The following is a 72,089-nucleotide window of genomic DNA, read 5'->3' as shown; positions in this document are numbered from 1 at the left end:
TGCAAGCTGGTGCAACCACTCTGGAAAACAGCATGGAGTTTCCTCAAAAAATTGAAAATAGAGCTACCCTATGACCCAGCAATTGCACTACTGGGTATTTACCCTAAAGATACAAATGTAGTGATCCAAAGGGGCACGTGTACCCGAATGTTTATAGCAGCAATGTCTACAATAGCCAAACTATGGAAAGAACCTAAATGTCCATCAACATATGAATGGATAAAGAAGAGATGGTATATACATACAATGGAATACTATGCAGCCATCAAAAGAAACGAAATCTTGCCATTTGCAAAGACGTGGATAGAACTAGATGGTATTATGTTTAGCGAAATGAGTCAACTGGAGAAAGACAACTATCATATGATCTCCCTGACATAAGAAAATGGAGATGCAACATGGGGGCCTTGGGGGTAGGAAAAGAATAAATGAAACAAGATGGCATCGGGAGGGAGCCAAACCATACGTGACTCTTAATATCACAAAACAAACTGAGGGTTGCAGGGGGGAGTGGGGAGGGAGCGGTGGGTGGGATTATGGACATTGGGGAGGGTATGTGCTATGGTGCGTGCTGTGAAGTGTGTAAACCTGGCGATTCACAGACCTGTACCCCTGGGGATAAAAATACATTATATGTTTATAAAAAAAATAAAAAATAAATTTAAATAGTGAAAAAAAAAAGCCAAACTATAGTTCATATGCTTAGAAAGATTAAAAACAAACCAAAAAAGAAAAAAAAATAAGATGATAAAATAATAGAACAAGAAAGAACTTCCAGGGGCCCCTGGGTGGCTCAGTGGGTTAAGCCTCTGCCTTCGGCTCAGGTAGTGATCTCAGAGTCCTGGGATTAAGCCCCGCATTGGGCTTTCTGCACAGCGGGGAGCCTGCTTCCCCTCCTCTATCTACTGGCCTCACTGCCTACTTGTGATCTCTCTCTGTCAAATAAATAAAAATCTTTAAAGAAAGAACTTCTAGATATTAGAAATAGGATGCCCAAAATAAAAGAAAAAAAAAGCAGTGGGGGGAAAAACATAAGAAACAAAATTAGAATAAAAAGACAAGGAGCTTTATTACAGGAATTCCAAAAAGAAAGAGGTCACAAAACAGAAAGAAACAAGCTATCAGGGGAATATTACAATTATACGTCTAAGACTTAAAGTCCAAATGTAATTATTGAATAGGCACACTTAATTTCCAGCTAAATGCGTGAATGTAGATCACATTAGTGAGAAAGTTCTAGTTGTAAACACTTTGAAAAAGAACCAAAACTTATGCAAACACACACAAACAGTATTCAGGATGGCATCTAAAAGCTCAATAGTATATTGTATTCTAGAAGACAGAGGCAATAAAGCCTTCAGAATTCTGGGAATATTACTTCACCCCAGAATTCTATTAATAGTCAAACTAGGAAGGTCTTCAAAAGCAATTTTGTTACCCAATAAAATGAGAGAGTTAATGAAAAAGAAGATCTAGAATTCAGAAGACAGAACTCACAGGAGTCAAGGAGTGAAGGAAATACCAAGATAAAGACTTGTGACCGGCAGAGAGAGCTCTCAACCCATACTGTAGCAGGAAGTCAGAGAAGTGTATAAGGAAGACTATTAAAAAACAAACAAACAAAAATAACTCCAAATGATAGATAAGTGATGTCTGAGATTAAGAAGTATTGGTATTTGCAAAAAAAATCAGACAAGTTTTGGATTCTAAAAGGATTAAAGTAATCAAATGGGAAAAAGTGAAATAATGCTTAAGTCAAGGAAAAAATAAGGTTTTATAACTTAAAAATTATAGTTCACTAATATCGTTATTCAAAACGTGGTTCTCTGAACTGTTTGCCAGTCCTCAAACTGTATTCTCAAGTAGCGAAGAGTAGCTTCAGCCAAAGTTGCTTGAGCAAATCAAATACATCAATAAGCACACTGTTTTTTGTTTTTTGTTTTTTTTCCATGGGTATCCTTTTTCACATAAGACTTTCTCCAGGAAGGAAATGTATTGATTTTCTTTCTGCATGCATTCCTTATTCTGTTGTAGCCCCAGCAGTCTGAGTACCATTGCATTAGTATAGTTTATTGGCTATGAATTTAAATGAAAATTCTGATAAAAGTGTTGTAAGAAATGGGAGAAAAGGAAATAAAAATGGCTAATGGGGAAAGAAAGCTAGATTTTCCAATTATCTAGCAGGAAATTAACATTTTGCTAAAATGCACAAGTCAAAAACAACAGTATAAGAAAATTATTAAGATATATTGAGGCAAACTTTCAAAAATAAAATATGCTAACATTGTCCTTGCAAACAGTAGAGAGCATATGGATGTGCTGGATAGAAGTGATTCCTATTTTTCATTATAAGCAACTTGGCACTAGGATATCTTCAACCATATACAGTTATTACTTTGATAAAATTTAAATTAATTTTTTTTAAATGTTTATTTATTTAAGAGAGAGCATGAGTGATGAGAAGGGGGAGAGGGAGAAGCAAACTCCCCGCTGAGCAGAGAGCCTGATGTGGGACTCAATCCCAGGACCCCGGAATCATGACCTGAGCCAAAGGCAGATGCTTAACAGACTGAGCCACCCAGGCACCCTTAAATTAATTTTTAAATAAGAGTTTATAAGATTGCAGTCTTCATTAGGAGTTTATTACCAAATAATTTTACACATATTAAGAACTTATTTACATATTTTCAGAAGTAAAATAGCTGAACCATGTGTAAGACCTTTGACAAAATAATAAAACATGATAAAATCTTAGATGAGTCAGACATAAAATTAGAACAGATAAAAATACTAAAAAAAAAAGAAAAAGAAACACTGCAGACGAGAGGAAGAACAAAAATTGTTAAAACTAGGAAAGATAAATTAATCATCATCTTGTAATAAACACAGAAAATTTAATACAGGAACCATGTCTTATATTTCTGAATAATACTAAAAGGTATTGCGGAGCAGAGTTAAATTCATTCCATAAACATGACAGTACTTTGTAACTAAGAATTTCTAAAACAGCATACCTTGAACAACATAAAGCTTCTCAGAACTTTATAACTACTAACTTCATGGAGCAAACACAAAACGTATTATTTTTAGGAATCTGGATCTAACAGGAAAGTGAGGTAAGAAACACAATAAATATGAGACTAGATTTTAAAACTGCTGTGGAAAAGGACTCTTTTTCTAAGAACCCTTTGTCTTCTAAAGACCCAACCTGAAATAGCAACTAAAGTCTCCTGCTGAATGCTGACTAGATTAATTAAAATTATAAGCAGAGCTGAGTGCTGTAATTGAATTACAGTCTTTTCTAAGAGCAGTTGTTGCCTTATTCTCTGTATTTTATTGACCCTTTTATGAGTTCTACTGCTAAATCAATTCTAATCACTGCATCAACTGGAAAAATTCCACTTTCCACTGCCAGATCAATTAGAGTCACACAATCAATAGCTGGTACTTCAGCCTTTTTGATTAGAAGAAGGCAAAAAAAAAAAAAAAAGAAGAAGAAGAAGAAGAAGAAGAAGACTGAAACAAAAGTAAAAATAATTCATTTCTGTATTAAAAGAAAAGCTAATTTAACATACAAATACTCACATTGAATATAAAGATGACAAAAATTATTTGCATTTGAATAATATTTTTAAAGTAATTATGTAACCTATTCTGATTTACTCAGGAAATTACTGGACAGTTTATAAAAATCTTTTGTGACAGTTATATATATCACAATTACAATGCCTATATTCCACATTAAGCCTAGGACCCAATGGCTCCTCTTGTATTTATTTTATCATTTCTTTATTGTCTTTGTTGTCTTTCCAAGAATTTTCTCCTTTGAAGACCACATTACCTCTTCTTTTTTAAGACAAAACTTCTAGGGTACATTCCCACTATTCTCAATAGTTTCAATTTAATTGATAGTTCTCTTTTTCCTTAACATTCATTATCCTAGGTGATTGCAATACCATTTTAAGTAACTCATCATGTATTTATCTTAACTGTTTTTAATCTCCTCAAATATGACATTTATGTATATAATTCAGAACACTAGAAGACATCCAGTTTCCAACACATCAAATTTTATGTTTTATTTTGTCTTTTGTGACTCTAAATATGACTGCTGTGTTTTCCTCTTCCTGTGATTATTGAGAATTTCTTATTAAGAATTGTGTTCAGTCTCACAGTAGTTTTCAAGCCATCTCCCCTACCTTAAGTAGCTTGACTCTGGCATAGTCAGAAACAAGTGGAGTTTTCTTCCTTGATCTGCATTATTTTGATGAGCCTCAAGCAGCATATTTTCAGTTCTGACATGATAAAGATGGCACACACATGAATAATATTAAAAGGGCGTCTCACGATCCACTGTGTTCCCATGAAGCCTGCAGCTACTTCGACTACAATGTAAACACATCAGCAGCATACAAGTAATTCTAAAAGGGTATCCTGTGTCACCACCAAATACAGCCCATCTTCTCTAGACTTCTGAGGGTCACAGGAACATAGGATTGGTGAAATCATGTGAATTATCTTGGTTTAGACTTTCATTTGAATGTCCAAGAAAAACACCATTTAGGGTTGTTGGCGAGATTAAGAAAGGTATTACTCTAGTATGTGCTTGAAATGATAAATTTAGCTATCAGTTTGTGGGTGGTAATTGTAGGTGTTAGATGAGGACATGGGGTCTTGGAGAGTACCCAACAGTTTCTCTTTCTGCTGTTTTGTCAATATATATTCTATAATCTCCCATTTAGTAACAACATAAAATTTTAATTAAATATATGTCTTTTTTAAACATCTGAGTAAACTTGCATCAAATAAGACAAATCCTCATGACTGTGGTAAGCTGAATAATGGCCTCCAAAGATGTTGATGTTTATGTTCTACTCCCTAGAATCTATGATTATGCTATCTTACATGGCAAAAGGGACTTTGTAGATATGATTAAGGTAATAGACCTAGAGATGGGGAGTTTTTTCTGGATTATTCAGGTACGCCTAATCTGAATACATGAGTACTTAAAAGCAGAAAACCTTTTTCAGCCATGATTAGATGGGGATGTGATCTCTTAAGAGTCAGAGAGACGAAATGTTCCTATCCTAGAAGATGAAGGAAGAGGGTCACAAGCCAAGAGAGATTAGTAGCCTTAAGGCAGAAAAATTTAAAGAAAAGGATGTCCCTCCAGAACCTGCTGAAAGGAATGCATTCCCGGTAACAACTCAATTTTAAACCACTGTGGCCTAGGTCAGATTTCTGACCTCCAGAAGTGCAAAATAATAGACTTATATTATTTAAGCAACAAAGTTTGTGGTAATTATAGCAGTGATTTAAAAAAAAAACAAAAACAAAAAAAACCAAAAAACACCAGTATAGCCATTTATGAAGTGAATCCAGGGAAGAGATTACTGACAAGGTAGAGGTATAGGTACCTTGACAGTACCTATAATATATAGTGGATTGACATTTTGGTTAAATTGCCATGTAAAGAATTTAAGACAATTATCTGCATCCCCACAAAGTGGGTAAACCTAAATCAATCAATCAATCAATCAATCAATCAAACTTCAGCCAAAGAAAGAAATTTTGTCTAGGTAAGACTCAGCTTCGATTTGAAATAAAATTACATCCTTCCTTGAGTGTTAGTGTCCAGAGTGCAGCTGTTAAACTGTATCTCTTTTATTACCAGATAAAAGAGATACAATGAGTAGTATGTACATGCTTAAAGAAATAAAGAGGAAATTTAAAAAATAGTAGGAAAAGATTATTAAAATTACCAGATACTATTTAAAAATACAATTTCTAAAAAGGAAATATAATATCTGAAATTATATCTATCTTTACTAAAAGATAGAACCCAAAAATTACCTCAAATGCAACTGAGACAAAGAAAAGCATTTTTGGGGCGCCTGGGTGGCTCAGTGGGTTAAGCCGCTGCCTTCGGCTCAGGTCATGATCTCAGGGTCCTGGGATCGAGTCCCGCATCAGGCTCTCTGCTCAGCAGGGAGCCTGCTTCCCTCTCTCTCTCTGCCTGCCTCTCCATCTACTTGTGATCTCTCTGTCAAATAAATAAATAAAATCTTTAAAAAAAAAAAAAAAAAAAAAGAAAAGCATTTTTGAAAGAGAAGTCCAACAACTTCTAATTACAGTTTCAGGACTAAGATAAAAAAATATTAAGGGGAGAGACAATATTTGGAGAGATAATAATAGAGGATGTTTTTCCAAAATGGATAAAAATATTATTTCTTCAGACTCAATAAGCACAGAAAATTTCAATCAGGATAAATAACTGTCTTTGCCTAGATACACTATAATAAAAACACAGACTACTCAAGATGTTGAGGCAATATTACTAATAGACATAGAATAATAAGAGGTATAAATAATTATAGATATAAATAATAATCTCTAAGTACTTCCTATATCAAAACAGAGACCAAAATAAAATGAAATAATACTTCTAACTGAATATCAATGAAAATATGACATCAGATTTGTGGGATATATCAATATCTGTACTCGGTGAGAAATATATAGCCTTAAATAATTATATTAGAATAGAAAGATCTTAAATATTAATGACTGAAGAAACCAATAAAATAGAAAGCAAATAAAAGGAAACAAAAGGAAAAATTAAATTAATATAATAGGTAATACACAATAAAGGAATCATCCAGAACCTGGTTCTTTGAAAAGATTAATAAACTTAACACAGCTCTGGGAAGAGCCCAAGAACAATACAGAGAGGACTCCCTCAAAATTGTGTATTTGGAAAAAATAATGGGACATGGCCAGATATACAGCAAAATTTTTTAAATTATAAGATAATTTAGTGGACTAATTTTCTTTCTCTGAAATTTTATGAGATATATAGACATTGCCTAAAGAGAATAAAAATTATAGTAGGTACAACAACAACTACTTGATTTTACTGACAGATTTTGTTTTCAATTTCAATTTAAAACACCATATATTAGAAAATGGGATTGTAATATAACTATCATATGAATCTCAGCTTTTTAAACTATCTTTCTTCCCTTTCCTGCCATAGAACACTGGTGTATCACGTTTAAAGTAACACTCCTAATTTTCCTAATTTAAAATACTCATCCAGTATTTTAGTAAGGAATCCAGTCTTATCCTCCCTCTCCTCCCCATTACTCTCCTGAGGTATTTCCAGAGGGGAATCTAGAATATATTTAATCCTCTGTCATTTCTCCAGTCCTTTTCCTGCTGTTCCCCATTTTTGTGGCCCACTGGCCCCAGCTTCTGCACCTAGTCACTTTCTTACCATATCACTGTTCTTACAAAAGTCCTTTTTGAATTACAGCTCTTTCAGTGTGGGCTTTTGTCTACCAGTATTGTTGCTCCTGCCCATTCTATTTCTTCCTTTATTCCACACTCCCTCTCTTCTGTATGTTACATTGACCTTTCAGGGATAGGCTAAACCAGAAAATGGTTAGGAACAGCTTCTGAAATATATGTGGAATCAATTCTCTCTCCCTCCCCGAGGCTTGCTATTGAGTATGGCCCACACTCCAAGCCGCCTCAGAGAAATCCCTGAGAAGTTCTACTACCTTTTCAGTCTCAAATTTCTAGTCCATCTGACAGGTCAATACACATCTTAAATACAACACTGGACTGAATGAAATTCGGGACTATGTCACCTCGAGAAGATCAATGGATGTGGCTATCTCAATGTCTCAGAAGAATCACTTAGTGAAGAATCTCCCTAAAACTTTTAGGACTATCGGTTGGTTATGTCTAAAACACGTAACACATTTCTACTCTTGTTAAAACACTGTATTACAATAGTGATTATTTGTCTTAGCCAAAATATGCATATTTAATATGAAAACTTGATTCTACTTTAACTTCTGTAGCTTTCTCTTATACACATCTTATTTTAGACTCTCTGCTGGAGGTAGAGATGTGTTATCTTTTGCATTTGCTCCATGCAGAGAGAGAAAATGCTGACAATGCAGTATGAGTATAATTTGAAGATTCATGAAAATGTCATTTGCTTGAATAATATTGATTCCCTCAGACTTGCTACAGAGGTGAAATTCATTTTTAATAACTCTTTTGGTAATTTTTTAAAGCCATAGTACAAAAGCCATATTATATCTGTTGGGCTTTTACTGTTTATAAAGCACTTTCATAGACCTTTATGTCCTATAATTTCTATAAAAATCCTCTAAAGTAGACAGGATAGAGTAAATGGTTTGCACAATATCAGTCAAGCAGATAGTGGCAGTCAAAAATGAAACTCAGAGCATCTGCAATATGTAAAACTTAGAGTAATTCTCTACTTTCATTCTACCTACACTCAGCCCACAACTAAACCCTGTTGCTATTTCTTTAAAAACATTTTTTAATCATTCTTCCTCTTCATTTATATTACCAACCCTCTAATATAATTATAAACTCATTCCTAGAGTAGACTAATAATCTGCCTATGATCTTGAGATTATCAGATGACTTTCTTAATCAAATGCTTCAAAGGTCTATTATCCCCTAAAGGATAAACTCCACAATTCTTAGCCTGCCTTTCTCCTTCTTCCTCAGAATCCTTGGTAACACTAATTGGTTCACCGTGGAGGATCAGGGAAGCATAGTGTAAAAGATACCAACTTCAGAATAAGAGTCATCAGGAAAATCCTCCTTCTAGCTCTTTTAGCTTTTAGTCACTTGCATATTTGTATCCTTGGTTAACTCAACTGTAAAACTAAAACAATTGTACTTAAGCCACAGTATTGTTTTAAACATTTGAGGTAATATATAAAAACATGCTATACATACAAATAAGTGGCTTTATTTTTTTATTTTAAGATTTTATTTATTTATTTGACAGAGAGAGATGGCGAGAGAGGGAATACAAGCAGGGGAAGCGGGAGAGAGAGAAGCAGGCTTCCCACTGAGCAGGGAGCCCGATGTGAGGCTCAATCCCAGGACCCTGGGATCATGACCTGAGCCAAAGGCAGATGCTTAATGACTGAACCACCCAGCACCCCCGTGGTTTTAATTATTATTACCAAAACTTATTTTCTACTACTCCTTGACACCAAAATGTTTCATCTTTTTTAAAAAGGAATTTATTATTTGAGAGCAAGAGCATGTTGGAGTGGAGAGTTGGGGCAGAGGGAGAGGGAAAGAATCTAAAGCAGACTCCTTGCTGAGTGCTGAGCTGATGTGGAGCTGGATCTCACAACCCCAAGAATTTCACTTGAGCTAAGAGTTGGATGCTCAACTGACTGAGCCACCTAGGCACCCCCTATTATTTTATCTAAATACAATTTAAGAATTCCACAGAAATATTTTTCCTTGGGAGCCTGAGTGGCTCAGTCGGTTAAGCATCTACCTTCTGCTCAGGTCATGATCCTGGGGTCCCGGGATCAAGCCCCATGCTGGCACTCCCTGCTTAGTGGCGAGTCTGCTTTTCCTACTCCTTTTGTCCCTTCTCCCACACATGATCACACTCTCTCTCTCTGAAATAAATAAAATCTTTAGAAAAATATATAAAAAAGAAATATTTTTTCTTGCCACATGTCTCCCTTATTTGCCTATTTGTATTATGCTGTTCCACCAAAATCTCAGAACAAAGGGAGGCAAAGTGTAAAATTAAAAATAATATTAATAATAAAAGTCTCAGGTGAAATAGCTTTGAAAACTATAATTTGACAATTATTTTTATCACAATAAATAAATAAACAAGATAAATAATGAAACCAAGAGTATGTTTTTATATATTTAAAGTACTTCAACAACAAAGGTAAACATCTAAAATAACTAATTTGGATAGAAGTTATTCAAAGTAATGTCAACAAACATGCTCAAAATGATCACATTAAATGACAGAAAAAGTAAATGAAGAGAAAACTAGTTTTTAATATAGTCAAGTATGATGAGTTTGGGTTGTAAAATCAACTAACCAAAGGGAAGATATTAATCTTCACTACAATAAATTTAAGCATTACCAGTGAATAACATGATGACTTTCAGTATATTCAAATATTAGTTTGCTATATCAATCTGCCCAGCACTTTTTTTAGTTCTTTAGAATGGTAATGATATATTTCTTCTAGCCTCCATTAAACTTTTATAAGCTCAATGATCCCAGATAATGTATATGTTCACTGGTTTACCAAGTGCTTATTTTTATATTCTATCAGTAAGCATATTTTGCATTTACTAGCAATGGCTCTAAATATTTCAGTAGCTCACAGTCCATTAAATACAATTAGTATCAAATGTCTGCAAGATGACAAAATGAGAACTTAAGTTATTAGCAAACCAATCAAAGAATACTGCAAGGATAGCAGAAGTAGATAGCTGCATGGTGGAGAAGCCCATAAAAGCAAGTATGTTTGATGGTTTTAACAATTGAAGACAGGGAAAACTAGAATTACAGGTCTATTCTTTGATAATGATTCATATTTTACATGGCATTTGATAGCAGTAAGAGAACACAGTAGCACCTCCACAAAGAAAAAATGGTGGATTTTCATTCTGTTAGAAAATGGTTACATTACATAATGTGGTGAACTTGTCTCTAAACTACATTAGGTCTAATACTGAACTAAAATACTAGCAATTGTGCTATCATCCTTGTAAAGCCTGAGAAAAATTAGAGGAGTCCAATTTTCTGGACCTCCACCCCCACATTCTCTATTCCCTAATTCTGCTGTAATCTTTTATTTTTCCATAGGACTTACTTCATTATCAGTCTCTCTGCAAAAGTGTAAGCTTCACAAGAACAGGGGTCTTTTTATTTTGTTCACTGATAAATCACAAGCACCTAGAACAGTGCCTGGAATCTGTAAGATCTCAATATAATATTTGAGGAATACATAGGAATGCTCTGTAAATTTAGTAACTATATTAATAAGGCTTAATAATGCAATTTGTACAAGCATCTTTGCTTAGGTAACAATTCATAATTCTCTCTTTTCTTCTTGCCCAGCAGTTGAGTGCTTTATCAATCGGCAAAAATATGGGCTCCAACTATTCACGAGAAATACATACAATAAAAAATTAGAGATCTTACCTTTAAAAAATGCCTCATAATCACTGTTTTATAAAACCAAACCATATTAACTAAAGGATTAAATAAAATATATACAACGAACAATCTATGCTATATTCTATACTATAAAATGACTTCTATTCATGAGTTTCCTCTTAAGAGTGGATAATAGTTCAATAGGATGAACAATTAGTGCCTTCTCCCCAAATCGAAGCTGATTTAATGAAATGAGTAGGATCCAGATATCTGTGTACTTTTGAGATTCTTATACATTCTTTCTCAAATAACATTGCTATTATTACTAGGATTTCTTATTCCTCCCGAACGTAATAATAGTGCTGAGGTTCTTTGTTTTTGTTTTTTTTTTTTTTCTTTTAAATTCCAGTAAAATTAACATACAGTGTTATATTAGCTTTAGGGGTACAATATACTGATTGAACAATTCTGTACATCACTCAGTGCTCATCATGGTAAGTGTATTCTTGATTCTCTTCACCTGTTTCACACATTCCCCCACCCACTTTCCCTCTAGTAACCACCAGTCTGTTCTCTATAGTTTAAAGAGTCTGTTTCTTGGTTTGTGTGTGTGTGTCTCTTTCTTTTTCTTCCTTTGCTTGTTTTGTTTCTTAAATTCCACAAGTGAATGAAATCAAATGGTATTTGTATTTCTCCAAGGGACTTATTTTGCTTAGCCTTATACTCTCAAGCCCCACCCAAGTTGTTGCAAATGGCAGGATTTCATTCTTTTTTCATTGGCTGAATAGTATTTCATTATATATATACATAAATACATAAGAATGAATGAAAATAAAAATATATTTATATATATATATATATTTATTTATTTATTTATTTATATAAAATCTCTTCTTTGTCCATTCATCTATCAGTGGATACTTGGGCTGCTTCTATAATTTGGCTATTGTAAATAATGCCACAATAAACATCAGGATGCATGCATTCCTCTGCATTAGTGTTTTTGTATTTTTTTGGTAATACACATTAGCACAATTACTGGATTATAGGCAATAATGAAATCTTATTCTCTTTGTCTTGCAAAACTTGTGCTAAGTCCATAAAAGAAACCTCAGCTGGTTTTAAATTTTGAGGAACCTCCATACTATTTTCCACAGTGGCTACCCCAGGCTGCATTCCCACCAACAGTGCACAAGGGTTCTTTTTCTCCACATCCTTACCAGCGTTTGTTGTTTCTTGTTTTTTATTTTACCCATTCTGACAGGTGTAAGGTCATATCTCATTTTAACTTTGATTTGCATTTCTTTGGTGATGAGTGATGTTGGCATCTTTTCATGTATCTGTTGGCCTTCTGCATATCTTCTTTGGAGAAATATCTCCTTGTATCTTCTGCCCATTTTTTAATTTAATTATTTGGGGTTTTTGGGTGTTGAATTGTATAAATCCTTTATATATTTTAGATACTAATCCTTTTTCAGAGATGTCATTTACAAACATCTTCTCCCATTCGGTAGCTTGTCTTTTTTTTCCATCCTACTTTTCTTCTTCTGTTCTCTGAATTTGCAATGCAGTTCTCTTTTCACACACCTATCCTTTTTTTTCCTTCCTCTTCTTAAGCACTTCTACCCACAATGGCCTAGATGCAAGGTACTGTGTGTGGTCTTTTCAGGGTTTATCTGTCTATAGTTCTAGGATTAAATAGTCTCTCTGTCAAAAGCATATACATTTCCATTAGGATACTATCTTTGGGGCAATGAAAGGGCTGCTTTCCAAAAACTCAAACCTCTTCTTCTTAGACTTTAAAGCATCCCAGCACATTAGTTGTAACATATTATTTATAATCCTTCTGGGTATACTATATAAGTAATGCGTATCTTCTTTAAAATAGAGTGTATTTAATGTATTTCCTTTTATTCAACTTTCTATTATACCAATTAACCTTTGGATTGAAACTGCAATATTTGCCTCCCTTTATTCCCTTTAATAATCCAAGAGTTCATAAAATCCCAATGGTCCTGTAAAATAATATTTGTATAAGCATTCTTGCAGTGAATTAAACTCTCTGGGAAATGCTTTCTCTTTAAATGACCTTTATAGCTGTGGATGTATCCATATGTATATGTACAGATCGCATAGGAATACACTCTATTGTTATTTACTTGGATCTTTTTATGCTGCCAAATGATCAGATGCAAAATTTTGTTTGACCCATTCCATCTCCTCCAGATCATCACTGTTCATCATTTTATGAGCTTACTGGAAACAATATCAATTCCAGCTTCCTTTCACTTAACCAAGAGATTTATATATTATATTATATTATATTATATTATATTATATTATATTATATTATATTATTATATATAGTATAGCATATATTACATTCTATATTATATGGAATAACAGAGATTACCAAAGAATGGTATGTATCATAATAGTGAGCTTTTGGAGGCTTTGTCAAATTGTTTGGGGTCTAGCAGATATCCCTTCTTCCTGTCACTTCTACAGTCATTCAAAGCTAGGCACATCTCACCTCTGGGATAATGTCAACGACAAACAAGTCTCCATTATGAAGAGAAGTTTGCTCAGTAGTTCTGGCACCTGATTGACTTTATAAGCAGCGATCAAAATATTACCCAAATAGCTCAGTGAAAATAATTTAAAAAAAAAAGTAGAAGGATATATGTCCTTCTACTTTTTTCTCTTTTTGCCAAGATAATTCCCCAGTATTTCTTTAGACTGAGAGCTCAGCAATTTATCTAGTAGCAAAATCCATTTTAAGAGCATAACAGCAAATACCTTCCTAGGCAATCAAAATGATAGAAACTATTTGTATGTTTAGTTGTCTAGGTTTTTGTAGGTGCAAAAATTAATAAATATCTCTACATGTTTTATCACAATTAAGACAACTAAGAATCATAAGATTTATCAGTTTTTTATATCATATCTTATGATGTATAAAATATTTGAAATTTCTTGAATATTACCCTTACTAACTTTAGGCTCAGGAGACTCTTTCATGGTACAACACTTTTCATCCCAAAGGATAACCTAAACTCCATTCCAGTTTGCCTGGGATTTCTCCAGTTTTAGCTGTAGAAGTCCTGCACTCTGGGTGTATTAGTCTTCTGTGCCTGCCATAACAAAATATACAGATTTCATTGCTTAAATAACAGAAAAAAAATTTTTTTTTTACACTTCTGGAGCCTGAAAGATCCAAAATCAAGGTTCTGGAAGGTCTAGTTTCCGATGGGCGTTCTCTTCCTGATTTGCAGAGGACTGCTTTCTCACTGCATGTTCTCATGGTCTTTCCTCTGAACAAAAGCAAAAAGAGATCTCTCTCTCTCTCTTCTTATGAAGCCACCAATCCTTTCAGACTAGGACCTCACCTTTACTACCTGTTCAGCCCTAATTATCTCTTAAGGCCCTATCTTCAAATAGTCACATTGGGAGTTAGGGTTTCAACATATGAATTTTGATGGGACACAACTCACTCCATAGCACCAGGAAACTCCTCAATCCCGAGGAAACTGAGATGGTTAATCATTAAGTCATACTTTATTAAACAAGATTAAACAGAAAACCCATTGATTTTAATTCTTATAAACATTTTCAAAAATTAATACCATCTTAACCACAGATAAAATAGTTCTGCACAACTTATTTTTTTTTCTTGGGCTAATTGATGTGTAAATTATTTAAAAACACAAAGAATATTTTAGGCATAGGGTAGAAGATACAGGCCATCAGATTAAATCAGATTAAATGATCACTGACCACAGAGTATATAATTATACCAGGATGTGTGAATCATTCTTCTCACCTCAATACTCTCCTTCTTCTGCACAGTACATTTTACAGAATCCATGGCCAGCAGAGTTCCAGCTGAGGTTTCTTTTATAATACAGAGACAAGTTTTACACAAGGTTTGCAAGACAAATAGAATAAGATGTCATTATTGCCCCAGAAACTTATGGTCAATAACTTCCAGTGATCTGGAAAGCAACAACTTCTTTGTTTCTTGCAGCTGAAATCATGAGGAGTTTCCTGGGATTCCTGTTTTCTGACCCCTGCACACCAAGAGCATTGTCTCTGACCTGCATTCCCATAAGCTTATCATTCCCTCTATTAGATATCCTTTTCTTTGAAATACCTAGTGATTTCTACAATGCTGAAGGAATTATAACAAAATTATTCTGGAAATAATTCTGAAAAAAATTTCGTTTACTTATTTTATTTTTCTTTTCCTAATAAAACTTGTAAGAAAAAAAATGAGTTAATTCAGTGAGGTTGACTTTCAGATACTGGAACATTAATTGCTCTTCTCATAACACTGTACAGCCTCCCAGACTTCCTAAAGGGAAGTAAAGACATAAAGCTATCTTATTTTTTTAATAAAGCTATAAATTTTAAAGAAAAAACAAAAGAATGATTTTCCTCATTGCATTCAATATAACATCATCACTTTTACTTTCTTAAACTTTAGATCTTATTTTCTAGTAAGGAAAAATTAACTAATTAAAAATCTTGATAAAAACCACACACACAAAACAAAAACAACAGGCCTCTTCAATTTACTTCATCCTATCATTTTTTGCCCGGATAGATGAGATCTCCACCTAAATATCTTAGAAAATGAGGCGTAGGTATTTATGTGTGATGTGCATTTAAATCTCTTTCAATTCAATTTATTCCCACTGGAAAGAATTAAGAGAAAGAATCTCTCACATAAATTCAGAAGGTCAGGGCACCTGGGTGGCTCAGTGGGTTAAGCCGCTGCCTTCGGCTCAGGTCATGATCTCAGGGTCCTGGGATCGAGTCCCGCATCGGGCTCTCTGCTCGGCGAGAAGCCTGCTTCCCTCTCTCTCTCTCTCTGCCTGCCTCTCTGTCTACTTGTGATCTCTCTGTCAAATAAATAAATAAAAAATCTTTAAAAAAAAAAAAATTCAGAAGGTCAGTCCACTGAAGTAGGTAGGTAATCCTCAACAGTATCTTTTTTCTGTTTGTTTATATGTAAGAAATGCCACCTTAGTTTCAAAAACAATTTTGAAATACTTCAATTATAACCTCATTATCCTTCGATGTCCAAGCCAAAAGGACTTTCTGTCCCAGAATGAAGATTTTTTTTAAAAGATAAAAACATTAGTATAAACTGCTTGAATTGGGAAGCTCTTTTTAGATTTTGTCTTATCAGAGTCAAATCAATTCAGCCACTACTTAGTGTTGAATCATTTACTTATCATTAGTCACTTTGGCATTATATAGACATGTTTGCATGCTAACGTGCTTAATTTAATTCAAATAACCTCCTAGATTCCATAGCTGATAAGCTTGTTGAAAGACTCTCTTCTCGGGGCGCCTGGGTGGCTCAATGAGTTAAGCCTCTGCCTTCGACTCAGGTCATGATGTCAGGGTCCTGGGATGCCTGCTTCCACCTCTCTCTGCCTGCCTGTGATCTCTCTCTCTCTCTCTCTCTCTCTCTGTCAAATAAATAAATAAAATCTATAAAAAAAAAAAAAGACTCTCTTCTCTGGTTATCAGTATAGATTATGCCATTAACTCTGTAATACAAGTAAATATATATCTCAATTTTCTTGTGATATTTTCAAATGTTACACCAAAGATAAGATTAATATTCAAGAGATAATTATGATTTAATACCACATGCATATCTGTCTAGTAGTTCTCTGTAAGTTATTGTTTGCTTTGAAAAATACAACTCAAAACTAACAATCAGAAAAACTAATTATGCTTTGGAAATGGAGCCAAAGAGAAGCTAGGCAATTTTATCCTACATCACTGAATATTTTGGCAAGGCCTTCACAAACATTGCTTTGTGTGTACAATTACAGTTGGCTCTGTTACCATTGCTAAATATGGGAATCAAAGATATTTAGGCCAAGGAAGCTAATTCTTTATATGTCATTTATGTTTTACTCTGAAATTTACTATGTGACATTTTAATACATCACTTTCTTAATTTCATTTGCACAGACTAATATAATCAGGCTATGTGAAGCAGCCAGAATATTAATTTGAGTGTATCTAATACCAGGTATTTAATAGCTAAGGCAGGACTTAATATGAGCTGAACCTGCATAAAATCACATGTTCATAGATATGCCATCCCATCCAGTGTTAAGCATGTTATTTCACTGCTTGCTAGGGAAATGTATGTATTTAGGGAACTAATACGAAGTCATTCAGAATATAACATGAAAGTCAGTCGAATAGGAAAACAGTCTTCTCCCTGTATTCAAATCATCTACATATTTCATGAAATTATAAATATCTGTTCCTTTATTTAAATGTAGGGGATTAGACTGTGTACTGATTAGATTGCAAATACAGGAAAATACAAATGTTTCATATGGTTTACTATTTAAATTTCCTTTATGTTTACCATCATCTCTCTAAGAAATAGACTGTTGTCATTGCTTAAAAGACAGAACACCAGCTGAATAATGAAACACAAACACTTTGTAAAGCAATAAGGACTCCTGACAATAACTGATTGGTATGCCCTCATTGAAAGGCTGCACATGCACCTTGTCCAGATACCAAAGCTAATTAGTTGGGAGTAGTCTATTTTCCCATGGAAACTATAAGATTCTAAAAGTTACTTCCTTATTTTTCTTTTTAATTTTTTGAGGGAAGAGCATAAGAGATATGAGGAAGAAAAAATGTTAGATCACTTACTATGTTTTTACACAATTTTTCTCATTCACTTTTTAGGTCAAATTGATGTAAGAAAGATGTTTTAGTTTGGAGCTAATGGCCATGAAAGAATTCTTAAGACAGGGTGCCTGGGTGGCTCAGTTGGTTAAGCGACTGCCTTAGGCTCAGGTCATGATCTTGAGTCCCAGGATCAAGCCCTGCATCAGGCTCCCTGCTCTTCAGGGAGTCTGCTTCTCCTTCTGACCCTCTCCCTCTCTCATGCTATCTCTCTTTCTCATTCTCTGTCTCAAATAATAAATAAATAAAATCTTTAAAAAAAAATTTTAAAAATTTTTAAAAATTAAAAAAAATAATTCTTTTTTTTTTTTAATTTTGTTTATTTATTTGACAGACAGAGATCACAAGTAGGCAGAGAGGCAGGCAGAGAGAGAGAGGAGGAAGCAGGCTCCCCGCTGAGCAGGGAGCCCGATGGAGGACTCGATCCCAGGACCCTGGGATCATGACCTGAGCCGAAGGCAGAGGCTTTAACCCACTGAGCCACCCAGGTGCCCCCCCCACAAAAAAAAGAATTCTTAAGACATCTTCAAAGGTGTCTGCAAAAACACCTTTTTATTTATTTATTAAAGCACAGGGACTGGACCTGTGAGCAGAAAGAGCTGCACTGGGGTAAGAGGAGGGGCTGAGTGTATACTTCCAAGTTGGGAGGGGGTTAGGGATAGCACAAGCCTCCAAGGTATTTTGGAAACAAGGTTTCCAGGACTTTGAGGGGGTCAGCTATTGTTAGGAAAAGATCATTTATTATTCTTTAGTAAAAACTCAGTCATGAGAGCCTTCAGATGTATATAGGTGGGTCATATGCTTGGGGGATGACTGCCAACATGCATCTTGTTGGGCAGAGTTGGACCTATTTAGCCAGAGCGATTCCATCTCCGTTAAACAGTGATTTTGTTGTTTATGCAGTAAAACTTAAACTGACCCTGCCCTGCCCCTGCCAGAGGAACTTACTTAAAAGCAAGTCCCGGAAACCAGTAAAATATGGTCAACCAGTCCCTGATAATGGAGCCCAGAATTCAAGGACGAGTCAGGCCAGGTGCAGATATCCAATCAGTAAAGTGCACATACTATCTCCCTAACTACCAAAGAATGTGGGCCCCACCTTTTGGGCACCAATTTTGACCAAGGTGATAGGCTAGTTGAAATAGCTACTATAGAGTGAATTGTAATTCAGTTGGCCACCCGTGTGTGACCTAGCATGACTATGCAACTTTCTCTGTGTGTTACAATCTCATTGGCCACCTGTGTGTGGCCAGGCTCAACCACATGGCCTATGATCTACATAAGTTAGTCTGTAAGGCTGGGAGGGGTCATTCTCTCTGTAAGAGGTGGCCCTGACCAGTCGGTTTGATTTTCGGTGCTGGTGAGAAATAAAGCTTTGCTTGACCTTCGCTTTCTATCAGGCTCGCTCCTTTGATCAGGGAACCTAACAAGACAAAGGAAATTTTCAAAGGAATTTTTACATGTTGAAGTAGACTCCCGGGATCCTGGGTGGGGGCAGAGGGGGTAGGAGTGTTTGGACTGAGATTGCCTTTGCCCTTAGTAAAGTGTCAATTTCAAGGCAGCTGAGGTCCCAGCAGAATGTTACTCTGTTTCAAGGATGCGTCGATTGGCTGTAGGAAGTAAGGAAATTTAATTTTTCTTTTGCCTTTGTTTCCCACATCAAGATCACTTGAAGAAATCACGTAACTCTTACTTAGTTTGAATGTTAGACCAGCCAACAACTCTAACATTTCTAGAAGGAAAACAAAGTCTTTACAACAGTATTAATAGTAAAAAATAATCACTAGCATGTACTGCGTACTTGCTAAAAAGCCAATCTTATTAACACATTTGCATGCATTATCTCTTTTACTCTCTCAAATTCCTGCCATCTAAGTGCCATCTCATTTCCATTTTACAGGTAAAGAAACTGGAAAGATTATTAGAGAAAGAAAGCAGAATTGCTGTTCATACAGTGTCCACCACCAGAAGCTGAACTCTTAAAACTCTGTACTAAGTAATGTCTTAAAAGTTTATTCATCATGGCTGTAATTTATCTCTCTTAAATCACTGTGCCTTTCCTTGCTGTCCCTGAGAAAGTAAAATAATATTTTTGATCAGCTTTAGTACCTCCATAGCAAGAGAATGACTTTAAAAGGCAGACTTTGTGGCAAGGCGATGTTCCAAATTCCAAATCTTCTATTTGAGCAAGAAATGCTTGACTAAATTTTTGATAGGCTTATTCCTGGCTATAGGCCCCTGATGTCTCTTTATACAGCATTTACTTTAGAAAACTTATAAATTCTTTTCCTACTCCTTTGTGACGTAAATCTTATACAACCCAAGAAATGTCTTTCTCAAGGATCAGGAAGCCATCCCTTTGAAATGTAATCATCAAGAAAGGTGGGACCCCAGTGTCCTGGTCTCTGTGGAAGGGAGGAGTATAACTTCAATAAGCCACAATTAGAAAACATAGATGGCCTAATCACTTTGACCAACCCCCCATGAAGTTCCTCTACTACTTTCCTTTAGCTCACCCCAGGGTTTCAAAATCCACCTTTTGTTTCAACTTAATTGAGTTCAATCCCTTTCCTCTATTATAATAGTCTTTAATAAAGTCTGCCTTGCTGTTTTTAACAAATGTCCAGTGTGTGTTTGTGTGTGTGTGTGTGTATTTTTTTTCCTTTTGTATACCAAAGACTGGGTCATGAAGGCTCTAACTTAATAGCTTCTCTTCCATGTCCAGAAACAGAGCAGAGAATCTAGAGAAGGCTGGTGAGGTGAGGTGAGAATTAAATCAGGTCTTTGTCAACCTCATGTTAAGAGTGCTAGTTTGTATTCAAAGAGCAATAGGCATCCACTGAAGGTTTTTAAGCTTTGTGTACAGGGTAAAGGGCAAAAAGATTTTTTTTTTCTTTTTTTTTTAAGATTTTATTTATTTGAGAGAGAGAGAAAGAGTGAGGGAGAGCATGAGAAGGAAGAAGGTCAGAAGGAGAAACAGACTCCCAGTGGAGCTGGGAACCCAATACCGGACTCAATCCCAGGATTCCTGGGATCATGACCTGAGCCAAAGGCAGTGGCTTAACCAACTGAGCCACCCAGGCATCCTGAAAAGATGTGACTATGACATAATATAATGTACAGGCTGAAAAAAATAAATTTAAATAACAAATGTCTAGAGGCCATTTCTAAGCTTGAGCAACAGAAACTTGAGCAAGGCAAAAGGGCCCACAGAGACCACAGAGCTGAATGCAAACAGGCTCACTGAGTGACCCACTTTGAGAAAGCCATAAGCCACAACTGACCAATTATAACCAGACACAGTTCTAAGATTACTAAAAAGGGAAAATTCCGTACAACCCCATGCTTTATCACTCCGGCCTGTAACTGTCACCCTCACCACTTTTGGCACATAGTCTCTCCTCATCAGGCCTGCCCACCACTCCCTTGAGGTGTATGCAGTAAACTTCTATCTCTTTTGTTCTGCCTTAGGTTAATTCTTTCACCACCCACGATGCCAGCCCCCATCCGATTAGAGTGCCCCATATTTTTCCTTTTGTGTTTTGGGCAAGGGTGATCTGGGGGATTCCCCCTGGGGATTTAGACCTTCATCAAGGAGTAACCTCAGTCAGAAGTCATCAGTTTTCCAAGGAGTTCTAGCGTTGGTCCACTAAAGTCCCAAGAAATTCTAGAAGAATCTGGCGAGAGTCCTAGACTGACACAGGTTCCCTGTGCAGGCCACCATATTTGGGGCTCAAGAATGTGCCTAAAGGCAGCCTCTACAAGATGGTATATGAGGGGCCCCGAGTTACATAAGTGAGTTTGAAGGGTTTTAGATTAACCAACTGGAGAGGACTGTAGACTGAAATAGGTAAGAATTGTAAGTATACAGTATATATTTAGGAGATAACACTTGGGAGTGGGTGATGAGACTGAATAAGGTATGAAGGAAAATAGACAAAAAATTCCTTTGAAATATAGTCTTTGTTCTTGGCACATACTCATTTAGTATCTCCAATCCTGCATATTCTATATAAATCTGAATGACTGATAAGTGTTAGTCAATATTCCAAAAGCACTGCCTATAAACAAATAAAGCAAAATTGATTTCTAAAAGTGGTAGCCAGATACCTAACATTTAACAAAACTCATGTTAAAATTTGATTTTCCTAATTTCTGAAAGATATAGATAGAATTTAACTAAACAGAATTATGATTCCAATTTACCATGAATAATTTTTTAAGTTTTTTTTTTTAAGATTTTATTTATTTATTTGACAGACAGATCACAAGTAGGCAGAGAGGCAGGCAGAGAGAGAGGGAGAAGGAAGCAGTCTCCCCGCTGAGCAGAGAGCCCAATGCGGGGCTCAATCCCAGGACCCTGGGATCATGACCTGAGCTGAAGGCAGAGGCTTTAACCCACTGAGCCACCCAGGTGCCCCACAATTTTTTAAGTTTTTTTAATAAATCTGAAAGCTGCTTTTAATATTCTGAAAAGCCTTACAAAATATGACTCTGCCACCATTGTTACAACTGCTATTTCCCCATAGATATGCATATTGATTTCTTTAATATTCAGAGGCATGAGTTACAATGAATAGTAAAGTGAAATGGATGATGATATTATTTGTTGTTGGAGTATATGCTATCTAAATCAGAGGAAAAATGCTAAGATGAAAACATATCAATGCATATTATTCATACTATACAATAATAAAAATTTGAATATGCTTAATATACCTTAAATATGAAGGCTGCAACTCCCCTACACTTTCTTTCATTGAATTTTATCATAAATAACCTTTCATGATTTCCAAAAAAGGATCTAAAATTTAAAAATATAATTGTGAGGGACACCTGTGTAGCTCAGTCATTAAGTGTCTGCCTTTGGCTCAGGTCATGATCCCAGGTCAGGATCAAGCCCCACATCGGGCTCCCTGCTCAGTGGGGAGCCTGCTTCTCCCTCTCTCACTCCCCCTGCTTATGGTTCCCTCTCTTGCTGTGTCAAATAAATAAATAATATCTCTCCCTGTCAAATAAATAAATAATATCTTTAAAAAAATAAATAAAAATAAAAATTTAATTGTGAGAAATTAAGAAAGACCATTATTATAATAGAAGAAGATTAAATACCCCTTAAAAGTCATTTAGTGATCCTTTTGATTTGAAATAACATGATCATTGTACCACAAATGTCCCATGTATATAAACCAAGAGAGAAGCTATCCTTCCCAGAGTTCTATGAGGAAACTGCATTTATAACTGTACCTAAGAGAAAATTTTTAAATTGAATAAAATCACGGGGTGCCTGTGTGGCTCAGTGGGTTAAAGCCTCTGCCTTCAGCTCAAGTCATGATCCCAGGGTCCTGGGATGGAGCCTCATATCGGGCTCTCTGCTCAGTGGAGAGCATGCTTCCTCCTTTCTCTCTCTCTCTGCGTGCCTCTCTGCCTACTTGTGAAACAACAACAACAACAACAACAAAACCTAAAAAAGATGTATTTTAAAAAAATTTTTGAATAAAATCAGTATTTAAAATCTTTATACAATATGGTTTCACTCACACCCCTTAGTTTTTAATCTCTGCATAGGTTTCATTCAGCAAAATATTTCTGAATGTTTCCCATTTAAACTTAGTTTCAAGAATTCTAAAACACACTCACAATCCTTCCTCCCTGCATACATTATCAGTGTTCATGAAACTGCCTTGCTTCTAGCAGTTAGGTTTTAAAATCATTGATTCTCTTGAATCTCCACCCTTTAATATTTTATCAATCCCAAAGTTCTGTTGATTTTTCTTTTTTCCACAATATTATTCACCTCCACTTTTCCTTTCTGTCCCCACAGGAAGCATATTAAATAAAACAGGTCTAGGTTCAAATTACTGACTGACGACCTACTATATCTATTAGTCACAACGTACAAGGATTAAGAGCGGGCTACTTCTTTCCGGGAATTCATGTTCTGCATTTCAACATGGAGGATTTGTAATCTGGGGAACTGGTATGCAGATTGATTAGCTACTTGTTAGGTCTTTCCTTCAAAATGATTTGGATTCCTGTAGAAAAAGTACATAACCATTTCCACCTAGAAGGATTAAGATAAAAAGGAAGGGAAGAAAGAAGATAGAATGTGTGCACTGCTAAGGGGGACATAAAACAAGAGACAACAGGAGGAAACAAACAATGAGGAGGGGAGGGGGGAAAACGAGAGAGAGAGCTGCCCACTGGAGTGAAATCTCCCTGAAGTAAATCCAACAGAAAAATAAAATGGCTTTAGAAACAACAATTAATTCAACAAGGAAATTAAGTGGACCATTATAGGAAATTCCAGCAAAAAATAACATACGACGAGAGACTGCTAGACAACTAGACATCTAGTCACATCTTTCTAATAAACTGTTTGTCAGTTCTTCGTATAAAGAGGAAATAAAGGTTTATGAAAACTACAAAGGCTAAGACACTTGAGATTTCAGAGGTGTAGTAAATTATGATATGAACAATATGACTATTTAATTCAAAAGATTAATCAGTGATTTAATCTTAACCAAACAATGTATATACTGAATTATGTTTAAATTATTTTTAATTAAATCTTCATTTAAGATCAGTATCTAATGTTGATTTATCTCCACTGTTACCACTAACTGGCTAGAAGAAAGATGAACAGTCATGTGTATAATCTAAGTGTTGGTAACCCTCTAAGAAATTATAGAGTTAATAAAGTTTGAGCAAATTAATATCTGTCTCATCCACATATTTCCATAGAATTCTTAAATGTTTTTAAAATTTCATGATCATTTCCTTACCTTATCCTGTAGATCCAATTATACTGGGATAAATCTCTCTCTCTTTTTTTTTTTTAGCTATAACAAGGTAAATGATCCTAATGAAGCAATGAATGTCAAGTGCTATATGGGCTTCTTTTTCCCCTAAATTTTCGTATTTTCTTTCATAATAACTAGCATATGTTTCATATGTGCTTCATGCCAGATTCACAGATGTAGAGAGTGTGGTCTATCTGAAGTCTTTCCCCTTGGATATGCCAAGAGTGGAATACATGGATCCCACTGTAACAGAACCTTTCTCCTACTCTCAGATATTTTTTAGAATTTTTACTTTTTCCACTCTCATCCTTTTATAAGAAGGACTAAAGAGCTGGTATAAAATTTAATTACTCAAAATATTACAAAATACACTTTCGTTAATTTCCTGAAAATCTCTTGATAAGGATTCATTTAAACAAAAAATAAAAATAAAAATGAAATAGGGGCACCTGAGTGGCTCAGTCAGTTAAGCATCCATTCTTGGTTTTGGCTGTGTCATGATCTCAGGGTCATGAGATAAAGCCCTAGGTGGGGGCATAGAGTCTTCCTAAGGATTTATCTCTCCCTCTCCCCCTGCCCATCCCCCTGCTTGCTCTCTTTCTCTCAAATACATAACTTTTTTTAAAAAAATGAAGTAAGTCCCTCATGAAATATTTCTTCATTGTGACTTTCAGTTTTATACCTAAGAGCATTTTAATATTTTTTAAAAATAAGAAATATTAAGACTATAATTCATTCAAGCTCTTCAATATAAAATCCTTATTCAGCTACATCTGTCTTGCACGGTATGCTCTTTTCAGCCTGTAACTGTGTAATAGGAGAAGGTGATTTGGTTCCCTTGAGGCCCCTTTCATAAGCTAAAATATATTTTTCTGCATTTAGAATTTCTTTCTAGCAGGTATTCTATAACCCTAAATATATGCCTCACACAGTAGCCACATCTGTTCCACCACAGGTGATAGGGGCAAAGCTTCCACAGAATTGCTCAAACATTCAATAAAGCAGTTAGGCAGATGTCTTTGAGTTTCTCTGGTACACAGTTTTGTTGGATTTCATGCTGATTATGCAACAGACAACTGCTAAAAGTGTGCAACAATGAAATATTACTGACTGTATTTTGAAAAGCTGAATTTAAATTCCAAATCCTAATTGTACAGCTGCTTACACAATGTGCCTAAAGGAGACTAAACATTGAAAGATTGACTCTGGTGAGATGCCTGGAAGAAAAGCAGTTATATGAAACTCTTACATAGCACCTATATAGCACCTACACATTATTAGGCATTATTAGTCCTTTTACAATGTAGCTTCACATTCAACCAATGTTATCAATGGTGCAACTTGACAGCTAATGTTGGTCTATTTTAACTGCTAGGATAAAAGGAAGATAAAGTAGGTCATTAAAGTATTTATCTATCTCCACTCCCCAATCTATCCTGATAATGCTAACAGAACCTGTGACTCCCCTTATAGACTATGTTGACATAAGTAAAGAGGTAAACTGAGGCAAGCTTAAAAAGATGAGTTTATTTGGGAATAGGAGAGGAACTGCAATTCAGGATAAGCAAACTATAGCAAGCCACGGGTAACTCTGTTGAGGGTTTGGGGTAGGTTATATTTATGGGCAGGAAATATAAACAGGGTAGGGTTCAGTATGAGTCAGTTAAAAAGCAAATGGAGACCAGCCTTAAAAACTTCCTGAACAGAGAGAATCAGTACAGTCACACATACAAAGCTCAGTTTCACCCAATTTGTGGAACCAACACAACTGGGGTCATCTCCCATTCCCACCTCTGGCAAAAGTTCCTAAGGTTGATACCTCTGATCAACCTCCCATCATCCAAGAAAATTCCCGTTTTCCATGAGAAAACAGCCGTAGTCCTTAAGTTTTGTCTTCCTGAGGGCACATGCACGAGATTCACCATTTTATATCCTCTAGTTCCATTTTATATTGAAATTCTTTTACAGCTGTAAAAGTTGGGTAATCTCTTAGTTAAGTGAGAAGTAGAATATTCTATTAGTCTGAGTTATCCCATACTTAACTGAACAATGAATGGTGTGGCATCGATACTAACATATATATAGTAATATTGGACATATTAATATATCCTCACTTAGGTTTAAAATTGTCTGTGTTGTATTTTTAAAGGTAAGAGAAAATGGTCTTACGGATTTAGATTTTTGAAGTGATTGACTATTATGCCCTTTTCCCCAGATTTTTTCCCTCTCAGGTATGCTTCTCCAACTTTAAAGAAATGATGGAAAATTCTACCTTCTTTTCATCTTGTATGCAGATACTATAGATTGAAAACACTCTCTTTCAAAACTGCAGAGCTACCCTACTATCTCTTTCCATCTGATCTGTTGGTACTAATTATATGCAAGCCAAGAGTTCTATTTTTTATTCACTCAAAATTCAAGTTATTTTCTCCTTGAACATCCAATACATAAAAAAAGATAACAAAATCTTAACAAAGAAACAATCATTAAGTATTATGTCCATTAATTCATTTAATAAATATGTATTAAGTATATATGCTGTTACTCTCGGAACTAAGTTACTACTCTAGGAACTAAATTACTACTCCAGGAACTAAGACTACAAAAGAAAAAAATCCACTCTTTCCGTGGAACTTACATTGTAGTGAGAGATGACAGATAATATGTATAAAGGGATATACAAATTATGTGTATATATAGATTATATTATGAATTACATTTAAATAAATATAATTCTATATTATAAATATATAAATAACATGATAGATGACAGTGAATGCAATGTAGAAAAATATAGAAGGAAACAGAAGACATGTCAGGATTTGGGAGTTGAAAAAAATAATTTTACATTGGAGTCAAAACTTTTGTAAAAATAATCTTGAATAAGAGAATAATGCCTCTAGGCAGTTTTGCTATGTGTGTACATACACTCACATATATGTGAATATGAATATATAAATGTAATTCCTCCAAGCTTTATTCAGTACAAATATGTTAACAACATTGCTCTTCTATTTCTAGGAAAAAGGTTTAAAAGTACAAACAGATACTGTGGCCAGAATTTGACTTCTTTAAGCAATCTAGAAATTTGGAAGCCAGATTTAGAAGAAAGAAGGGGTTGACTGGTTACTGCTTATTTTAGATAGCTGAAAATTGAACTAAGAATCTCTGAACTAAATCCAATCTGAAAACAAATAATCAATCAAATGTAAGGGAGTAGGTCTACGAACAAGAAGGGAAGATATGGAACAAGCGAGAACTCCAGAGTGGGGGCTTCTTTTATGTCACATCTACTTCAAGGTGAGGCTACTGGCTAGTAGGGGACAACGTAGGTTGGAATATCAAATATGGAGGATTATCGGGGCTTCTGTGTAATAGCTATGATGCATTCTAAAGCACTGTCCTAGGATCACCTTGGAACTGAGTGAGGTGCAATAAATAGACATGTTCCTTGAACTACCACCTTGGTCTGATCTATGCAATTACCCTTCTATATTTTTTGCTCATTTATGTTATATTATTTTGAAGTGTATTTGTTAACATTACAAAATTACATATATGAAGTAAAGATTTTAAAAGTCAAATAATATGTAATCAACCAAGTATAATTTTCAGACACATAAAGTATTATAGAATCAGAATTTCCATAGAAATAGCTTTCCTAAATATTCTTACAATGAAAAATGTATTTCAATCTTACCTTTTATCTAGTAACACATTATTCTGGAAAAAATTCATAAGAGAATCTAAAGTTGTATTTCCATAATAAACTAAATTGATACCAATTTTGTGAATATTTTTATAGTTTTTCATAAAATGAACAAAATTTTAGTGTTTGCAATAACACTTGAGACTTACAGTTCAAAGTCTAACATGATATATTATAAAATCAAAATAATTTATTTTTTAAGTAAAAAAGCAGGTTACAAAAAGAATGAGAATATAAACATATTTTAGTGTACACATATAACACATTTATATGTTTATATGTACATACAAATATATAGAAGTATATGTGTTAATGGACTAGCAATTACTTCCCTTACCAAATAAAATTATGAATATTTTAATATGATTATTTTATTCTTTTCTATAACAAATATTTTTATATAAGAAAATAAATAATTTAAATGATGGTGAGGAAAAGGAAATGTAGAGAATCCACTTTATAACAAAGGTTTAAGGGTTACCATATTTTTTTTCTCTCAAGTTTTTATTTAAATTTCAGTTAACATACAGTGTAATACTAGTTTCAGGGGTAGTATTTAGTGATTCTTCACTTACATACAACACCCAGGGCTCATCACAGCAAGTGCCCTCCTTAATCCAAAATGCATTTCACCCATCACCCAGCCCACCTCCCCCTCAATGACTCCTAATATGTTCTCTATAGTTATGAGTCTGTTTCCTAGTTTCCCTCATTTTTTAATATGTTCATCTTTTTTGTTTCTTAAATTCTACATATGAGTGAAATCATACAGTATTTGTCTTTCTCTGACTTATTTCACTGGCATAATACAACCGAACTCCATCCATGACTCTATAAATGGCAAGATTTCATTCTTTTTTATGACTCAGTAATATTCCATTATATATAGATACCACCTCTTCTTTAACGATTCATCAGTCAATCGACATTTGGGCTCTTTCTGTATTTGGGTGTTGTTGACAATGCTGCTATAAACATCGGAGTGCATGTATCTCTTCGAATCAACACTTTTGCATCCTTTGGATAAATACTTAGTAGTACAATTCTTGGGTTATAGGGTAGTTCTATTTTTAACTTTTTGAGGAAACTCCATACTGTTTTCTGAAGTGGCTATACCAGCTTGCATTCCTACCAACAGTGCAAGAGCGTTCCCCTCTCTATGCATTCTCGCCAACACTGCTCTTTCCTGAGTTGTTAATTTTAGCCATTCTAACTAGTGTGAGGTGATACTGTAGTTTTGATTTGTATTTTCCTGGTGATGAGTGATGTTTAGCATCTTTTCATGTGTCTGTTAATCATCTGTCTCTCTCCTTTGGAAAAATGTCTATTTGTGTCTTCTGCACATTTCCCAACTGGATTATTTGTTTTTGGGTACTGAGTTTGATCAGTTCTTTATAGATTCTGGATACTAACCCTTTATCAGATATGTCATCTATAAATATCTTCTCCCATTCTGTCAGTTGCCTTTTAGTTTTGTTGATTGTTTCCTTCGCTGTGCAGAAGCTTTTTTATCTGATGAAGTCCCAATACTTCAATTTTGCTTTTGTTTCCCTTGCCTCAGGAGACATATCTAGTAAGAAGTTGCCACAGTCCAAGTCAAAAAGATTATTGCCTGTGTTCTCCTCTAGGATTTTAATGGTTTCCTGTCTATATATAGATCTTTCATACATTTTGAATTTATTTTTGAGAACAGTGTAAAAAAGTGGTCCAGTTTCACCTTTTTGAATGTTGCTGTCTGGTTTTCCCAACACCATTTGTTGAAGAGACTGTCTTTTTTCCACTGAATATTCTTTCCTGCTTTGTTGAAGACCAGTTAACCATTTCTATTTCTTGGAATAGTTTAAGAATAGGTAAAGCTCTTTACATGTTTGGTAGAATTCCTCTGGGAAGCCATCTGGCCCTGGACTTTTGTTTGTTGGGAGATTTTTGATTAATGATTCAATTTCTTTTTTTTTTTTCTTAATTTCAGTTAATTTTTTTTCAGTGTTCCAAAATAATGATGCAGTTTATTTCCTGGTTATCAGTCTGCTCAAGCTTTCTATTTCTTTTTATTTCAGTTTCAGTAGTTTGTATGTTTCTTGGAATTTATTTCTTCCATATTACCCAATTTGTTTGCATATTATTTCCTATAATGTTCTCTTCTAATTGTTTGTATTTCGTGGTGTGGTGATTTTTCCTGTCTCATTTGTCATTTTATTGATTAGGGTCCTTTCTTTTTTTCTTTTTGATAAGTCTGGTTAGGGGCTTATCAATTTTATTAATTTTTTCAAAGAATCATCTCCTGGTTACATTTATCTGTTCTATTGTTTTTTAGTTTCTATATCAGTTATTTCTGCTCTAATCTTTATTAGTTGTCCTCTTCCACTGGCTTTAGGTTTCATATGTCATTCTTTGTCTAGCTCCTTTATGAATAAGGTTAGGTTGTATATTTGTGATATTTTTTTCCTTTTGAGGTAGGCCTGTATTGCTATGTACTTCCCTCTTGTGACTATTTTTGCTGCATTCAATTTGCATTGGACAATTGTGTTCTCATTTTCATTTTTTCCCCATGTATTATTTTTTATTTCTTCTTTAATTTCCTAGTTAACCCATTCCTTATTTAGTAGCATGTTTTTTAACTTCCATGTTTTTGTGATCTTCCCAAGTTTTTCCTTCTGGTTAACTTCAAGTTTCACAACATTGCGCTCAGAAAAGCCACATAGTATGATCTCAATCTTTCTGTACTTGTTGAAGCGTGATTTGTGACCTAGTATTTGATGTATTCTGGCAAATGTCCCATGTGCACTTGAAAAGAATGTGTATTCTGCTGCCATACGATGAAATGTTATGAATATATCTGTTCAGTCCATCTGGTCCAAGATGTCATTTTAAGCCATTGTTTCCTTGTTGATTTTCTGCATAGATGATCTGTCCATTACATTAAGTGGGGTGTGAAAGTCCCCTACTATGATTATATTATTATCAAGGAGTTCCTTTATGTTTGTTATTAACTGTTTGACATAATTGGGAGCTCCCAAGTTGGGAGCACAAATATTTACAAGTGTTAGATCTTCTTGTTGGGAGTTCCCTTTATTATGATATAGTGCCCTTCTTGATCTCCTGTTACAGTCTCTTGTTTAAAATCTAATTTTTCTGATATAAGTATGGCTACTCTGTCTTTCTTTTGATGTCCACTTGCATGATAAATGGTTCTCCATCCCCTCACTTTCAACCTGCAGGTGTCTTTGGGTCTAAAATGAGTCTCTTGTAAGCAGCATATACACAGGCTTTTTTTTTTTTTAATATCCATTCATATGCCGTATGTCTTTTGATTAGAGAATTTAGTACATTTACATTCAGAGTAATTTTTTTTTTAAAGATTTTATTTATTTATTTGACAGAGAGAGATCACAAGCAGGCAGAGAGGCTGGTAGAGAGAGAGGAGGAAGCAGGCTCCCTGCTGAGCAGAGAACCCGATGTGGGGCTCGATCCCAGGACCCTGAGATCATGACCTGAGCCGAAGGCAGCGGCTTAACCCACTGAGCCACCCAGGTGCCCCCAGAGTAATTATTGATAAATATGATTTTAGTGCCATTTTATTACTTATTTTGTCTTTGTTTCTGGAGATTTTCTCTGTTCCTTTCTAGTCTTTGTCACTTTTGGTCTTTCCTTCTCACTCAAAGAGTCCCCTTTAAATATCCGTCAGGGCTGGTTTAGTGATTATGAACTCCTTTAGGTTTTGTTTGTCTGAGATACTCTCTGTCTCTCCTATTCTGAATGAAAGTCTTGCTGGACAGAGCATTCTTGGCTGCAGATTTTTCCTATTCAGCGTGTTCAATATATCATGTTACTCTCTTCTGGCCTGTCAAGTTTCTGTGGAGAAATGTCCAGCTAGCCTTATAGGTTTTCCCCTGTAAGTTAGGAACATCTTCTGTCTTGCTGCTTGCATGATTTTTTTTCTTTATCACTATATTTTGCAAACTTAATTACAATACATCTTGGTGTTGGTCTGCTATTGTTGATTTTGTTGGGAATTCTCTGTGCCTGCTGGATTTGGATATCTGTTTCCTTCCCCAGATCAGGTAAGTTTTCAGCTATTATTTCCTCAAATAAACCTGCCTCCTTTCCTCCTTCTTCTGGGACTTCTATGATAGAAATGTTATCACATTTGATGGAGTCACTGAATTCCCTAAGTCTTTTTTGTTCAGCTTCATTATTTTCCATAATTCTACCTTCTGTGTCAATTTTTGTTCCTTTGATTCTTCCATCCTTGTGGTCATTACATCTAGTCAGTTTCAAATCTCAGTTATTATATATTTCATTTCTGCCTAATTGGTTTTTAGTTTTTTAAATCTCTGTGGTAAGGTTCTCCCTGATGTCTTCTTTCTCAAGCCCAGTGAGTATCCTTATGATCATTTCTTTAAGTTCTGCATGAGGCATATTACTTATACCTATGTTGATTAGATCTCTGGCTGTTACAGGAAAGGGTTCATTCATTGGGATGAATTCCTCCACCCTGGCATTTTGTCTAGGTCTCTGTCTTCTCTGTGTTAGAAAATCCTGTTATGCTTCCTGCTTCTGAGAGTAATGACTTTTGAAAAAGTGGTCATATAATAACCATGGCCTGGTGCTTCAGAGAAGTGTCTCGGGTGTATGCTGCCTGCACTCTGCTGCTGTGTTTTGGTTGCTCTATCCCTCGGGTCAGTGTCTATAGAGGTTTTCCTTGTTTACAGGGGGCAGTGTTTGTACCTTGGCCAGAGTTTGGCGAGTTTTAACTAGGTGTGCTCTCATCTACTTGTTAAATGAGATTTAGTGTCATTTCCACTAGAACTGAGAGTTTGCAGAAACCTATGGCCAGTAGATATGGTGTGCGTGGGGATTCATGATGGTCTTCTGGGGAAGAGGCCTGCTGGTCCTTAGGCACATTTGCTCAAGAAAAGCAGTACCAACAGGGCACAGGAGGGCGTGATTTGGTGTAAATAAGCAGTTTAGGCCACCAGAGTTGGCACTGTGCTGTTTGCTGAAGTTGATTTGTGCTGAGGGGCATGGGAGGGAAATTGTGCCAGCCAGCTCCTTTGTTCCCACAGAGGGGAGTCCATGCTTACTGCTCTCAGGGAAACACTTTCAGAAGAGTGAAATACTTTCACCTCATGTGGTCTAGGCAGTTTTCAGATACTCTTTTCATACCGTCTGTCTGGGTTGCTTACCTGCCTTGAGCAGCACAGTGCATGCTGGGTTCTACCCCAAGCCTGCAAACTTTTAAAACTCCACACTTAGGGACCTGATGTGGCAGAGACTTGTGCTGGTCTTCTTGGAAAGAGTGTCACCATGTTGGGACTGATGAAGGTTTGACCCAGGAGGGCAGTCACACCAGATTTTAGGGGCATGGGATTTGAAGCAAAGCAGGCTAAACAGCCAGTGTCCCAGTTAGTCGCCCTTAGCAGGTATTTCTGCATGTATGTTAAGGGATGACAGAGTGAAATGGCATCCACCAGTTCTTTTATCCCCAGAGAAGCAATGCCACTTCTCACAGATGCACTCTAAGAAGTACAAACTGTCTCTTTCCATGCCCCTTAGGTGATCCTCAGATTGTTTGGCTGCCCTCTCTCCAGGAGTAGGGTAGTGCTTTCAGGTTTCTATCCCAGCCAAGCCTGGTGACCTATAACACTTGAGTCTTTGAGCCCCACTGGTTGCAAAATCTCAAGAAAATCAGCCCCTCTTGTTTTCCCAGCCAATGGCTTTGGGGAAGTGTTCTTGTGCATATACCTTGGGCTCTACTCTCTCTTACCTTTCTCCACAACCTCCCTCTCCTCAGCAGCACATGCAATCTATTTCTTCCCCAAACCACATCTCTGTACTTCCTTCTTCAGTGTGGCCTCTTCTCTCCCTTTAGTCTACAGTCTGTTATGTCAGTCCTCGGGTCAATTTTTTTGGTTATTCAGAATGATTTGATAGTTATCTACCTGTGACTGAGGGATGAAGCGAGCCTAGCATTCTCCTACTATGCCACCATCTCATTGCCTTAAGGTATTACCACTTTTAATTCACCATGAGATACGCTTTTATGTTTCTTGGTTAAGTGGCCTATGTGACACGACAGATGCACTAGGGTTGTGTTTGTATCCTAACAGCACTAATATATTTTTCATTGTTCCCATAACAGAAAGAAAAAATATATATATTTTTTCTCTATACTAATGAATTAATTTCCATTTCTCCTACCATGTATCATATTAGTTTCTTCTCAAAAGTCTAACAGAATCTTCATCTTCATGTTGTCCTTAATAGTTTCAGGAATGCGATAGCAATGCTTCTGTTCCCAACAACTTGTAAAATTCATTGGATATTTAAATATTTTAACTGTTGAAAAAAATAACCCCCTAAAACCCTGACAGATAACAGCATTAAAATAACTAACTCATTCCTGATATGCTTCTTCCTTTCTGAACATTTTGCCTCACCACAGCAGAGACATTAAACTAAACAATTCCTCCTTTGACCTTTCATCTTTTAATACTTATATATTCTCACTAAAAAGTAACTTGATAGGGTATTGATAGAGCTATAACCTGAGTTATTTTTAATATATTGTTCAGAAAATTTAATTTACTAAAAACAACTTTTGCTACAATGGAATCCTATATGCTTCAAATAACTCAGATGTGGCTCAAATAAACTTGAAGCTTGCCATGATTTCATTTCCAAAGACTAGTGACTTTAATATTAAGGAACACTATGAATCCTTTCAATGTTCAGTAAATTGGCTATGCAGGAAAAATGCAGATTTTTACATTAACAAAATAAAATTCAGGTAAAAGTAAAAAAAGTTTTATACTATGGGTGTCACCTACCTCTAACAACTAATGATTTTTGTGTCATGTGGTAAATATGTTTGTAAGAAACTGACAAACCGATCTCCAAAATGTCTCTGTCATTTTGGCTTTCCCACCCATAATTTTTGAGTGATCCAGTTGGTCACCGTCCTCACCAGCATTTGGTTTTGTCAATATTTTTTATTTTAGCTACTCTAATATATATGTAGTGGTATCTCATTTGTGCTTTATTTACATTTCTCTGTTGGGTAATGATGTTGAGCATCTTTTCGTGTACCTAATTACATTCTGCATGTTCTCTTTGAAGTGCCTGGTTAGTCTTCTGCTATTTAATTGGGTGGTTTTCTTACCATTGGGTTTTCCGAGTTCTTCATGTATTATGGGTACAAATCCTTAGTCAAATATGTGATGTGCAGATATTTTCTCCTAGTAAGTAACCGTCTTTCCATTCTTTCACAATTGTTTCATCAATAAAAGTTTAAAATTTAAAAAAAGGGAGGGGGCGCCGGGGTGGCTCAGTGGGTTAAGCCTCTGCCTTTGGCTCAGGTCGTGATCCTGAATTCTATCCTAAATAGTGCTGAATACATATCCTCACTAGTACACTAAAAAGGGAATCCTCAAGGGGATAAAACTTCTGCTTATATCAGAGAGGCACAATTTATCACAATACAAGTTTCCAAGAGTGCTTCATGTGAATGACAGTTTCATATTGTTGCATTCTTAACAAATGAAATCACTCCAAATAACTCAACTGTTGTGTAAACATGATATATTCACTCACTGAAGATGTTTTATCACTTCTGAGTACAAAGCAGAACTGAAGCAGACAGCATGAAATTAAGGTCAGAGTTGGATCTGAAACCAGCACATGATAATAATTGAATAGCATATATATAACATTCTTTTTCTACTTTTTAGGAGAGAAAATGTTCATTCTTATAGGCTTTATGTTATATTCTTTTGGAAGTTTTAAATTTTTGATACTATATGCAAAGTGGTATAAGATGTAAATTAATTTTAGTATTACATTATTCCAAATAAGCCCTCTCAAAGTTAGGTAAACAGGTAACTCTTAAGTTTGCTACAACAATACAGAAAACCAGTTGCTACAGTATAATATGATTCACTCAATTAGATGGTGAAATATGATTTATATGTTCTCAATTAGGTAGGCAGAAATTTGTGGGACTCTTGTCCCAGAAGGAAAACATTTTTACAAATCAGCTTTATTTTTTTAAAGATTTTATTTATTTATTTGACAGACAGAGATCACAAGTAGGCAGAGAGGCAGGCAGAGAAAGAGGGGGGAAGCAGGGTCCCTGCTGAACAGAGAGCCCGACGTGGGGCTCGATCCCAGGACCCTGAGATCATGACCTGAGCTGAAGGAAGAGTCTTAACCCACTGAGCCACCCAGGCGCCCCTATTTCTATGCATCTAGTTAGGATAGAAAATGGAAAGTTCAAAATATTACTTAAAATGTGCAATGTGGGATTATATCTTTGTACATAATTATTTTATACATTTTATTATTGGCATATTATATCCTCCTCTATTTGAAACCAGGATTTTTAAACAATATTTTAAAATTACATTTATTGCTGTTCTCCAACAGCTACCCAAACTATTCTTTATTATTTTTTTTCTTCGTTAAAAAACAACAAGTAGGAGAGGAGTCAAGATGGCAGAGAAGTAGCAGGCTGAGACTACTTCAGGTAGCAGGAGATCAGCTAGATAGCTTATCTAAAGATTGCAAACACCTACAAATCCAACGGGAGATCGAAGAGAAGAAGAACAGCAATTCTAGAAACAGAAAATCAACCACTTTCTGAAAGGTAGGACTGGTGGAGAAGTGAATCCAAAGCGATGGGAAGATAGACCGCGGGGGAGGGGCCAGCTCCTGGCAAGCGGCAGAGCAACGGAGCACAAAATCAGGACTTTTAAAAGTCTGTTCCACTGAGGGACATCGTTGCAGAGGCTTAACCGGGGTGAAGCCCACATGGGGTCAGCATGGCCTCAGGTCCAGCAGGGTCACAGAAGGATCAGGGGTGTCTGAGTGTCGCAGAGCTTACAGGTATTAGAACGGGGAAGCCGGCTACAGAGACAGAGCTGAGGAGTGAACTCTAAGCTCGGGGTTACCTTGAACCAGTCGCAGGCTCGGTCAGCTTGGAGCGCGGCCGGAGGCCAGGGTGACGGGAGTCATTGGGCGCTGTTCTCTGAGGGCGCACTGAAGAGTGGGGCCCTGGGCTCTCGGCTCCTCCGGGCCGGAGACCGGGAGGCCGCCATCTTCATTCCCGTCCTCCGGAACTCTACAGAAAGCACTCAGGGAACAAAAGCTCCCGAAAGCAAACCCGAGCAGATTACTCAGACCGGCCCCTGGTAAGGGCGGTGCAACTCCGCCTGGAGCAAAGATACTTAGGAATCACTACAATGGGCCCCTCCCCCAGAAGATCAACAAGAAACCCAGCCAGGACCAAGTTCACCTACCAAGGAGTGCAGTTTCAATACCAAGGAGAACAGCGGAATTCCAGAGGAGGAGAAAGCAAAGCCGGACTCATGGCATTCTCCCCATGATTCTTTAGTCTTGCAGTTAATTTTATTTTTCTTTTTCAATTTTTTTCCTCTTCTTCTGCTAAATTTTTTAAACTTTTACCCTTTTCTTTTTTAACGTTTTTTAATGAGTTTATCTAATATATTCTTTCCTTTTTATATTTTTTCTTTATTCATTTTCTTCTTTTAATTGTTTCTTTTTTTTTTTTTCTTTCTGAACCTCTTTTTATCCCCATTCTCTCCCCTCACGATTTGGGATCTCTTCTGATTTGGTTAAAGCATATTTTCCTGGGGTTGTTGCCACCCTTCTAGTATTTTACTTGCTCCTTCATATACTCTTATCTGGACAAAATGACAAGGCAGAAAAATTCACCACAAAAAAAAAGAACAAGAGGCAGTACCAAAGGCTAGGGACCTAATCAATACAGACATTGGTAATATGTCAGATCTAGAGTTCAGAATGACGATTCTCAAGGTTCTAGCCGGGCTTGGAAAAGGCATGGAAGATTTTAGAGAAACCCTCTCGGGAGATATAAAAGCCCTTTCTGGAGAAATAAAAGAACTAAAATCTAACCAAGTTGAAATCAAAAAGGCTATTAATGAGGTGCAATAAAAAGTGGAGACTCTCACTGGTAGGATAAATGAGGCAGAAGAAAGAATTAGCGATATAGAAGACCAAATGACAGAGAATAAAGAAGCTGAGCAAAAGAGGGACAAACAGCTACTGGACCACAAGGGGAGAATTCGAGAGATAAGTGACACCATAAGACAAAACAACATTAGAATAATTGGGATTCCAGAAGAAGAGGAAAAAGAGAGGGGAGCAGAAGGTATATTGGAGAGAATTTCCCCAATGGCAAAGGGAACAAGCATCAAAATCCAGGAGGTTCAGAGAACCCCCCTCAAAATCAATAAGAATAGGTCCACACCCTGTCACCTAATAGTAAAATTTACAAGTCTTACCGACAAGAGAAAATCCTGAAAGCAGCCCGGGAAAAGAAGTCTGTAACATACAATGGTAAAAATATTAGATTAGCAGCAGACTTATCCACAGAGACCTGGCAGGCCAGAAAGAGCTGGCATGATATATTCAGAGTACTAAATGAGAAAAACATGCAGCCAAGAATACTATATCTAGCTAGGCTATCACTGAAAATAGAAGGAGAGATTAAAAGCTTCCAGGACAAACAAAAACTGAAAGAATTTGCAAATACCAAACCAGCTCTACAGGAAATATTGAAAGGGGTCCTCTAAGCAAAGAGAGACCCTAAAAGTAGTAGATCAGAAAGGAACAGAGACAATATACAATAACAGTCACCTTACAGGCAATACAATGGCACTAAATTCATATCTCTCAATACTTACCCTGAATGTTAATGGGCTAAATGCCCCAATCAAAAGACACAGGTTATCAGAATGGATAAAAAAACAAAACCCATCTATATGTTGCCTACAAGAAACTCATTTTAAACCCGAAGACACCTCCAGATTTAAAGTGAGGGTGTGGAAAAGAATTTACCATGCTAATGGACATCAGAAGAAAGCAGGAGTGGCAATCCTTATATCAGATCAATTAGATTTTAAGCCAAAGACTATAATAAGAGATGAGGAAGGACACTATATCATACTCAAAGGAACTGTCCAACAAGAAGATCTAACAATTTTAAATATCTATGCCCCTAACGTGGGAGCAGCCAACTATATAAACCAATTAATAACAAAATCAAAGAAACACATCGACAAGAATACAATAATAGTAGGGGACTTTAACACTCCCCTCACTGAAATGGACAGATCATCCAAGCAAAAGATCAACAAGGAAATAAAGGCCTTAAATGACACATTGGACCAGATGGACATCACAGATATATTCAGAACATTTCATCCCAAAGCAACAGAATACACATTCTTCTCTAGTGCACAACAGAATACACATTCTTCTCCAGAATAGATCACATCCTCGGTCCTAAATCAGGTCTCAACCAGTATCAAAAGATTGGGATCATTCCCTGCATATTTTCAGACCACAATGCTCTGAAGCTAGAACTCAATCACAAGAGGAAATTTGGAAGGAACCCAAATACATGGAGACTAAACAGCATCCTTCTAAAGAATGAATGGGTCAACCAGGAAATTAAAGAAGAACTGAAAAAATTCATGGAAACAAATGATAATGAAAACACAACGGTTCAAAATCTGTGGGACACAACAAAGGCAGTCCTGAGAGGAAAATATATAGCGGTACAAGCCTTTCTCAAGAAACAAGAAAGGTCTCAGGTACACAACCTAACCCTACACCTAAAGGAGCTGCAGAAAGAACAAGAAAGAAACCCTAAACCTAGCAGGAGAAGAGAAAGCATAAAGATCAGAGCAGAAATCAATGAAATAGAAACCAAAAAATCAATAGAACAAATCAACGAAACTAGGAGCTGGTTCTTTGAAAGAATTAATAAGATTGATAAACCCCTGGCCAGACATATCAAGAAGAAAAGAGAGAGGACCCAAATAAATAAAATCATGAATGAAAGAGGAGAGATCACAACGAACACCAAAGAAATACAGACAATTATAAGAACATACTATGAGCAACTCTACGCCAACAAATTTGACAATCTGGAAGAAATGGATGCATTCCTAGAGACATATAAACTACCACAACTGAACCAGGAAGAAATAGAAAGCCTGAACAGACCCATAACCAGTAAGGAGATTGAAACAGCCATCAAAAATCTCCAAACAAACAAAAGCCCAGGGCCAGATGGCTTCCCAGGGGAATTCTACCAAACATTTAAAGAAGAACTAATTCCTATTCTCCTGAAACTGTTCCAAAAAATAGAAATGGAAGGAAAACTTCCAAAATCATTTTACGAGGCCAGCATCACCTTGATCCCAAAAACCAGACAAGGATCCCATCAAAAAAGAGAACTACAGACCAATATCCTTGATGAACACAGATGTGAAAATTCTCACCAAAATACTAGCCCATAGGATTCAACAGTACATTAAAAGGATTATTCACCACGACCAAGTGGGATTTATTCAAGGGCTGCAAGGTTGGTTCAACATCCGCAAATCAATCAATGTGATACAACACATTAGTAAGAGAAAGAACAAGAACCATATGATACTCTCCATAGATGCTGAAAAAGCATTTGACAAAGTACAGCATACCTTCCTGATCAAAACTCTTCAAAGTGTAGGGATAGACGGCACATACCTCAATATTATCAAAGCCATCTATGAAAAACCCACCGCAAATATCATTCTCAATGGAGAAAAACTGAAAGCTTTTCCGCTAAGGTCAGGAACACGGCAGGGATGTCCGTTATCACCCCTGCTATTCAACATAGTACTAAAAGTCCTAGCCTCAGCAATCAGACAACAAAAGGAAATTAAAGGCATCCATATCGGCAAAGAAGAAGTTAAACTATCACTCTTCGCAGATGATATGATACTATATGTGGAAAACCCAAAAGACTCCACTCCAAAACTGCTATAACTTGTACAAGAATTCAGTAAAGTGTCAGGACATAAAAGCAATGCACAGAAATCAGTTGCATTTCTCTACACCAACAACAAGACAGAAAAAAGAGAAATTAAGGAGTCAATCCCATTTACAATTGCATCCAAAACGATAAGATACCTAGGAATAAACCTAACTAAAGAGGCTAAGAATCTATACTCAGAAAACTATAAAGTACCCATGAAAGAAATTGAGGAAGACACAAAGAAATGGAAAAATGTTCCATGCTCCTGGATTGGAAGAATAAATATTTTGAAAATGTCTATGCTACCTAAAGCAATCTACACATTTAATGCAATTCCTATCAAAGTACCATCCATTTTTTTCAAAGAAATGGAACAAATAATCCTAAAATTTATATGGAACCAGAAAAGACCTCGAATAGCCAAAGGAATATTGAAAAAGAAAGCCAAAGTTGGTGGCATCACAATTCCGGACTTCAAGCTCTTTTACAAAGCTGTCATCATCAAGACAGCATGGTACTGGCACAAAAACAGACACATCGATCAATGGAACAGAATAGAGAGCCCAGAAATGGACCCTCAACTCTATGGTCAACTAATCTTTGACAAAGCAGGAAATAATGTCCAATGGAACAAAGACAGCCTCTTCAATAAATGGTGTTGGGAAAATTGGACAGCCACATGCAGAAAAATGAAATTGGATCATTTCCTTACACCACACACGAAAATAGACTCAAAATGGATGAAGTACCTCAATGTGAGAAAGGAATCCATCAAAATCCTTGAGGAGAACACAGGCAGCAACCTCTTCGACCTCAGCCGCAGCAACATCTTCCTAGGAACATCACCAAAGGCAACGGAAGCAAGGGCAAAAATGAACTATTGGGATTTTATCAAGATCAAAAGCTTTTGCACAGCAAAGGAAACAGTTAACAAAACCAAAAGACAACTGACAAATGGGAGAAGATATTTGCAAACGACATATCAGATAAAGGGCTAGTGTCCAAAATCTATAAAGAACTTAGCAAACTCAACACCCAAAGAACCAATAATCCAATAGAAATGGGCAGAGGACATGAACAGACATTTCTGCAAAGAAACTCCAGATGGCTAACAGACACATGAAAAAGTGCTCCATATCACTCGGCATCAGGGAAATACAAATCAAAACCACCATGAGATATCACCTCACACCAGTCAGAATGGCTAAAATTAACAAGTCAGGAAATGACAGATGCTGGCGAGGATGCGGAGAAAGGGGAACCCTCCTACACTGTTGGTGGGAATGCAAGCTGGTGCAACCACTCTGGAAAACAGCATGGAGGTTCCTCAAAATGTTGAAAATAGAACTACCCTATGACCCTGCAATTGCACTGCTGGGTATTTACCCTAAAGATACAAATGTAGTGATCCGAAGGGGCACGTGTACTCGAATGTTTATAGCAGCAATGTCTACAATAGCCAAACTATGGAAAGAACCTAGGTGTCCATCAACAGACGAATGGATAAAGAAGAAGTGGTATATATACACAATGGAATACTATGCAGCCATCAAAAGAAATGAAATCTTGCCATTTGCGACGACGTGGATGGAACTAGAGGGTATCATGCTTAGCGAAATAAGTCAATCGGAGAAAGACAACTATCATATGATCTCCCTGATATGAGGGAGAGGAGATGCAACATGGGGGGTTAAGGGGGTAGGAAAAGAGTAAATGAAACAAGATGGAATTGGGAGGGAGACAAACCATAAGTGACTTTTTTTTTTTTTTCCATAAGTGACTCTTAATCTCACAAAACAAACTGAGGGTTGATGGGGGGAGGGGGGTTGGGAGATGGGGTGTGGGGTTATGGACATTGGGGACGGTATATGCTATGGTGAGTGCTGTGAAGTGTGTAAACCTGGTGATTCACAGACCTGTACCCCTGGGGATAAAAATATATGTTTATAAAAAATAAAATAAAATAAAATAATAATAATAAATAAATAAATAAAATTTAAATTTAAAAAAATAAAATTAATTTATATTTAAAATATATAGAATAGTTATTTTATCTGAAATTTCAAAGAAACTTTATTTTTCATTTTCTTATGTTAAAAATATAATTCCGCTTACATATTCAAAAGTCAAACCTATCTATATTCAAATAAAACCTACCCATAAAATTGGGGTAGTATGTCCAGACATATGACAGAACATAAGAATTTATTCATGTATTAATATAATAAAGTCTGCTAAGAAAAAAATGTATATATATAAAATATATATAAAAATACATAAATCAATGTTTATTATTTTTATACTATCTTACTCATTTTTCTTTATAAGGAATTCTAAGTAGTATAAAATTTTATAACATATTTCATAAGCTCTGTCAAAATATTGCAAGTATATTTCAAATATATCTATCTATATTACAGAGAAACTGAAATTGCCTTGAATTTATCTCAAAAATATCTATATTACTCACAGAGAAAGTAGAATGGCCTCCAGTTTATCTCTCAACTGTTTATTTATAATTGGAATGTGACCATTATAATACCTCCATTTTATCACATTAACATCACTAATTTGTCACCTAACTTTTGGTTTTCCTAAAGTTACAAAATGACTTCCTGAGGAGGGGGGATGAGTAAGGATCTATGTCTTGACTCATATATTGAAGCAATATTTAATCAAAAGCTGATTAATAAAAGGATGAATTTCAACTTCTATAATTAATCTAATGAATTTTCATTGATAACCTACTTGTGACTTGGGTCTAGAGCTAATTCAGAATATATAATATTTTAGTAGCCAGACTGACTGCAGGGGGGCCAAATGTGGCCTGGAAACACAGTAATTGGCAACACCACAATCCTGTGCTTTTGACACATACTGACTTCAATGTAGTTACACATTTTCTTTTCACAGTTGGCCTTGACAGCATATGAATTTGGGATACTTGCACCAGAATCTGGGACTACAACAATGATGAAGACATATGCAGGGCCTCAAGGATTTACAGTTTTGTATAGGTGACACAAACAATAGCTGGTAAGTAAAATGAGAGAAGTAAGGATATGGTGCTTTGGGACCACTGAGCATAAGAAACTAACCCAACAGCAGAGGATCTGGAACATCTTCACTCTGGGTGAGTGACATCTGGCGTAAATATATATCAGGACTTGGTCTCATCCGTGAGGAAAAGGGGGGAAAATTCTAAGCAGAGGAATAGCATGTAAAAGCCTTGAAAAAACACATGGCAAGTTTGAAGAAATGCATGCAATTCAGTGTGATGTGAGAAGAAAGGGCTTAGAAAACAAATACGTTAAGAGAACGGTCCATCAGCTATTCAGTTCACAAGGAATTTTGACATTAGCTGGAGAAATCAGCGATGGTATAGTCAGGAATGGGGATGGGATATGGTATTGTATATTGAAGGAGCTGATGTAGGAGGCCATGGTTTAGCAAAAGCATCTTGATAAGAGGTGAAGAATATAGTCCAAGAAACAAGACAAGAATGAAAGACAGAAATAGGCAAGTTCTTAAGTGTTGTAGGCAGGAGATAATGGGGACTTTAATGAAGGTAATGACAAGCTGAACACATTGGAAAGATTCAAGAAATACAAAGTAGATAAGCTCAAGAAGACTTGGTATAACTTTGTATGTCATGGTAAGAGAGGCAGAAATTCAGGACTAGATTCAAAATCCTGCCTTGGAATATTCATGATGCCACTCACTCAAAGAGAACTAAGGTAAAGGAGAAGGTTAAGATGATTTTTTAAGTAACAGATTTGTACTTTGAAGCTATGTGCCTGCAGAAGAAAAAGTAGAAAAGTCACTAGGCAATTGCATAACCATGTTTGAAATTTAGGAGGGAGAACAGGGCCAGAAATACCCATTTGGAATTAAATGATATATAGGTGGTCAGTGAAACTGTAGGAATGGATGGGTGGAATAACAGAAAAGGAGACACTACCATAAATAAGCAGAGGAAAAGTAGCTCATATAAAGAGATGAAAAATAACAGGCAGAGATGTAGGAGAAAAACCATTTGCATGTGGGTATAATGCTGGACTCTATTCATTTGAATCAGTATTTTCTATCCAACAATATGGATCTTCTCCATTAACTCCCCCGACAGATAAAGGCAATATTTGTTTGGCTTCTAAATCTGATATGTGAATTACTCTGTTTTATCTAATTCAGTCTTTTGATTTTCTGAAAATGACAGCAACAAGTATAAACACCTGTCACTTAAACAAGGAAAGATTGATTACACCTTTCACTATTGATGTAGAGGAGCACAGATATAGAAGACTGGTAGCTACATGTAAAGCAAACTCATTGGTGTTCTATTAGCTCTTTAAGCATCTCTCAATTCATTCATCCTATTTTAGAGGTATTCAACCTCCAGACTGTACTCAGCAAAAAATGTCAAAATTGATTTTATATGGATCAAGTCCCCACCCTTTAGATGTCATCCAATTAAGTTATAGGTCTCAATTATATCATTACTGAAAGACTTAAGATTGCTATTCCAAAATGCCTTTAACATTTGTATTAGTTTCCTAGGGCTAGGGACTTGTTACATATTACCACAAACTTGGTCCCTTAAAACAATGAAAATCTATTATCCCCCAGTTCTTAAGGAAAGATGTACAAAATCAAGTTGTTAGTAGGGCTGCCCTCTCTCCCAAAACTCTAGTGGAAATCATTTCCTGCCTCTTGCAGCTTCTGAGAGATGCAGGCATTCCTTGGTTTGTGGCTGTGTAACTCCTGTCTCTGCCTCAATCCACATGACCTTTTCTTCGGCCCCCTTGTCCCTTCTCTGTATCTTTTACAAGGACTTTTACTAATGGATTTAGCATCCATCCAGGATAGTCTAAAATGACCACATTGGGAGATCCTTAACTTATATTTCCAAAGATGCTTTTTCCAAATAAGATCCACAGGTCACAGGGATTAGAATACGGACAGATCATTTTGGAGGCCAGCATTCAACCCACTACAATGCCCACATATTAGGTAAAATCTCTGATGGTGTAAACTGCTCTTAATATGCACATTTTGAGTTGCCTCTTGAATTAGATTTCTAGTTTAATTCTATGTGGTCAAAAATAAACAAAATAGATTACATTCCTTTGAAATTTGTTGACACTTTGTCACAGCCAATTATTTGGTCATTTATTCTAAACTTTATTCTTGGAAAAAAGTATATTTAAATTAAATATATACATATATACATACATATTCAAGGAATATTCATAGGAACATATATATGTTCTTTTAATATATAAATATATATAAAAGAATGGAAAAAGTGTATTTTAAATACATACATTCATATATATATTCCTTGAATATATAAATATTCAAGGAATATTCATAAGATGTATGTGTGTGTGAATATATAAAAGCCTTTAAACATTAAGTTCCATTTATCCACTTATTTTTTCCAGTAATACCTTTACCCCCAAATTATCTGTATTTTAGGTCTTTTTAAATTTTTTTCAAGATTTATTTATTTATTTGAGAGAGAGAGAGCATATGAACAGGAGGGGCAAAGGGAGAGAGAATCTCAAGCAGACTCCGTGATGAGCATGAATGAATGTGCTCTCCTCTGAAGAGGATTTGCATTTACTTTAAGTACTAGAGGATCTAAAAGTAATGCTCATCTCAAATTAAGTTCAAACTTTGAGAGACTTTGGCCCCTGTAGACTATGTGCACCCAGGGAGAGAGCATAAATCCTAGGGAGGGGGTGCATAATGGTCATTACCACCCAGAGAAGGTGTTTGTTTTATTCTTTCTTTCTCCTCCAGTGTCAGTATCCTCAGATCTGCCCAGCACTTTTTGTTTGTTTTTATAATAACTTTATCAAGATATATTTCACATAGCAATAATGTGAAGAAAGGGAGTTTAAATCTTTTGCATGTGAATATGCATGTATCCCTGCACTATTTGTTCAAAAGACTATTTTTTCACAATTGAATTATTTTAGTACCCTTGTTGTGTATCAAATGACCATAAGTACAAAGGTTTATTTCTGGCTTCTCAGTTTTTTTCCCCTGATAAATACAACTATCCTGAAACCAGTCATACATTGTTTTGACCACTGTAGCTTATAGTAAGTTTTGAAATCAGGAAATATGAGTCCTCCAACTTTGCTTCTATTAGGTGTTTTGTCTATCCTGTGTGCCTTGCCTTCCATAATGAATCTGACATCACCGAGAAGCCACTGAAAAGCAACTTGTTTTCTGAGAATATTATTTTTCTGCTGAGATTTCATCATGGGCCTTCTCTTCTTTTTAGAATTACACTGTGATAGTCTCCCTTTCCTTTTATGAATATAATTTGTAATTCAGGTTAATTCAATTCGATATCATGGTTTAAAATGCCATATATTCACAAAACATATTTCTATCACTTCCTTTACTGTGTCTCTTACTGACTCTTAAGTTCAATAATTACTCCTCAAATCTGCCTTGTTTGATGATTCATTTAAGAGAAATAGAATGCTAGAAATCTGAAAAAAAAAAAAGCAGCTGGGATCTCCATAGAGATTGTGTTGTCTGTACATCAAATAGGGGAGTATTTCCATTTCAGCCAAATGGAGAGATTCAATAAATGAGCATGGGACATATTTCCATTTATTTAGGTTGCTGCAAGGCTGCTGGTCTTCAAGGCTACTGCAGGCTTAGAAAGATGTGATGAGTGGTGCAAGCTAATATGCCACAGAGTTTGCTGTTCTTACCAAATTTCAGTAATTGTTCTTTTTTTTTTTTTTTTTTTTTTTAAAGATTTTATTTATTTATTTGTCAGAGAGAGAGAGAGAGAGAGTGCGGGAGAACACAAGCAGGCAGAGCGGCAGGCAGAGGCAGAGAGAGAAGCAGGCTCCCCACTGAGCAAGGAGCCGGATGTGGGACTCGATCCCAGGACCCTGGGATCATGACCTGAGCCGAAGGCAGCGGCTTAACCAACTGAGCCACCCAGGCGTCCCAGTAATTGTTCTTGATTAGACACTTGGAATTTTTTTTTTTGCAAGGTTTTGGTTAATTTCAGAGTTCTAAAAAAAGTTGATTTTGAAAATTATTGTCATTTTTTAATTGCTTTTACTGAGAAGTTAACTTTTGAAGGTCCTTACCTTGCCATTCCAAAATTGCTTCTTCATTTTTAATGTCATTTTGGCAAGGAGAGAATTGTAATCCAGATATAATGGCCCCTCAAGTCATTTTTCCATCTAATCCACCTCACCGAAATGAGAGCTCTGATAAAATGTTCCATCCCAAGAGACTCTGGTCACAATCTCTGCTATATAGGCAAATACTTATGTGATACAATACATAACTTTAATACTCAGAAACTACTTTATCTCATTGATCACAGACTTCATGCATAAATTGTCCTTTGAGTTTTTCATTGTGTTATATCTTAGTATCAGATCTTCAATAATATGAAGAATATATTTTAAAAATTTATCTTATGCAGCATTGTTTATTATCAATAAATAGATTAATCCTTGAAGGCTTAAAGCGGTCTCATTTAGTGAAGATATGTGGAAAGAGAATTTTAAAGAGAGAAAATAATATGAAAAGGAACAAAAAGGTAAGTTTGAAAAAAATGTTTTTTCTCTTCTGAGTGTGGATATACAAAGAGGTGAAAATGCCTTTAGTCCAATGAATAAGGACAGTGGTGGCAGAAAATGGGGCAGTGAAAGAGAACAGAACAAGCTCAGTGAGAGCTTAGGGACTGTAACAATCATATATACTCTTTATTCCCTCAGTCAGGTAAACCATTATCGTGATCTGTAGTACAGCCTTTAAAATGGTTACAAAGAGTGAAATACATTAAAAAACATACAACTTATGGGCGACTGGGTGGCTCAGTGGGTTAAGCCGCTGCCTTCGGCTCAGGTCATGATCTCAGGGTCCTGGGATCGAGGCCCGCATCGGGTTCTCTGCTCAGCAGGGAGCCTGCTTCCCTCTCTCTCTCTCTCTGCCTGCCTCTCCATCTACTTGTGATCTCTCTCTGTCAAATAAATAAATAAAATCTTAACAAAAAAAAAAAAGCATACAACTTATTTTACATTAATACATGATCCTTATAATAATTAATGATTATCCAGATAGTATCGAAAGGTGTTCTGCTAATTAGCAAGGGGTTTCATTACGGTAAAAAACACTTAGGAAACACATTATTTCCTTTCTCCAAGATTCCACAATGACAATGACCTATAAATAAAGGTTTCTTAAATTTATTTAGCTAGTATTCTAATTTAATAGGATTTGTTTTGGGAAAATATGGGTTGGTTATTGTATACCAGGTCACTCTGCTTCTCTAGGTTTTGTGTAATATAAATTTAATTTTTGAGGTATTTTAACGTTGAAATAACAAGACATTTTGTTTTTTAGATTTTATGTGACTATATACAAATTGGAATTTTATAGAAGAAGACACCTGGAAAGCTGTGTCATCTGAACTAAGGTCATTGTATCCTTGTGAACAGATGTTATTTGCAATGGTGCTGTGGTTTTCATCTTGAAAATGTATTATGAGAGTGACAATTTCACAGAAAGTATACAAAGTTCACAGAGAGCTTAATGCTTATAATAGACCCACTCAAGAGACTAATGTACATACTATATATTTGTCCTTCAGTAATATTTTATGGCCATGCATTTCTCTAAAATAAAATAAATAAAGCCCATTAGTATGAATCATCTCTTTCTTTAGAGTTTGAAAGTTTGGAGAAAAGCTGAGCCATGAGGAGTAGCATTTTTCTTTTTTTTCATGCAGTCATTTTTTTTTTTAATTACATGTAGTAAGCTTGACAACCCAATTCTCCACTTGGAGAAAGGCTTATCTAGTTTGACCAACTTAATATGAATTTGGAAGTTATGATAATCAGTTCTATGCTTTTATAAATATGTAACTATTTTTTAAAAATAGTTTTTTTTTAAAAACTGCAAACTTACAGATAATTTCAACATTTTTTGCTTTACTAATCATACTATTTTTAGAAAGCTATTTATTTATTTACTTGACAGAGAGAGAATGAAAGAGAGAAAGAGTATAAGCAGGGGTAACAGCAGAGGGAGAGGGAGAAGCAGGCTCCCCGCTGAGCAGGGAGCCCAATGCAGGCACGATCTCAGGACCCCAGGATCATGACCTGAGCCAAGGGTAGATGCTTAACCGACTGAGCCACCCAGATACCCCATAATCATACCATTTTGATATTTAAGAGCAATGCAAGAAAATAGCCACGTCCAGTATTAATGAGACAATTATACCAAAGTTTTTTCTGTGGAGGTTATCTTCTTTCTGTGAGGAATTGCATCCAACTGATATTTTTTGCACTGTATTTCACTATACTTACCTTTTCCTATGAGCAGAACTAAAAATGTCAACACTTTAAAACACTAAACCACATAAGATATTTTGCCTGAAAATTTGTCTTTATTAAAAGTAAAGGCGTTCTCTTTTTATTATTAGGAAATATGCCTCATATTAAAAGATCTAAAGAAATAAGTGTCAAGAATTTCTCACTTGTAAGAAATGCCATGGGAAAATAATTTACTTACATTTATTTTTGAATAAAGGCTTTATGGAGCATATATCCATCTCGGAGCTAGTTCCTGATTTTTCAGAGTATATAATTTTCAAAATCAGTTGAAAGCTAATTTCATCCACACATCAGAAGAAAAATTTTAGACATTTTGGAGATAATAAATGTCCATTAACTTAAATACAATTTCCCAGCCACCTAAGAATAATTGTCCCCAAAGCACTACATTGAGTAACTTTTGTGATATTAAGCATCCTTATTGAATAAGCTGACATTGAGATAGGACTAAATATACCCTTTATATTTGCCTCTGTACAAAGAAACAACTTCTTGACCTCTGAGTCTTTCTAATGATAATATATAGCTGAGATTTGGGTGACTGTTCTTAGTCAAATCAATTCAGATTTATCTTACATCTCCCCACTCCCCTCTTATTTTTCTCTAAATAAAAGATTATATACAAATTGTATCTCATTGAACTATTTAAAATTAATCTTTGGCAATTCTCTAATTCAGATGAAAAATAAGGTAAATATGTAGAGTATTTTTCATTGGTAAATTTTTGATAAAAGTATCAAGAAAATTTTTGGATATACTATTTTTAAGGCAAAAGTTTATTAATAAATCACTTCAAATAATGTCCTTCAACTTACGTCCTTCAATGTCCTACATTTCTTTATAATATTTAGTGCACAAGGAGTAGGAATCATATTTCTTGTGAAACCTGACTGTTTTGCTGTAAAATCTCATGGCTATTTCTGAGAGCTTTAACACCAAGAAGCCACTGAAAAGCAAATTGTATTCTGAAAATATTATTTTTATGCTGAGATTTCATCATGGACCTTCCTCTCTTCTTTTTAGAATTACATTACGACATTCTCCCTTTCCTTTTATGAATATAATTTGCAATTCAGGTGAATTCAATTCAATCTCGTGGTTTAAATTGCCATATATTCACTGATGTAAAATCATATTTCTATCACTTCCTTTACTGTGTCTCTTACTGACTCTTAAGTTCAATAATAAATCCTCAAATCTGCCTTGTTTAATGACTCATTTAAGAGAAACAGAATGCTAGAAATCTGAGAATTAATACAGCAATTCTTCTTTATTACTCAAATATTACAGTTTATGTGCTATGATTTCTCATTCTGAGTGCTTCTCGGAGTCATCCTCTCCTTTCCATCCCACTTCTGTAATCTAGTTCAGGACTTCATCATTGTTTGCTTAAACATGTATAAAAACCATCCAATAATTCTATGTGCTCCCAGCTCCTTTATCTCTACAGTTAATCTGTTAAAGACTACTAATATTTTTTAAATATGGATCTGATTATATTTTTCTCATGATAATTTCAAAGTAAAAGTTTTAATGGCTTTATGTTGTCTTTTATATTCAGGCTCCAAAGTTAATATTCTATGTTTATATTTACCCATCAGTCCTTTTCAATTTACCTCCAGCATGCTGAAATACTTGCTATGTTTTGGTCTCACATTTTCATGTAGTTGATTATATGTTGTATTCTACACAAAATATATTTATATTGAAAAATATAACCCTACTCAACACCTCAGGTCATGCATTATCTTTGTAAAGCCCTCTTTTTATTTGTTTGTTTGTTTCTTCATTTTTTGTTGTTCTTGCTCATAGAATTAATTGCCTTTCCCTGTGCTTTCAGAACATTTTGTGGACAGCCTGGCTAGAGTACTCACCACATAATATGAGAGTGAATCAATTTTGTTTTTAATTTGTGGTACCAGGGTTTATATATTACTCATATTCATAGTCTATCACCTAGCACAATGCTTACTAAAAAATACTCATTTAAAGTTTTTATTAATTTTTTTAATCTCATAAGCAGTCTTCACATCTAAAGGTAGTTATTGTTTGTATTTCCAATTAAATGCATCAATGGAAATAGAAGCAAATGTTGCTTTTAGTGACAAAATATATTGTTCATTTGGTTAATAAAATCATAGCTACCAACTGAATTACTAAACCCTTCTTAAAGTTTCTGAGTAGATTTAAATAATTAGTAAGTGATTTATTAATATGCACAATATTTTGCTATATGCTCACAATGGCATTGCTGATTGAAAGCTAATCACAAAACAGTAAGAGAAAGAGGGAAGAGTCCCAGTCTTTGGTTAAAAATTCAGGGTGATTTTGCCATTAGTTAGTACTCTAGACACAGGAAATATTTTAGTGTGCTTCTTTTTCTCTATGATCTCTTGTTCATTCAGTTTAGGAAACCTTGGCCTTGGCCCCTCTGGCTAATGCAGCTTAACTAAGCAGAAAGAAGGTGCTATCATTTTTATCAGTAAAGCTATCTCATTTCTTCTTCTTCATAACATATGAACAGATATTAGACGATCAAAAACATGAATTCTTGGCTAAAATGAACAAGAAACAAGGGGAACTCTATTGCCCTGTTGGTGGGAATGCAAACTGCTGCAGCCACTGAAGAAAACAGTATGGAGGTTCCTCAAAAAGTTAAAAATAGAGCTACCCTATGACAGCAATTGCATACTAGGTATTCACCCAAAGAATACAAAAATATTCATTCAATATGCACCCTGAAGTTTATAGCAGCATTAACTACAATAGCCAAATTATGGAAACATCCCCCATCAATCGACAAATGGATAAAGAAGAGGAGTGCGTGTGTGTGCGTGCGCGTGCATGCGCAACTTCTTTTCTGAGAATATTTATGCTGAGATTTCCTTATTGACCTTCTTTTCTGATACATATATATGTGATGGAATATTAGCCATAAAAGGGAATGAAATCTTGCTATTCGTAACCACATGGATGGAGTTAAGGAGTATTATGCTAAGAAAAATCAGTCAGAGAATGACAAATACCATATGATTTCACTCATATATGGATTTAAGAAACAAAACAAATAAGCAAAGGTGGGGGAAAAAAGAGAGGCAGACTAAGAAACTATAACTATAGAGAACTTAACTATAGAGAACACACTGATGGTTACTAGAGGGGAGATGGGTAGCGGGGTGAGCAAAATAGGTGATGGGAATTAAGGTATGCTCTTATGATGAGCTCTGGGTGTTGTTTGGAAGCATTGAATCACAGCATTTTACACCTGAAACTAGTATTACACTGTATGTTAACTAACTGGAATTTAAATAAAAACTTAAAAAGCATGAATTCTTAAAGTATGCAACTTTTAATATTTATAAAATGTCTCCTTAAGCTTGGATGATACTAAATATATAGCAAAATAATCTGGCATTTAATGTGCAAAGTTACATATGAACATATTCCATTGTAATTGAAAAGTACAATAGGTTTGAATCAGTCCTGTCACTTCAAAACTTGAGTGTAGGTTCCTCTTAAATACTTTAAAATTACTGTAGAGATTTCAAATAGATAATTTCCAATAAACTCATAATTATCTGAGAAATGTGAACTACAATTTATGACTGGGAAATGTTTTAAACTCTTTTTTCTTTTTTTTTTTTAAGATTTTATTTATTTATTTGACAGATCACAAGTAGGCAGAGAGGCAGGCAGAGAGAGAGGAGGAAGCAGGCTCCCCACTGAGCAGAGAGCCCAATGCGGGGCTTGATCCCAGGACCCTGGGAACATGACCCGAGCAGAAGGCAGAGGCTTTCACCCACTGGGCCACCCAGGTGCCCCTAAACTCTTTTTCTTAAACAATGAAGTTTAAGATGAAAAGATTTATTTTAAGTTATTTTGAATTATTGAGTATACCATCTTAAAATGTGTTTCAATTTCAGATTTATGTTACTGAGAGTGCAATATATTAGGAACCCTTCAGCTATTCACAGTGTTTCCTTAATATTTATCTATGACAAGAGAATGAAACCATATCTAACATAGTAGATATGTTAAATAAGATAGTTATTATTTAATGTTTATTATTATTTAAAAAGATAGTTAAATAAGATAGCTCTTATTTAATGTTTAATGAAGCACAATACACATACATATAACGTTAAAAAAATATACAACTCAACTGATTATCACAAGCACACCCATATGACAATCATCCAAACAATTAACAGAATATTGACAGCCCCCAGAAGCTGCATTCTATTCTTATCAATCACCATCTCAACCCACATTACAAGGTTAATTGCTAAGCTGATTTCTAAGACTATATTTAAACTTTCTCTGATTTTTTTTGGAAACCTATCCTGCAATATTTATTAAGGACATATATTTTTGTGTCTGCCTGTTTATGACATAGAATTGCTACATAGATACTGTACCAATTTTAATTTCTCTTTGTTATTCCACTGTATTAAATTTACCCATCATTCTAGTATTATTGAACACTTGAAATGTTTATGGTTTAGAACTTCTTATGGGTTGAACTGTGTCCCTCCCAAAATCATGTTGAAGTCCTACTCCCCAGTGCATCAGAAAATGACCTTATTGGAGATAGGGTCTTTACAGAGGTAGTCAAGTTAAAATACTTAGTCATTAAGGTAGTTTCTAACCCAACATAAATGATGTCTATAAAAACTAGAAATTTGGAGATAGATACACACTGGGAGAATGTAAAGATGAAGGCAGCAATCTGGATGATGCTTATACCACTAAAAATTGCAAAAAACTGCCAGAAAACCACCGTAAGCTAGGGAAGAGAAGTAGAAAAGATTCTTTCTCCGATCCCCCAGAAGAGTGCAATACTCCCAACACCTTGATAGCGTACTTCTAACTTTCAGAACTGGGAGACAATCATTTCTGCTGTTTGAACCATTCAGTTTGTAATACTTGTTATGACAGCCCTGACAAACTAATATAGAACTATCATGAATCATGTGACTGTGAACATTTTTGTATAGGTCTTCTTGTACACATAAATATGGATTTATATTGGGTATATAGAGATGAGTACAATTGTTGTGTCAGAGAATTTATATGCTCAACTTCAACAGATAATGCCAGTTTTCACAGCATCTATGACAATTTACTACCAGGAGTATGAAAAGATTCCCATTTCCTTATATTTTTAGTATGACAAGGAGTTGTAGCATGTATTTAATATTAGTTATTTTGATGGATTTTTATGGCATATCATAATGATTTTAATATTACCACAGTTACTAACAAGATTAAACTCTTTACATTTTTATTAGACATTTAATACATTCTTTTGTGAAATACATTCTTATATCTATTGCCCATTTTTCCTTTGTATTTTTGTTTCTTATTGTATTGTGGAGATTCCTTATATACTCAAGGAAAAGAACATATTGCTTATTCTATACCTTACAAGTAACTTCTGTTTCTTTCATTTTCATTCACTTAATCATTTTTTTAAATGAACAGAAGTTTTTAATTTTAATGTAGTCAATTAACTTTAAGAAAACAAAGAAAGCAAAATTTTCCAGACCCCCATATCTTTAAAATATTCTCATTTTGTAACTTCTAGAAATTATTTTGTGTTTTGCATCTAGTTGGGTTTTTTATTCTGTTTGATCGAAAGTGGGCAGATTTCATAAGTTTGCATATGGATATCTGATTGGCCCAGCATGGTTTGTAATACAAAGTCGATCTATGGTGTCATGTTTGTTTTAAATCAATTTCCACATACACAGTTTCTGGATTGTCTAATTAGTGCCACTCTTCTATGTGTGTATTCTTATATTATAAAACCTTAACTTAGCTTTATAACAAATCTTTAAGATAAAGCTTCATAAACAAGTCCTCAAAATGTTTCTATCTTCTTCAGAGTGCCATAGCTATTCTTCTCTTGGCTTTCTTTATCTCCATAAAATTTTAGAAACATCTTGGCAATTTAGAAATACACCAACACACACATATGCATGTACACACACAAAGGAACATACAAACACACATCCTACTGTCTGCTACCAAAAAGAATCATTTTGGTAAGAACTGATAGCTTTACAATGTTGTATTATTTCCCAATCCATGAACAAGTATCTTCCCACATTTAGTTAGGTCTTTTTTTTTTTAATGAAACATAGTTGATAGTTGCTGTGTAGAAATATTGCACATATTTTGCTTGACTTATTAGTCTGAATTCTGTGGGTCTGATGATGTTGCAAATGGTAACCTTATTTTTTATTTCATTATTAAAATTTGTACACACAAACACAAAATATTTTTACATTTAACCTGAATCTAGAAAACATGGTAAAAATCACTTAATAATCTTAATAATTTAACTGCATATTGCTTTAACATTTTTACATAAAAACAATTTCATCTGCTAGTTGTGAGAGGTTTTTGGGGGGGGGCAGACTTTAATTTTTAAAATCTGTTTTTCTGGTCTCACACTGATTACAATTTGCAGTGTGATGAATAGTAGTATTAATAGAAAGCATACTCATCTTTGAATATTTCTCCTTAAGGAAGATGTTTTCTATTGACATTTTATAGATACCCTTAATTAGATAAAGGGTTTTCTAATTCTTTCGTAATTAGTGGCTTAAATCATGATTATATGGTAAATTTATTAAATGCTTTTCTGCATTTTTTGCCATAGTATTTGGAATATTTAATCTTTATCTCAATTTGTTACTTTGTTCAGATGTATTTTTAAATTTTGAAGCAAACTTCTTTTCCTGCAAAATTTAATTTGGTTGTGATGTGATGTATTACCTGTGTGTGTACGCATGCGCGTGTTGTTATACTTTTTATACACTGCCAGATTTGAAATGACATTATTTTGTTCAGAATCTTGGCATTTATATTCAGAACTGAGATTGCCCTTTAACTTTATCCCCCATTTTTTATTGCCCTTTCAGGTTTTGTTATATTGGTCTTCTACAATTTAATAATTTAGACAGTGGTTTCTCATGTCATATTTTCTGAAAGAGTTTTTCTGGCATTATTTATTCCTTAAATATTTGAAATGGGTCACTGATGACATTTGGGTCTAAGGTTTTCCTTGTGGAAGGTTTTTAAAAATGTATCCATTTTTGTAATATCTCCAAATTTTCTTTGTATTCAGATTTTCTCTTTTTCATTCTGACATCATTTATCTAGAAATGTGCCCATTTCATCAAATTTTCAAATGCACTAATATAAATTTATTTATATCAATTTAGGTCTTTTTATTTTCTAAATCAATTCCCTTTTGTCTCATTGAATGTTTTTTCTCCTTTGACTTTTATTGATTTTCTTTGTTCAGATAACTTTATGCCTTTTCAAAGAACTAACTTTTTAACTATTTTTTGGTATGATTTTCTTTTATATCATTAATGTCTGCTCTTGATTTTAACTTCTCCATTCTTTCACTACTTTGAATTTGCTTATCTTTTTTGAGATCAATGTTAATTCATTTCAAATGGCTTTTTCTTTCTCCTCTTCTCTAATGCACGCTTTTAAAGTTTCAAATTCTCTTTAAAGCATGGCCTAGATTTATCAGTTAAGTTTTGATATATTGTATAATTTATTTCAAAATATTTTTTAAGTTCCACTGTGATCTCGTCTCATGATATTTAGAAGTGTGTTTCCTTTTCAAAATCTAAGAAGATCATTTGTTTTCAATATTTAGCTTAACTTCACTGTGTACTCATAAGATTTCCTTTATTCCATTCCTTATGAATATGATGACTCTTTTTGAAGTGCCAAGTAGTCATTTTATTTACAAGTATGACATGTGAATGAAAAAAAAAATACATATTCTCCAGCTCTTGAGTACAATCACAAATGTCTTTAGGTCAAGTTTGGAATTCAAATTGTTGCTTCTTATGCCCTTCTGAGTAATAGATGCTAAATTCTCCCCAGTCCAATAAATTAATCAATATGCTTCTTACAGATCATTAATTTTGATTTATGTATATTTGAGCCATGTTATTACATAAAAAATAGTTTTGTTTCACCTTATTTTTTTTTAAATTTTTTATTTTTTCAGCATAACAGTATTCATTATTTTTTGTACCACACCCAGTGCTCCATGCAATCCGTGCCCTCTACAATACCCACCACCTGGTGCCCCCAACCTCCCACCCCCCACCCCTTCAAAATTCTCAGATCGTTTTTCAGAGTCCATAGTCTCTCATGGTTCACCTCCCCTTCCAATTTCCCTCAATTCCCTTCTCCTCTCCATCTCCCCTTGTCCTCCATGCTATTTGTTATGCTCCACAAATAAGTGAAACCATATGATAATTGACTCTCTCTGCTTGACTTATTTCACTCAGCATAATCTCTTCCAGTCCCGTCCATGTTGCTACAAAACTTGGGTATTCATCCTTTCTTTTTTCTTTTTTCTTTTTTTTTTTTTTTTACAGCTTTAAAAACATATATTTTTATGCCCAGGGGTACAGGTCTGCGAATCGCCAGGTTTACACACTTCACAGCACTCACCATAGCACATACCCTCCCCAATATCCATAACCCCACCCCCCTCTCCCAACCCCCTCCCCCCATCAACCCTCAGTTTGTTTTGTGAGATTAAGAGTCACTTATGGTTTGTCTCCCTCCCAATCCCATCTTGTTTCATTTACTCTTCTCCTACCCCCTCAACCCCCCATGTTGCATCTCCTCTCCCTCATATCAGGGAGATCATATGATAGTTATCTTTCTCTGATTGACTTATTTCGCTAAGCATGATACCCTCTAGTTCCATCCACGTCTTCGCAAATGGCAAGATTTCATTTCTTTTGATGGCTGCATAGTATTCCATTGTGTATATATACCACATCTTCTTTATCCATTCGTCTGTAGATGGACATCGAGGTTCTTTCCATAGTTTGGCTATTGTAGACATTGCTGCTATAAACATTCGGGTGCACGTGCCCCTTCGGATCACTACATTTGTATCTTTAGGGTAAATACCCAGCAGTGCAATTGCTGGGTCATAGGGTAGTTCTATTTTCAACATTTTGAGGAACCTCAATGCTGTTTTCCAGAGTGGTTGCACCAGCTTGCATTCCCACCAACAGTGTAGGAGGGTTCCCCTTTCTCCGCATCCTCACCAGCATCTGTCATTTCCTGACTTGTTAATTTTAGCCATTCTGACTGGTGTGAGGTGATATTTCATTGTGGTTTTGATTTGTATTTCCCTGATGCCGAGTGATGTGGAGCACTTTTTCATGTGTCTGTTGGCCATCTGGATGTCTTCTTTGCAGAAATGTCTGTTCATGTCCTCTGCCCATTTCTTGATTGGATTATTTGTTCTTTGGGTGTTGAGTTTGCTAAGTTCTTTATAGATTTTGGACACTAGCCCTTTATCTGATATGTCATTGGCAAATATCTTCTCCCATTCTGTCAGTTGTCTTTTGGTTTTGTTAACTGTTTCCCTTGCTGTGCAAAAGCTTTTGATCTTGATAAAATCCCAAAAGTTCATTTTTGCCCTTGCTTCCCTTGCTTTTGGTGATGTTCCTAGGAAGATGTTGCTGCGGCTGAGGTCGAAGAGGTTGCTGCCTGTGTTCTCCTCAAGGATTTTGATGTATTCCTTTCTCACATTGAGGTACTTCATCCATTTTGAGTCTATTTTCGTGTGTGGTGTAAGGAAATGATCCAATTTCATTTTTCTGCATGTGGCTGTCCAATTTTCCCAACGCCATTTATTGAAGAGGCTGTCTTTGTTCCATTGGACATTCTTTCCTGCTTTGTCGAAGATGAGTTGACCATAGAGTTGAGGGTCCATTTCTGGGCTCTCTATTCTGTTCCATTGATCAATGTGTCTGTTTTTGTGCCAGTACCATGCTGTCTTGATGATGACAGCTTTGTAATAGAGCTTGAAGTCCGGAATTGTGATGCCACCAACTTTGGCTTTCTTTTTCAATATTCCTTTGGCTATTCGAGGTCTTTTCTGGTTCCATATAAATTTTAGGATTATTTGTTCCATTTCTTTGAAAAAAATGGATGGTACTTTGATAGGAATTGCATTAAATGTGTAGATTGCTTTAGGTAGCATAGACATTTTCACAATATTTATTCTTCCAATCCAGGAGCATGGAACATTTTTCCATTTCTTTGTGTCTTCCTCAATTTCTTTCATGAGTACTTTATAGTTTTCTGAGTATAGATTCTTAGTCTCTTTGGTTAGGTTTATTCCTAGGTATCTTATAGTTTTGGGTGCAATTGTAAATGGGATGGACTCCTTAATTTCTCTTTCTTCTGTCTTGTTGTTGGTGTAGAGAAATGCAACTCTACGCCAACAAATTTGACAATCTGGAAGAAATGGATGCATTCCTAGAGACATATAAACTACCACAACTGAACCAGGAAGAAACAGAAAGCCTGAACAGACCCATAACCAGTAAGGAGATTGAAACAGTCATCAAAAATCTCCAAACAAACAAAAGCCCAGGGCCAGACGGCTTCCCGGGGGAATTCTACCAAACATTTAAAGAAGAACTAATTCCTATTCTCCTGAAACTGTTCCAAAAAATAGAAATAGAAGGAAAACTTCCAAACTCATTTTATGAGGCAGCATCACCTTGATCCCAAAACCAGACAAGGATCCCAACAAAAAAGAGAACTACAGACCAATATCCTTGATGAACACAGATGCAAAAATTCTCGCCAAAATACTAGCCAATAGGATTCAACAGTAGATTAAAAGGATTATTCACCACGACCAAGTGGGATTTATTCCAGGGCTTCAAGGTTGGTTCAACATCCGCAAATCAATCAATGTGATACAACACATTAATAAAAGAAAGAACAAGAACCATATGATACTCTCCATAGATGCTGAAAAAGCATTTGACAAAGTACAGCATCCCTTCCTGATCAAAACTCTTCAAAGTGTAGGGATAGACGGCACATACCTCAATATTATCAAAGCCATCTATGAAAAACCCACCGCAAATATCATTCTCAATGGAGAAAAACTGAAAGCTTTTCCGCTAAGGTCAGGAACACGGCAGGGATGTCCGTTATCACCACTGCTATTCAACATAGTACTAGAAGTCCTAGCCTCAGCAATCAGACAACAAGAGGAAATTAAAGGCATCCAAATCGGCAAAGAAGAAGTCAAACTATCACTCTTTGCAGATGATATGATACTATATGTGGAAAACCCAAAAGACTCCACTCCAAAACTGCTAGAACTTGTACAGGAATTCAGTAAAGTGTCAGGATATAAAATCAATGCACAGAAATCAGTTGTTTCACCTTATTAATGCATTAAATATTTTTAATATTTCTTTTTTCTCTAGTAATTATTTTTCCCTCAAAATCTACCTTTTTTGGGGCATCTGGTTGGCTCATTCAGTTAAGCGTCTGCCTTTGGTTCAAGTCCTAATCCCTGAGTCCTGGAATTGAGCCCAGCATCAGGCTCCCTGCTCAGTGGAGAGTCTGCTTCTCCCTCTCCCTCCACCCTCTCATTCTCTCTCTCTCAAAAAAAAAAAAAAAAACTATCTTTTTCTTTTTTTTAATCTTCTTTCTGACATCACTGTATATCTATAAAACTTTCTTTTTATTAGCTGTTACATGGCATTATCTTCTTTTAATCATTTTTTTAAAATTTATTTTCAGCATAACAGTATTCATTTTTTTTGGACCACACCCAGTGCTCCACACAATCTGTGCCCTCTCTAATACCCACCACCTGGTTCCCCCAACCTCCCACCCCCCGCCACCTCTTCAAACCCTTCAGATTGTTTTTCAGAGTCCATAGTCTCTCATTGTTCACCTCCCCTTCCAATTTCCCCCAACTCCCTTCTCCTAACTCCCCATGTCCTCCATGCTATTTGTTATGCTCCACAAGTAAGTGAAACCATTTGATAATTGACTCTCTCTGCTTGACTTATTTCACTCAGCATAATCTCTTCCAGTCCCGTCCATGTTGCTACCAACGTTGGGTATTCATCCTTTCTGATGGAGGCCTAATACTCCATAGTGTATATGGACCACATCTTCCTTATCCATTCGTCCGTTGAAGGGCATCTTGATTCTTTCCACAGTTTGGCAACCGTGGCCATGCTGCTATAAACATTGGGGTACAGATGGCCCTTCTTTTCACTACATCTGTATCTTTGGGGTAAAAACCCAGTAGTGCAATTGCAGGGTCATAGGGAAGTTCTATTTTTAATTTCTTGAGGAATCTCCACACTGTTCTCCAAAGAGGCTGCACCAACTTGCATTCATTTATATCTGTTAAAAAGCATATGGCTGGGTTTCATTTTCTATTCCATTTGACAGTTTATCTTTTAATTGGATATTGTATTTTGTTTACTTTCACTAACTAGTGTTTTTTATGAACAAATCCATAAGATCACTAGCTACATTCTTTGTCTCACATGGCCTACTTTTTTTTCTCTCCTTCTGCCTTTTTTTAGGGGTAGAGGAGCGATTTTTATTACTTTTTTATCCAGAAAGCCTCACTTCAGCCTACATAGTGGCCAATACTGGTCTTCTCAAGGCCTAAAACCTTCTATTATATCCTCTGCCCATAATCTCTTGCTTTCAGTTATCTGTGGGTCCCAAATACACATACCAAAGTACCTTGTTTAATTTGGTATATACAGGTTAAAATTTGACTATTGGACTACTTTAACTTATTGATTTTTAACTTATTCTTTAGAGTAGGATAAGTTTATAGGAATATAAAATAAATTTATAGGAAATACATGAGTGTTATAAAATAAATTTGTAAGGAAATACATGGTTTGTAGAATCCAAGAGAACAGACACAGACCACTCAACTGGTGGAACAGTCAGGCTTCTCTAATGCTTTAATATTTTCTATTTCCTAATAGTTTTATCATTAAATAAAGTACATGCTATTTCAGAATTTCCCAGTAATTATTGAGTAAGGGCTCATGGACATCCATAAGATAGTTGATAGGCTGCATAATTATTCTAAACAATAAAAGAAAAAATAAAGCTAAATAAATGTTGTATTATTATATTTGAACTCAAGAGATGACCAAATAGAAATGGTGTATCAAGAATACATCTGAATTCTCAGAAAAAGATCTCTATTTAACTATTATGAATCAAATGATTCAAATGAATCATTATCTTCTCAAAGGACATGGTAGTACTGATTTTTTCCAACAATTGTTGTACGGAGAACACTTTTCTTGGAGAGATACTTGGTGTCTTTTCTTTGTAATAAAACCTTTCATTCCATTTAACAATACATTGATAAACATCTAAAATAATTAATAAATGTTAGCAAAATACTCCAAAGAAGATATTCATTAGGAATAGAATTTAATTTATATAAAAGGAACCCATTAAATGACTTATTCTTTACCATATATCTTCAAATATTCATTAGAATCCATTTTCTTACCTTTACTATTTGTTCCACCTCATAGACATAATCTTTTTGAAAATTACCATTTTGAGTACTTCTTTATAATCTGTAGTTTATTAAATGTTAATGTAATTGCAAAAGGAAATGAACCAAAACAAATTGTTCACAGAAAATGAGGTACATTTGAAGGTTTGTGGGCACATTTCACTGAATTTCAAAGAAAGATGAAAACATGCAATTTTTCATGTTGTCACAAAATCAGAAGATAAGATAGGCATATCTTCCACTGTTGAGGTTTTATTATACATTGGTGTTCCTGTTTATATAATAATAGAAAGATGTAAATTCATCAATTCATCCATGTCTCTTTCACAAAGATTTTCACAGGCAAGGGGTGAGGGAAAGTAAAATGTATATTGTATTATTCAAAGAATCATGGCAATTATTTGAAATATATACGTGTTACTTAAGACTAGAAGGGATAGTTAAAGAATTATCCCACTTGAAATCAGTAGATCAGTATTTAAATAGAAAGAAATGAATACCCATGAATACCCATTTAGAATATTCTATTTTGATATGGAAACCAAACTTAACTGTAACTAGAATGTGTAGCGCTATATATTCTCTAGAAAGTGAACTCTCACTTTAAATTTACTATATAACACTGGTTCACATGTTATTTTGGGTTTTCAAATATGCAAATAAAATGTTTTTATTTTCATTTCTTGTAGACAAAATACTTCTAAATAGTAAAGGGGAGACATAAATTTTATGCACATGTATAAAAATAAAATTATCTTTAATAAGTTCCTAAATGGATATTCTTACCCCTGTGTTCAATAAAATAAGATAGCTGTAAATATATATTTGCATTCAATACAAATCCCTAGAACTCAATAAAGTTTATGCCTAATTATTTTGCTCACTCTGAGACCCAGACTTTTGATACTAATGATCAGTTTACCTTAACCTTACCTTTACCTTAGCAGAATAATACACACAACAATATATGAAGTGGCTTTTTCTTCAAAAACTTTATGAAAAATAAATTGAAAAGTCACATTGTTTAGTCTAAACATGCCATCAGTTCTCCCTCCAAAAACTAATAATGCATAATTACTAAGCCTGTGAGCATAGGTCTGGATAAGCCAGGACTTTCATCTCTCTGTCTTACATTATTTCAATTACAACATTTATCTATTACTGTGTAACATACTACTGCCAAACTTAATGGCTTAAAACATTAACAGTCATTTATTTTGCTCACAAATCTGCAATTTGTGGAAGCTTCGGTATGGCAGTCTATCTTTGTTCCGTGGGAGCTAGGGTAAACTGACTGGGAACTCTCAGCTTTCAAGATGGCATACTTCCATGGCTGGCTAGCTGATCCCAGCAGTTGGCTGGGATTCCAGTTGGGGCTCTCCATCATAGACCTTGGTTCCTGCAACTCACTATTCCCCAAATCATGGTGGTTACTTATGTTGTAAGACCACAGGAACCAGACTGTGACAATATGAAATATATTTTTTGGTCTCTACCTCCAACTCCTGGCCAGAGCTCCCCAAAACATTATAATATCATAAATGATAAGGATGATAGAAGCATCTTTTATTATAATATTTGGTTTTTATCTGCAACTCCTAAAATAGTTCCAGAGCAGTAAAGGCCAAAGGAGAATCTTCTGTTAATTGTACCAAGCTTCTTTCAACTTTGCCTCAGTTCATGTTAATAAGGTAACTTCTGGAAAGTCTTAAGGATGGGAAACCAGTTGACAGAGAAACCAAATACGTGATTAAATGGTGGGATTTTTCATACCCACTCTCCAGCCTCAAGGGAGGGAAGGACTGGAGGTTGAGTTAATCACCTATGGCCAATAATTTGACCAATCCAGCTTATATCACAAAGCCTCCATAAAAATCCTGACCAAAGAGTTTCAGAGAGCTTCCTCACTGGTGAACACGTGGAGGTGCTCAGTGGATGACATTTCAGAGAGAGCATAGAAACTCCATACTTTTTCCCCATACTTTGCTTTATGCATCTCTTCCATCTGGCTATTCCTGACTTGTATCATTTTATGACAAGCTGATATCAGTAAGTAAAAAGTTTTCCTGGGGTGCCTGGGTGGCTCAGGGGGTTAAAGACCTGCCTTTGGCTCAGGTCATGGTCTCGGGATCCTGAGATCAAGCCCCGCATCGGGCTCTCTGCTCAGCCAGGGAGGCTGCTTCCTCCTCCCTCTCTTTACTTGTGGTCTCTAGCTGTTAAATAAATAAATAAAATCTTAAAAAAAAAAAAAAGTTTTCCAAGTTCTGTAAGTTGCTCTAGCAAATGACTGAAATTGAGGAATTTGGTCACAGCAATGAGAGTATTTATAGCTTATAAGTCAGAAGCACAGGTAACAACCTAGACTTGTGACTGGCATCTGAAGTGGTAGTGGCGGCTGCAGGGTTGGGGGTGCCTTTTGTGGGACTGGGCCCTTAAACTGTGGGATCTGATGTTATCTCCAGGTTGATGGCCTCAGAGTTGAGTTAAACTGTGGAACACCCATCTACGGTAGAATTACTTGGTGTGGGAAAATCTCCTATGTACATTTGGTGATCAGATATATCAGAAATGAAGTATTCAGTGTGCTGAGTATTGAGAGTGGAAGAGACACATAGGAGTTTTGTTAAAACAGCAAAAAAATTCATAAATGAATAAATGATGAAAGTGATTTATAAATTTCACTTGATGCTTCAAATAATTGATCTGTTCAGATAATTTCATGAATTACTTTATCTTTTCATTGGAATCAAAACTTTTGAAGTTATTTTCTAAAAAATATGATAATACTCAATGATTATTATAAATTCAATTAAAAATCTCAACTAAGAAATTGGAAGAAGTGTTGTCACCAAGACAGTGATATGTCATTCCTAACTTCACATCCCCTCACAAAAAGAACTAACATCTATTCAAAAACAAGATACCACTGAGAGAATTCTAGACCACAAAAGTGAGACTGAAGTAACTCCTTGCACCACAGAGACCAAAAGACACTTCATTAGAAGGGGAAGAAAAGGGGCTATATCTTGACCACATTGTTCCCCCTTCCCCTGCCCCCAACAGTATAGCACCACATGGAGAGGCCTACTTCTTGTTTCTCCAGTTGGAAAAAGAAACTCGGGGGGACAAACCAGTCTCACCCAGTACCTTTGTGGGATATCCTACTCTGACCTCGCACCACAGGGATTGCAGGGGAAAATTTGGGGTCCAGTCACTGGGAATCTGAGCATGATGAATAAGTAGAGGAAGGTTTACAACAACCAGCACACAGATCTTGACAGACCAAATTCACACCTGCAGTGCCCAAGTAATAATCCCAACCAGTGTCTTTGCCCATATGCAAAACAAAGTTGGTAGTATACTCTGACCAGGGAATTCTGGTGGGGTGCAGATCCACCTGATTCAGGTCCTCAAATGAGTTTTGCCAGCTCTAGATCCTGGGTTGTTCATGTTCATGCAAGGTGCTGAGTCATAGCTGAACCTGTAGAGTCTACCAAAAGGTAATCAAGCTCCAATAACTGAACCTAAAGACATGGAGATCTTGAATTGTCGAAGAATTCAGAGTAATACTCTTAGGGAAGTTTAGTGAAGAATAAGAATACACATACAGATCACTAAACAAAATTTGGAAAACAGCACAAGGACAAAAGAAGTTTGACAAAGAAACAGCAACCACCAAAAGCAAACAGAATTATAGAGTTGAAAAATATTCTAGCTAAACGGAAGAACTCAATAGTTTCAAAAGTAGACTCAACAATAGAGAAGAAAGAATCAGAACCATGGAAAATAGAACACTGAAAATTACCATCAGAGGAGCAAAAAAAAAAAACAAAAGCAAAAACAAAAAACAAAACAGAAGGAAGGAAGGAGGAAGAGAGGGAGGGAGAGAAGGAAGGAAGAAAGGAAGAAAACAAGAAAAGAAAGCTGACAGGATTGTGGGATACAATGAAAAAATTACATTATGAGAATTCCAGAAAAAGAGAAAAGGACAGAATATATATTTAAAGTAATAATGGCTGGAAACATCTCAAACTTGGGGAGAAAAATAGACATCCAGATCCATGAGACCTAAAGGACCTAAAATAGGTTAATAGGTTAACAGGCTACATGGAGACATATTATATTAAACTGTCAAAAGTCAAAGACAAAGAAAGAAGGTTAGAAGCAGCAAGAGAAATGAGAGAAATTACAAACCAGGAAAACTACATAAGATTTTGGGCAGATTTCTCAACAGAAACTTTTTAGCCCTACAGAGAATGGGAAGACATATTCAAAATATTGACAAGAACTGTCAACCAAGAATTCTATATGTGGCAAAGCTCTCTTTCAGAAATAAAGGCAGTGGAAGGACTTTCCCAAAAAAAGCTTAGAGAGTCTGGTAGCACCAGACCTGCCTTATAAAAAATGCTTGAGAGAGATCTTTGAGTGGAGGTAAAAGAACACTGATTAACATCATAAAAACACAAAAAGGTAGGGGCACCTGGGTGGCTCAGTAGGTGAAGCATCCAACTCGAAGGTTATTATCTCAGGATTATGGAATCAGGCCCCACATCAGGCTCTGGGCTCAATGCAGTCCACTTGAGATTCTCTCTCTCTCTCTCTCTCTCTCCTTCTGCCCCTCCCCCTCCTCCTGCTCCCTTTCTCTCTCTCTCTCAAATAAATAAATAAAATCTAAAAAAAAAAAAAAACATGCACACAAAAAGGTAGCATAAATCTCACAGTAATGGTAAATATATAGTCACAGAATCTGCAATATGGTAATAAAGGTGAATAACTCATCACTCTAGTTTAAAAGTTTAAAAAACTAAGGATACATAGCAAAAATAACCATAAATACAATAATCCATTATTAGTTACCCAATATTAAAAAAACATGTAAATTATAACAGCAGTAATTGAAAATGTGAGGGGTGGAAGAAGTAAAAGTGTGAAGTATACACATTTTATTGAAGTTAAGTTTTGATAAGTTTAAAAAGGTATTGAAAGTTTAAGGTATTCCATGTAAGCATGATTACAACTCCAGGAAAAATCTTACACTATTTATTTAAGATAACACAATAAAGAAGTCCCATCCATGCATGAGAGACTGTGGACGCCAAGAAACAAACTGAGGGTTTTAGAAGGGAGAGGGTGGGAGATGGGTTAGCCTGGTGATGGGTATTAAGGAAGGCACGTATTGCAGGGGCACCAGGTGTTAAACTAATCAATGACTCTCGGAACACTGCATCAAAAACTAATGATGCATCGTACGGTGACTAACATAACACAGAAACACACAAAAAAGGAACACAATAAAGAAGTCAAAGTACATTGATGCCAAAAGACATCAACATACAAAAAAGGATGGCAAGATAGGAATAAACAATAATGGATTTACAAAATAACCAGAAACAATTAACAAAATGGCAATAGTAAGTTCTTATCCATTAATAATTCCTTTAAAGATAAACAGAATGAATTCTACATTCTAAAGACATAAAATAGCTGAATGGATAAAGAAAAACAAAACAAAAACACAATATCCAACAGTATCTCCTAAAAGAAACCTATTAGCTTTAAAGACACCAATAGACTGAGAATAGAGGAATGGAAAAAGATATTTCAAGCAAAAATAATAAAAAAAAATGAAAAAGCAGGGAAAGCTTTACTTAGACAAAATAAACTTTAAAGATGACAAAAAGAGACAAGTTCATCATATAATAAACAGGCCATCCCATCAAGAAGATATAACTATTATAAATAATTATGTATTTACCATTGTAGCACCTAAATGTATAAAGCAAAAACTAACAGAGCTAAAAGGAGAAATAAACTGCAATACAATATTAGTTAGGGCCTTTAATATCCCACTGTCAACAATGGATAGATCATCCAGACAGAGAGTCAATAAGGAAACAGTAGATTTGAATGGCACAATAAACCAAATGAACCTAACAGACATGCACGGAACATTCTATCCAACAAAAGCAGAATACAGAATCCTCTCAAGCACCTAGATCATATGTTACACCACAAAACAAGTCTTACCAAAGAGATACCAAGAGTTATCTCTGCCCACAATAGCATGAAACTAAAGCCCAATAAAAAAGGAACACTGGAAAATTTGCAAACAGTTGGAAATTAAACACTCTCTTGAGCAACCAATAGATTAAAAAAGAAAGAAAGAAAGAAAGAAAGAAAGAAAGAAAGAAAGAAAGAAAGAAAGAAAAGAAAAGAAAAGAAAAGAAAAGAAAAGTGGCCGGGGAAGGGAAGTTTCCTGGGCCACATGAAAATGGAAACATACCCGAACTTACAGGATACAGAAAAGGGTGTTCTAAGATGGAATTCATTGCAATATATGCCTACACTGAAAAGCAAGAAAGATCCCAAATAAACAACCTAACTCTATGCCTTAAGGAACTGGAAAAGAGAGAGAAGGAGAGAGGGAGAGGGCAACGAGAGGGAGAGGAGAGAGGAGACGAGACAAGATGAATAAACTGGGCCCAAAGTTATAGAATAAAGATTAATAATAAAGATTAGAGCAGAAATAAATAAAATACAGAACAGAAAAACAATAGAAAAGATCATGCAAACCAAGAGTTGATTCTTTGAAAATGTAAACAAAATTGAGGAACCTTTAGCTATACCAACCAAGTAACAAAAAGAGGGACCAAAGTCAACAAAATTACAAATGAAAAAGATACATTACATCTGATACCATAGAAATACAAGTAAGACGCTACTATGAGCAGCAATATGCCAGTGAACTGGGCAACCTAAAGGAAATGGAAAAATTCTTAGAAACATACAGCTTACCAAGACTGAATAAGGAAGAAATAGAAAATCTAAATAGACCAACTGCTAGTAAGGAAATTAAATCAATAATCAAAAATCTCTCAGCTAACACAGCCCTGGACCAGAGAGCTTCACTGGAAAATATTATAAAACATTTAAGGAATTAACACCAGTTTTTCCCAAACTGTTCCCAAAAATGAAAGAGAAGCCAATACTCCCAAACTCATTTCATAAGGCAAAGATTATCCTAATAACAACACCAGATAAGGATATTACTAGAAAATAAAACCATAAGCCAATATCCTAGATGAATACAGATGTAAAAATTCTCAACAAAATACTAGCAAACTGAATCCATTGCACATTAAAAGTTTCATTTATCATTATCAAGTGGGATTTATCTTTGAGATGCAAGGATAGTTCTGATTACACAAATCAATGTGAAACATCATCTGAATAGAATAAAATTTAAAAATCATATGATCATCTTAAAAGATGCAGAGAAAGCATTCAACAAAATTCAACATCCATTCGTAATAAAAATTGTTAAGCATAGAGAGAACGTATCTCAACATAATAAAGACCACATATAACAAGGCCATAGCTAACATCATATTCAATGCTAAAGGATAAAAAGCTTTTCCTCTAAGATCATGAACAAGACAAGGGTACCCACTCTCATGACTCCTATTCAACATAGTATTCTAAGTCCTAGGTAGAACAATCGGTCAAGAAAAAGAAATAAAAAGCAACAGAATTGAAGAAGAAGTAAAATTGTCTTTATTTGTAGATGACATGATTGATACATAGAAAATCCTAAAGACTTAAAAAAAATTGTTAAAACTAACTAATGAATTCAATTAGGTGGCACAATACAAAATTAACATACAAAATTCAGTAGCATTTCTATTGTATACATGAACAAATTTCTAGAAAGAAAGAGAGAGAAAGAAAGAAAAAAGAAAATTGATCTCATTTACAATGACATCAAAAACAATAAAATGCTTAGGAATAAATTTATCCAAGTAGGTGAAAGATCTCTACTCAGAACTACTAGACACTGCTGAAAGAATTCAAATGCAAAAATAAATGGAAAGGTATCCTGTGTTCTTGAATTAAAACAATTAATATTGCTAAAATGTCAATATTACCAAAAATCATATATAAATTCAGTGCAATCCCTATCAAGATTGCAATGGCAATTTTTTACAGAATTTTTTAAGTCCTAAAATTGGGGCACCCAGGTGGCTCAGTCTGTTAAGCGTCTGTCTATGGCTCAGGTCATGATCTCAGGGTTCTGGAATCAGCCCTGCATCAGGCTCCCTGTTCAGTGGAGTGCCTGCTTCTCCTCTCTCTGCATCTCCCCCAATTCATGCTCTCTCTCCCTTGCTCTATCTCAAATAAGTAAATAAAATCTTCAAATAAATAAATAAAAGTCCTGAAATTTATATATAAACA

Source organism: Lutra lutra, chromosome 7, assembly GCF_902655055.1.
Source record: "Lutra lutra chromosome 7, mLutLut1.2, whole genome shotgun sequence".
Taxonomy (NCBI): domain Eukaryota; kingdom Metazoa; phylum Chordata; class Mammalia; order Carnivora; family Mustelidae; genus Lutra; species Lutra lutra.
Note: the sequence above shows the minus strand (reverse complement) of the source record.